A 69,249-nucleotide genomic window follows, 5' to 3' on the forward strand; every position below is an offset into this window, starting at 1 on the left:
GCTCGCGCTGCCGCGTCGGTCAGGGGGACTGCGGGCGGAGGAGCCGCCGCCGATGCAAGCGGGGCCCACGGTTCTGCGGGTTCTGTTCAGACCTCCAAGGGCGGGGTGGAGGGGTCTGTCCGGCACACAGCGTGCACCCCCGCCCCGGCCCCACCGAATCACCTGCCAGATGGCGGCGGCTCTGCCAGACTCTGGCGTGAAAAGCCAGAGCGTGCTGGTCACAGGGACTCGGGGGGCGGGGGGCCCCGGAGAAATACAGACGGTGGTACCCTGAGTGCTGAGTGTGTCTGAGTTGTTTCGTGCTTCTGGCTTTCAACAGCCCGGCGGCCGCGTCCCTGAGGTCAGGCGGAAGCTCGCACACAGGTGGGAACTTTCCGGAGATGCGCCCCACCCCCCACACCTCTGGCTCTGGCGGGGCCAGGGAGGGCTGCGTGGCCCTGTTTTGCGTGTTGAGACGGTGCTGAGATCCAAAGGGGAACGGATACGCGGACTGGGCCCAGCCGGCCTGTGGAATAGGACGCAGCCCTGAACAGGAGCAGGCTCGGGCTCAGGCTGCGGCGTGGGCGCACCTCGAACCCGGGCGCCGCTCCCTGGGAGACGCCAGCCACGCCCGGTCCCGTGGGGCCCTATTCTATGTACAAGCAACGCCCAGAACAGGCCGACCCACAGGGACAGAAAGGGGCTCCGGGGCTGAGGGACGCGGCTGGGCGGACGGCTCATGGGAACAGGTCTCCTGGGGATGATGAGAATGTTCTGGAACCAGAGAGAGACGTGGACTGAGATGCAAATGTGCAAACAGCCTCTAAATTCTTCCTTCCCGACAGTTCATTCTTCATGGCGTGCATGTCATCTGCAGGGTGGAAAAGGGAGGAAAAAGTAAACAGATGCACCTCATGGGAGGCTACTTGCTGCCCAGCATCAGACCCCTGAGACAGGACAGGGTAAAATACGGCATCCGTGAGAATGAGCAGGACTTGGTGCTGGTTTGGGGGTTTTTTGGGGGGAGGGGGGATGTTGCCACAAAGGAAATTCTGCCTTGTCCGTCTTTGCTTAGAACAGAGAACAGCGCGCTTAGGACGAGGGCGAGGAGTAGGGCCACCTCCCACCGCACGGCCCCCACCACACACGCAGCTGCGGCCTCAGGTGGGCTGCTTTGCGCCCCGACACGCTCACCCTGCGCCCCCAGGGGACGGCTTCCTTCCACGCTGTCCGGGGAGCGCCCTGGCCAACTGACCGACGGGGCTGCCAAGTGTAAAGGCGGCCTGAGATCAGGTAGGAAACCACAACGGCAACATCCAGGGGCCCGGCAGGGCCCCCCAATCTCAGTCCACGCCAGCAGCCCGCGGGGGCCGCTGTCCTGGGGAGACAGACGCATCCTTCCTGCGGAACCCCAGCGAGGTCCCCAAAACGGACACCGTCTGTAGACATCCACCCGCATACCCCCCCCCACTGAATGTGTTTGCTTAAGGGGGTCCCCAAGCCGTTTCGAAGCCTGTCTTAGGCCCCTTTGAAAACGTGGGTCCGGGCCCACCATCCGCTCAGCAGGAAAAACGGCGTAACAAAGGAAGCGCCGCGCGGCCGCAGACGCACAGCAAGACGCCCTCCGAGGTCCGCAGGAGGGTCTCGAGGACACAGGGCACACCGCCCCCGCTGCCTGCCCCGCGGCCGCACGGCGGCTTGGAGGCGGAAAAGCACGCCACATTGTCAGGCCGCGGCCCAGCGCGGGGCTCCGGGGAAGCTGTTATGGCCGGGTCCCTCGCAGGCCGACGCTGACACGACCTCACTTATCCTGACCTCGGGATAAACGCTGGGGTCGCTCGGCCGCAATTTTCCCGGTTGGGAACGGTCGCCCTGCTGCTGCCTCGAATAAGGATGACAAGGCGCGGCCGCGCGCCTCGTAATTGCTTGGTCAACATCCACGGTTTTGTTCTCCTTGTTCTGCTAAAGTGGTTAAGAGGGCTAACTCCTTAATAGCTGCAAAGGAAAAAAACAAGAAGGCGGCACGAAGATTGCTTGAGACACTTAAATCCACAGCAGTGCGGTTAATTGCATCCTTCCAGTCCGCGAGGGAGGTCAGAGTTTTATTTTTCTTACCTCATCTGCGTGGCGTGCCTTGTCCCCGGGGGAGACTAACATTTTGGGCAAGCGTTTCCCTCCGACTTCGGAATTCTGTTTACGACGGGAGTTGAAGCTGACAGGCAAGGGCGGGCCTCGGGCGAGACGGGCTCGCGAGCCAAGCGCTGGGCGCGGGGGGCCGCCCGGGGCTCCGCACCGACGCCGGGCGCCCAGAGATCGTGCGGGTTCCCGACGCCCCCCGCGGGCTGCGAAGAGCCGGCCCTGGAACGGGAAAAAACACCGTCGCAGAAAAAACATATCCGGACCACCAGAAAGGGTTGTCTAAGCACTTCTGTGCCCCACCACGGTGGGGGGAAAATCTCTAACTCAGCCCGGTTCCAAATAAAATAAAACATTATTCGAAATATTGAGTCCTGTGGGCCGTGGGCTCAGAAGGAGCCAGCTGCTTCAAAGGGCTTGGCGGAACGCGGAGAACATCATGAAACAGGGATGCGTCGGCGAGGCTCGCCCCGGGTTCCCCTGGCCGCCCGAACACCCAAGTGTCTGTTTGCAATGCCGTCTCGGTGAACTCCCCGGAAATGCATCCTTTTGGTCAAAAGGCTGGGTGCTTTTGGGTCTGTTTTGAGCGGGGGCATTGGAGGTTCAGCCTGACAGACGCCTTGAGTCCTTTTGAGGCTCGTTGGCCCTGATTTCAGAATGAGATTCCAGGAGGGTGCAAGCCCCCCTTTTTGTAGTGTTATTCACAGAGGCGCGTTCTGCCCCCCCCACACCCACCCGGGGTCCTGCGGGACGAGGGCGTGGCAGGTGTTCCACCTCCAAGCCGTGACGCGGTCTGACTCCCCCGCACCCAGGACCCCCACGGACACATTGCTCTCTTCTTTCTGACGCCGCAGGTTCAACAGGAGGTAGTTTTGGTTGTTCAAGCCCAAGAACAAGTTTCTTTCTGGGCTCCCCCGGACCATGTTGCCCCGGCCACCCAGCCTAACCCCCCGACACAGTCCCCCGACGTGTCCACGAAGGCCAGACGGAGCTCTGTTGACATTACATCCACGACCCCCGAAGAGGCGGGGGGGCTTCCCCGGGGCCCCGAACGCAGCAGAAGCTTCCGGCGTTCAAACCCACCCGAGCCATCGGGCTGACTCAGCCAGGGCGCCTGCCAGTTCACCCGGGGAGGGGAAAACACAAACAGGGCTCTACGCTTTGTTTTGTTTCATTTGCCTCGTTCACAGGGGGTCTGGTGTCATGGTCCTTCAGGACGAAATAAATACATTCTGTTACACAGCAATTTCAGGGGACGCTCCAACGTTGAGTCTAAAACGGCCCAAGGGGCTGGTTTCTCGCTTCCCTTCTCTGCGCTGCCCACTGAGTATCACTGTGGAAATTTCACAGCGTGGTTTCTATCCCGGGGCACCCGGTGTCACCAACACCTCAGGCGGGGCCCCGGGGACGGCCCCCGCGCGAGGACCCCCCGCTCCTGCACCGGCGGACGCCGGACTGAGCCGCAGGCAGTGCCCTTGCCGGCGTCCGTGGGCGCGTGGGGGGCCCGCCGTCCGCCCGGTGCCCGCGCGCATCCATTAGAAATCAATTAATCCACGTCTGCTCTGCGACGCGCCAGCACCGTGTTTACGCCGGCTGCCTGATGCATTTATAACCCGAAATAAGTGGTCCCGGGGGACCCCGTCCTGTGTAAACAGCATAAAAAATGATCCTCGCCTCCTGCAGGCTTGACGTGCTCCCTTAATTTAATAAATGGGGGTGTGATGAGACGGAGCATCCTGTTTGCTCTCTGCGAGGCCTCTTCAGGGCTGGCTCGTTAACGACGGCCCTCCCCCGCTCCCCCCCCACATCGCCCTTGTTGGAGAGACAGCCCAGAACCATCCTGCTTTATTAAACGCACGTCCCCTTCCGCACGCCGGAAAACGAGGCGCTTCTCTCCCGGCGCGCCGGCTGCGGAACGCTCACCCGTCCGGAGCTAGGACATCTGCTCGTTCGTGGGCGGCGTGTGGGGTAAGCCCTGTGCTCGTGGTGAGGGGCGCCCCCCATCCAGGCTGTCTTTTCTTGCAGCCAAGTCCTGCGCAGCCTGGGCTTGCCCCGGGCAGGGAGAACGGGGGACGTGCCCCCGGCCTGCACACGGTCTCGCTGGGGACAGGCCAGGCGTCTGCCTGACACGGAGCCCCAACGCGGCGCCCGCCTTCGATGCCACCCATCCGCACGGCCCCCTGGGCCGCATCTGCCGCACGGGCCACGCCGGCTCCGTCCGCGGACCCCGGGCCCTGTGCGCCGGCCTCTGCCCCACTCTGCACAGCCCCCCAAAACGGGCCGTTTCCTCGGCCCGTGTCGCCTCAGCCAGGCTGCCCGGAACCCCGAACACGGATTTCTAAAACGTGGTCTGCTGTTGTGGGTTGAAGGTCTGGGTTCCCAGCTGCGTTTATGTGGGAATACGTGTTGTCTCAGGGGATGCGGGAGCAGGTGCGGCTTGTCGGGGGGAGGGATTAGCTCGTGAGAATGGGGACCCTTGAGGGGATTAGATATACGGATACGTAGACAGAGGACAGATACAGAGAAAGAGACAGAGGGCAAGGAAGGAAAAAAGGAGATAAATACAGAAAAATAAAAAAGGGGGGAGGGAGGGAATGAGAGAGGGAGGAAGGAAGGAATCTGGGGGAGGGGGAGGCCCCCCACGACGACCTCAGAGGACGACATGGATTTTGCAAATGCCTTATGGAAATTAGTCCTTGGCCCACGAAGCATAAATCTTAATATTAAAATGATTTACCCCAACTCTGCTACTATTCATGCTCCGTAAATTAGGACCATAAATGCCATTTGCGCGCCCATTAGCGGGAGAGGATCGCACGCCGTCTGCAGCACTTAGTGGCTCCCACGCCCTCCCTCCTTCCTCCCTGGGTCTCCTCCCCGGGCGGGGGCCCCCGGGCGGGTGGCCAACCCTCCGCCCGTGAGGGCGCCCCCCCCCCGGCGGACCACGCCCGCCCGGCCCGGCTCCCGTCCCTGAGCCGCCGCTGGGCCACCTGGGAGCCGAGGTGGCCGCTCTCGGGATCGCGAGTCCTGGCTGACAAGTGCCAACAGAACTCACCTGGAGGCTCCATGTGAAACACATGTTTCCGGGGCTTCCCAGCCGTTTGCTGAAAGCCGTGAGCGCAGGCGGGGGACCCGCGGCCTGGGAACCGTGATGTCCAGCGGACGCTGCATCCTGCGAACAAAAGGAGGAGGGACAGGGGCCGGAGACCGAGCACCAAGGCGGGTGTGCGCCCCTGGGTCAGGGTCGGCCTCCCGCGGGGGACAGCAGCCGCCGCTGGGAGGCCTCGCCCCCTCTGTTCACGTCCCTGCTCGGCCTCACCCCGGTCGCCCGTGTGTCTGCTTCCGAGCCACCGGTCACCACGTTCGCCCTTGGGGAGGCTCCGCAGGGGGCACGAGGGTCCCCATCGCCTCACGTCCTCAGCGGCGCACGGAACGGTGCCGCCCCCTTCACACCCAGGGGTTGAAGCCGCGCCCCCAACGCGGGGGTCAGCAGGGCGAGCCGGCACGACGGGATCAGCTCAGGCAGCAGCCACGCGCCCTTGGGGTTCGGTGCCGGAGGCAGGCCGACGAAACTGCCCACGCGCAGGTGAAGAAAATAAAAGAGAGCGCCCTCGCGGTTTCTACAACATAACAGGCACAGCGAAGAGACAGCCGTCGCCCTGGGTGGGTGGCTCGGGGGCTTGGAGCGTCGTCCCGTGCACCGAAAGCTGCGGGTTCGATCCCCAGCCACGGCCGGGGTGCGTACGGGAGCAACCGATGGAGGTCGGCCTCTCACGTCCTGTTACTCTCCTTCCCTCTGGCTCTGCCCCCAAAGCAAAGCACCAGGCCGAGGTATTGGACGGAGCTGCTTAACCGAAGACAAATCGCGCTCGGCACCGTGACCCCGGAGTGGCTAATATTTTAAAAAATTATACAAAACGGCAAATAAAATTAGCAGTGATTTTCCGATGAAATGAGCCGATCCTGTGAGGCCAGGGAGATTTAAGGGAGGATTGAGACACTAGTTTCTGCCCCTGATATTCGGCTGAGATTTCTTCTGTCCCCGATTCTGGGAGACGCGGGAACAGCCACCCACCCCCGGTGACTTCGCCAGACCCCGGGGTCTGTCATTGGGCCCGGTGTCTGAGCCTCACAACATAAATGTCATGGCTGATGGGGACCCCAAGTTCTGCCAGCCATAACGATACGCTGCTTTGGGAAGTCACCGAACACAAAATTACCATTTGTCACTCTAAAGGGGACAAAACAGTGATGTTTCGGCCACAGTCCCCTCTACCCCATGCCAAGAGTTTCTCATCAGCCCAGAAGGAGACCCGAGACCCTTGGACAGCCTCGCCGCTACGCTCCCTGGGCTTAGGTACAAAATAAAGAATTGACCACACATGTTCAAACACACCCTTGCACACATGCATGTTCGAGGAAGCATTACTCACAGCCACCAGAAAGGGCAGACGACTCAAGTGTCCGTGGATGGGTGAGCGGGTGAATAAAATGAGATCCGTGTGCAGAGAGTGGACTATGACGCAGCCATGAACAGGAGCGAGGTGCTGGCTCAGGCTGCAGCGTGGACGCACCGGGTTGAGCTTTTACTGGAAGGGGTTTTAGCCCTTGGGTGTCCATGTGCATAAGGTGGAATCTTTTCCATTTGTTATGCTGGGGTGACCCCCACCCACATGTTCCTTCCTTGGGGACACTAACACCTTCTTTGTCGACGGGGGGAGACAGGTGCAAAGGCACCCCCAGCCGCAGCGTGCACCGCTGACACATAGACCCAACTCACGCAGAAACAGCCACAAATGCTCACACACGAGCCCCACACAGACATGGGCCAGAACACACTCGGGCCCGGTGAGCAAACGCTCACAATGTTGGTGACAGGGACAGAACCCCCCCGGTAGAAGGGCAAGACGGACTCCCCGACCCAACAGAAATCCAAAGCCGCCCACCTTCCTCTACGTTGGCAGAAATGGACCAAGCCCCCCGCCAGGCATACCGCCACCAAAGATGTCACAAACACAGCAAATTCTCTGTGGAATCCCATCGAATCAGAAAGATGGACGATTTATCCCCAAACAGTGCCCCCTACCGCCAGCTCTCGATGACGTCGCAAAAGACTGAGAAAAGAAAAATTGGATCTCTTTCGTTTCATCTCTGACTTTATTTCCCCCAACAACTCCTTCTTCTCTGGCACGAATCTGAATCTGTTTCCCTCCCGTCCATCAACTGATTGGACACGGCCCACCCGCGTTGCGGAGGGCAATCTGCTTGACTCACAGTCCGCTGCGATTTATGTTAATCTCAGCTAAACCATGATCTCCCAGCAACACCTCGGCTCGTGTTTGACCACACATCGGGATCCCATGGTCCATCCAAGGTCAGACATAAAACGATCATTTCCTTGGGCCCCCCATCTCGAAGGAAAAAGACCCAAACATCGATTGCTCAGGGCTGAGGAAGTTCCTCCACAATCTCCCTCCTGCTTCGGGACCCCTGGTCAGACAAGGGACGGCCAACATCCCGGGATGCTTGGGTCCCCCTTTAAGGACCTTCTCATAGTCCCGTGCGCTGTGGGAAACTCCGCCATCCCCTCTTCCGGGGGGGGGTCCTGCGGATGTGCCAAGGGCCACTGCCCAACCCCTAGAGATGGCGTAGACCACGTCCCGCACGGACTGCGGCTACTGAGAACAGCCCTGCCCATAAATCACCTTATTTTTGGCCAGCTTTTACCGCTGCACGTGAAAACGTCCATCACCCCCGTTGCTCCGTTGACGTGAGAGGGTGGGCACTGAGCGTCCTGGGGCAGGCGGGCAGGTGTTTCCCCTTTAGCTCCCGCACGGGGCCACGTTGATGCTCGTCTGCAAAGAAAGCTGTAAGGAAACCCGCGTACGCGTCCACCCCCAACGCCCCGCACACTGACAGTGACACGCTTGTGGCTGGACAGGATTTATTGTAAACAACGCCTCTTAGAATATTCACGGCCCCATAAGTCACAGCCCCGAGACGTGCAGCCCCTCCGCACGAGAGCGCAGCCTGCCTGAGTCCGCCGACGCGCCCCGTTCCGAATGCATAACACATGGGCAAATGTCTGCGTGCCATGTGTCACCCTTTCTGTTTTACATTTTTTTCCTTTGTGGATTTTGAGTAAAACTCTGTGCCCTCTGCTTGTCGAACATCTGGAGCAGCGAACGGGAACGTGGGGCCCGTTGGGGCGTGGTGCGGAGGGCGTACAAAAGGGGCGCCGGCCGCGAACCGGGGACATGGGCACGTCGGCCCCTCCAGGCCCTGCCGAGGTCAGGACGTGCATCAGTCTGAATTTGGGGCGCGGGACGAGGTCAGAGCCGGTAGAGGGCCAGGAGGCTGGAGTGACCAAGCCCCATGGTGGCCGTCCCCAGAGCCAGAGAAGCCACCGGTCCTCCCAGTCCAGGAAGCCAGCCCCGCGGCTGTTCTTGGACACAGTCCCATGGGGCCTTATGTGTAGGTTGCTCTCTTATTTTGACACGGAACCAAGAAAACAGCCACATCTCCCCCACTCGCAGAGTATGCCAGGGGTTGAATCATGACTTCCCGAGAGAAGATGACGTCCGAATCCGCAGTTCCCCCGAAAGGGAGCTTGGAAATAGGGTGCCTTAATAACGGCTTTTATTTTTTTTTGTATTCCTGAGGCTCTGCAGTCTGCCCTCGACCCTGCCCCCCACGACAAAGGTTCTGCAGACAGACCGGGCAGGGGGGCTGTCCATGGCGTTCCTTGCCCGGCGGCCCTGTGCCGCATCCCAGCGGGAGAGAGACTCACCGGGAGACGCCGACCGCAGGCCGACGTCTGCGTGCGCCGTCCCGGGAGCCCTGCGTTGCTCAGGGCGTTATCGAGGGTGCACGTGCACAAGCCGTTGATTCGTGGGCACATGCGTTCCGTGACGCCCCTTCTCGCGCAACGGGCCGCTACACGGGGCTCCACCAGCCCGGGACCCTGTCAGAAACGCCAGGCGCTCTTTCCCGGTGATGCGCGAGCATTTCCCACCCCCGCAGCCCCAGGCGTGTCTTCTCAGTGACAAGACTCACGCAGAAGGTGTGCGGCGGCGGCTGTTCATGTGTCCCACCCACGGCCAGTCACTCCGTGAAATGCCCGCTGCAGGGACTGTTGCAGAAAAGCCAGCGGACACGGCATCTGTGCCCCACGGTGTCCCCTGTCTCTGTTCCTGTTCCACAAACATCCCCCGATAATGGCCTCTCCGCTGACATCATGCCGCGTCCCCTGGCTGGCAGCCACGAGCAGAAGGTCGTGGGCCCACGGGTGGGCTGCTATTCCGAATCCTCACCATGCCTTGGAGGCCGCCCACCCCCAAGGGCAAGGGCACATGTTCTACAGGGGCCCCTTCTCCCCGGCCTTCACCCTGGGCAAGACCTGATCCCGCCACCAGGCCTAGAAGATGCCGTTCATCCGCCAAGAGCTTGAATGAACAGACCTGGGTTTCAGCATCCGTTGATCAGAAGAACAGGGCCCGTCATAGTGAGCACAATGTGGGGCCATTGTTCCCAGCCACGGAGGATCCCCCGGGAGCGTATTTCTGTCTCCCAGCAGCCCCTGGGAGCCGTGCATGGTGCCGGGGGCTCGGTTCCACTCAGTCACTCAGGAACCCAGGCGTTGGCCGCCGTGGACCAGCAGGCAGCTCCTCATCTTTGCTTTCGGAGCTGCCTCTGCACACTTTTCAGCAGGCGAGCAGGCAAAGCGTGCGCGCAAGTCCCTGCATGCACAGCAGAACCCCTGTGTCTGCTACTGCGGACCCAGCACCCGGAACTCAGCCACGCGACGGACCGCACCCAAAAGCGCGTCCGCAACACGTAGCCTCGTCTTGCGCTCAGGGGCAAGGCGCACGCAGATCTAGGTGGCTGACCGTGACCTCTGCTACCAAGCTGAATAGGACGACGGCTGAAACCCTTCTTCCAAGAGAAGCAGTTCATCTGTACGCTGCTGAGGCTGGTTGCCATGTTGCAGTAAACACCAAATTGAACTTTATCTTCATCACAAGCTGCCTCCCCCGTGCTCGGGCGGGAAAGGCCGTCCAGCCACAGAGCACATTTACCTCTGTCTTCATCAAACCGCGTCGCGCTGAAGGTAAGCTGGCATCGGGCTTTAACTACACGGCAAGATTAATGAGATCTTGACCCTCTGTAAATCAGGTGCACGGCGTTTGGGCCCGCGAGCATTGGGTCCCTGTTATTAGTAGTCGTTTTTAATCAATGCAAGCAAGACCCTGGCCGTGCGGGTGTCTGCCCGAGACCCCCACACATGGCAGGGCCGGGCCCTGCTCAGGACGATTTGTCAGGCTGTCTCTGAGGCGGTTTCTGTCCACAGCCGTGCACCAGACCCCAGGGGACGTGCCTCCTGCGGGTGAGCCCCAAGCGTGGCGCATGGCAGCTGCATTCGGCATCGGAAACCACCGGGGAAAAACAGTTCTGGGGAACAAAATGTCCAGAAAGGTGTGAAAATGATGTGAGCGTAAGGAGAACACGCCTCCCCCCTGTGACCCACAAGGACGGGAGCAAACCTGCCGTGGGACGTGGCAGGGCCGCCCGAGGACCGTGCCCGGCACATGGTGCAGATCGGACGTTGTGGCGGGGGGCGGGGGGGGGTCTGGATCCCACGGGCAACCCCGTTTTGAAAGGAGGCAGATTTTTTTAAAAACCTACCGAGTGCCAGGAAAGACCCAGGCAAGGATGTTCCAAAGTCTCCAAAGTGCCGCTGTGAGGAGCCCAGGGGACACAGGTGTGTTTCAGGGCAGCGACGCTGTTTCACGGGACATGTCGTGGATGCGTCAGCAGGCGCAGGGCGGGAGACAGCGCGAGGGCCCTAGCAGAGGGCCGGCTTCCCTCAGTACCCATGTGGCCCTGCTGGCTCCTCAGGGGTAACAAACGTGTCCCATGGACACAGAGAAAACCTGAGCCTGCGAGAGAGCCGGCGCCCAGCGCCCTCAGCTCCTCACCCCGTTTCCCTGCTATAACCTCCCGTGGCTCCGAAAAGGTCCAGCCTCTTCGCTCTCTTTCAAAGGGAAAAAAATTCCAACGGCGAACGCGTGGGCCTTATAAAAGGTGCCGTAAGTAGGACAAATCCCCAATAAATGTTTGTTAACTCAACGAGCGGGATTTACTGTTCCCCAGAACCGCCGGGTTATTGGGACGTTTAAGCGCGCCCTGGGCGCTGCTTCTGCGCCGTGTGCACGCGCGCGCGTGCGCCCGGGCTCAGCCCCAGCTCGGGCTGGGCCCCTCCCCGCCCCCGGCCGGCCTGGGGCCAGTCCGGCAGCAGGTACCACTCTCTGAGTCACGTTGTTTGAAGGCCTCTGGAAATCCTGTTTCTCTCCAGTACATGTTTAAAACATGTCAACATTTTTTACCACGGCGGGTGGCTCCATTCGTGGGAATGGGGTCCCGTGCCCCAAAAGGTTGTGCGTTCGATTCCCAGTCAAGCTGCATACAGGAGGCAACCGATCAATGTTTCTCTCTCTCTCTCCAATCAACACACATATCCTGGGGTAAGATTTATTTTTTTGAAAGGGACGTGCCTGGCAGAGAGCACGCAGGCTGCAGCCGCGCTGTGGAGAGGCTGCAGCCGACTCCCGCGCCCCCCACCACGTGAGGGCGCGGCCTCCAGCGCGCTTTCCGGCGCCCACGGCCCAGGGCGCCTGTTCGAAGGCGTCCTCGTGGTGTGAATTCGCCGCTGCTGACGGAAGCAGCGTGTGCACAGCCTGTAAATCAGCGCCCTGCTGCCCCGCGCCGTCCCGACACCTCGGTAATTAATCAAATCCAGAGTCAAGCCGAACGCGAGTCAGAAAAAATTTACGAGCTCTGCGAAACAAAGAGGTCCCCACGGCCGCTCAGCATCGCGGCCGGGGGGTCCAGGAGGGTCTACCGCAGCCCCAAGCAGCGCGCCCTGCGCAAACGCTGCCCGGACAGAGCCGGCCTCTGGCGAGGCCGCGTGGTCCCCGCCAGCCCCCTGTCGGCCTCTCTTGGAACATCGTGCTCCGCCCATACACCGCCTCCAGGTAGCCCTCTTGGATTGCCGGTCCCACTGCGGTCAGCCTATCCTTCTCTGCATGAGAAACAGGTAGACAGGAGGCCCCACCTCCCTCCCCCGGTCCCCCCGGGCCCCAAGAACGGGGTGCACTGGGATGACCTCATGCACACAGTGCCAGTGCTGCTCAAAATATCATAAGGGGAACGGAGGTCTCGACAGACGTCCGTGTCTGAAACCCAGGAGCCCCTCAGCTACAGGTGGGTTTGTTCCAAAACAAGCCCGAAGCCCCCATGGCCCCCGAGGCACCGAGGCCAGGCCAGGGGCCCCAGGCTCTCCCACGGGTCCCTGAACAAAGGGGCTGCTCCGGTCCCTGGCTCACGGCACGTCCCCGGCCCCCAGTCCCCCCGGAGCCCACGCCCTGCAAAGCTCCCCGAACACCCCGCCCCTCCGTCTGCCCCGGAGCAGGCCGGGAAAACGAGAATCTCACCCCAGCCAGGCTGCCCTGGCCGCGTGTCTCTGACGTTTGGGGAGCAAAAGGACGATTTGGCGTGTTGTCCTGCGTCTGAGTCTGCGTTCCTGTTGCTCCAACATCAGCTCGAAGCTGCCTGTGCGTCTGCCTGTCTGCCTGTCTGCCTGGCTCCTTGGTTCTCTCCTTCCAGGTCTCTCTTTGTGTTTCTGTCTCCCTCTGTCTTTCTGTCTCTCGATCTGTCTTTCTGTCTGTTTGTCTCTCTCTCCCTGGCCGGTGTATCCCCACCCCCCAAACGCAGACGGCTTCTCAGGTCTCCCACGGGCCACGGGCCACGGGCCACGAGGAGCCTCGGCCGGTTCCACATGCTGCGGTCGCCCCCTAGGAAGCTTACCGAGTCCGCCGCCAGGGACCGCCCCGGGCACCCTGCACGGAGCCCCCGCGGTGCACGGGCCGCCCGCCTGCCGCCCACGCGCGGAGAGGGAGAACAGCCGCCCCGGGCCAGGGGGTCCCCAACTTCACAGGCTGCAGCGTGACCCCCACCGGTGGCCGTGGGAGGGAAGGCGGGCAGGAAGGCGGGGTCCCCCTGCATGGGACCAGGGTCCGTACACACGAGGAGACTCCAGGGCACCCTCTGACCCACCCACCACCGGACGTCGCAGCGAGAAGACAGCATGTGCACACCCAGGACAGACTTGTCACCAGACGCAGAAACTGCTGCCACCCTGACCTGGGACTTCCAGCCCCAGGCCTGTGGGTGCTGAGGGAGCCCCCACCTCACGGGACTTTGTCCCCGCAGCCTGGGCCCGTGCCTACGGTGCCCCCTGCGGTCACAGGCCCACGTGCCGCCGAGGCGTCTGCCCGCACACTGTCATCGTCCGGCAGGACACCCTGTCTGTCCCCAGCGCGGCCGCGGCCACACCCACAGGCTTTGCCTGCACGCGCCCCAGCCTGCACGCTCCCCTCAGGCCAGCCTTGGGGACCAAACACTGCCCAGGCATCGTCCCGAACACACGCATCCGAGCTGAGACCTTGGCGGAAGCCGCCGGCCTCCCCACGACGTGCCCGCCTGGCGGGGTCTCTGAGCGGCCCCCTTCGGGGGCGGCCGGGGCTCTGGCTCTGCCCAGCAGGCGCCCCCTGTGCCCGCAGCCAGCGCCCCCCACCTGTCCCCCCGCCCGCACGCACAGGCCGGCGGCAACAGGAAGCGGGAAATATGACCTGCGAACAATAACAGGCCTGTTAGCAGGAACCGCGGGCCGGCGCTGGGCAGCAGAACCCTCGGCCGCCTAATGCCGACTGACAGCTGCGTGTTCCCTGGCCTGTCCACCCGCGGCCGGGCGGGCGGCGGCTCAGAACGGGCGATCGCCATGTGGGTCGCACGGGACGGCAGGCTCTGCCGCCAGGCGCCGGCTTTACGGTCCGCGGGGCCGGCCGGACCCTCGGTTCTGCGTGGCGCTGGGCCGCCCCCCGCCGGCGGGCGGGAACCCTGGACGGCAGGCAGGCTCCCCTCGCTCGCCTTGGAAACGGAGCCCCAGAAACAGCAGAGAGAAAGGGGTCGAGAACAGGGCGCTGGGCAACTCTCAGGCGATGCTGCATTGTCCCGGGGGCTGCGACCTACGTCCTCAGCGTCACGCTTTCTGCACTTCGCTCTGCCTGTCTCTTGGGAGGCCCGCCGGCATGCCAGACTCTCCCTGCCCACCGGGGGCCCCCTGAAGTCCAGCCACCTCCTACGGAGTGCGTCAGAGTGCCCAGCATCACCCCGCCCGTGGCTGCCACAGATGTCCCGCTAAGAGTCCCCCAAACGCGGTCCCCTGAGCTTAGGAACAAGGGCCGATGTCCTTCCCCAGCGGCCTGGCGCAAACTCATGTCCCACCTGCCCAGACGGAGGCTGAGCCCGGCTTCCCTGCCGGTGGCTGGCTTTCAGGGTGTTCCAGGCGGGAAGAAGGAGACCCTCAGCCGGGGGCATCAAGAAAGGGACCTGCAGGGGACCGGGCATGTCCGGGGGCTGGGCAGGGAAGTTGCCTACACCGGCTTCCTGCTGCTGAGCAACTCACCCCACACGGAGGACATTACGGCCAGCCCTGAGCACCCCGCAGCGGCGCAAGTCAGACGTCAGCACCGTGGGCTCCCCCGTTCTCAGAGCCTCCGAGGCCAGTGGAGGAGGTATCCGCCGGGGAGGCGCCCACGCGCGCGCCCGCTGAGGGCAGAAGGCAGACCTTTGGCGGCAGGACAGGGCTCCCCACATGTTCCCAGCTCACCAGGGCCTGCGGTTTCCCTCTCCAACCGGGGCCCAGAGAACATTCCGGAGTGGGAGAAGACAGAGCCCAGGGCTGTGCGTGCGTGATGCCGATGGGGCGGAGCTTCCCTGGGTTTTTAGCACGTTCTCACCCCTGTGGGACAGGTCCCTCTCGGGGACAGGTAGCCCCAGCACCCACTGGACCCCCAGCGTGGGGGTCGGCGTGGGCTTCCGGGCTGAGCAGAGCGGCGCCCAGCGCGCCCAGCGGAAGCGCCTTCTGTCCTGAGCCGGCCCAGACCTTCGGCCCAGCTGCCCCCTCCGGGGCGCATGCCCCCAGGACTGCGTGTGTGTGCATTTCCCCGTCCCCTTCCTGGCGCTGCCTGCGCCTTGTCCGCCCACGCAGACGAACCAGGACGCCCTGCGCCCGGGGTCCAGCCCGACGTCGGCCGCCTTCACGGGCGCCTGGCGTTGCCGGACAACGCTTTGCCGCCTGTGCTCACGTCCTGTCCTGCCAAACGGCGTCTGGTCCAGCGTCTGAGCGCCTGTTCGCGCAGCGGCTGCCGCCCGCCACGGGCCTCGGGGCGCGCCGTATCGCCTTCCCCGCGCTTCCTGGCTCTGCCGCACGGCCTCCTTCCCTGCCCCAGACACATGCTGTCACCGAGACTCCCGGTAGCCAGATGGATGCCCGGGAGGCCCCCGAACAAAGCCGGCGTCTGAGAAGGCTCCGCATTCCCTGCAAATCCGCCCGGGAAAGGTGTCGTCTGACCTGTGCTGAGCCGTGTTGACAATAAAAAATGGCCTTCCCCGGAGATGCGGCCCACGGCCGCTCGGCGGAACAGACTGTGGCTTTCATGGCCGGATTACTTCTCCACATGCCTCACGCGCCCGGGGCAGACGGGGTCCCCCCGCGAAGGGGCTGCTTCCCCGGCCGGGCCTGGCCGTGCGCGAGCCCGGGACAGGCGGCCGTGGGCAGGAACCCCACACGGGCCGGCACGGGAGCGCAGACAAAGCCGAGCGCCGGTCCGGTGACCGAGGTCACCCTGACGGGCAGGGGCTCAGCGGGTTGGAGCGTCGTTTGGCGCACCCGAAGGTTGCGGAGTCGAATCCCAGTCGGGCTGGGAATGGGCAGCCACTGGTCAACATTGGGTTCTCTCTCTCTCTCCCTTAAATCAGGAAACACACCCGACTAAAAAAAAACCTTGCAGCAGGTGGGTCGCAAGATGCCCCCTCTGCACCCACGTCGATGGATGTCCCACTGGTTCCTCTTCTCAGAGGTCCCTGGTGGACAGAGCCCCCGCCCCCGCCCGCTTCGGGCCTTGTGACGCCCGCCGCTGCCTCCCACAACCAGACAAGCGGGGGACCCAGCGCGGAGCTGAGAATGTTCCCCTCCGTCGGCCCTGGTGACCCCCGCGGGGCCCTGGCCCATGCCCGCCCTGCACGGGGACGCGCTCTAGGCTCCCTGGGGCCCCCGGCGCCTCGCCCCTTCTCCGCGGGGCCCGTCCTCTGCCTGAGCTGCGGACCGTCCCGGCCAAGGCCGTGCAGCCGCATCCAGGCCAGGGAGACGGAACCGGGTCCCAGGACCTCTCTGCGGAGGCAGCGTGACGGCCGGGCCGGGGGACCCGCGCGGGGGGCCCTGCGGGACGGGACGCGCCGCCCGGCATCCTTGCCCCGCCCGGCGCGTCCCCGACGCATCCACTCGTGGGGTCCAGGGCCCGTCGCTGTGCAACGCCTTCCTCTGTCCCCCCCGCCATGGGGCTCTAGGAGGGATGGCACCATTCGCTCCTGCACACGGCTGCGTCCCGCGCCAACCTCTCCCCACGGGCGAAAGCTCCACAGCCGCATACGCACGGGGCCAGGCCCTGCCCAGGGCCCGGGGTGTCGGCCTGTCTCGGGGGAGGGGCCCTGGCCCCCTGCCAGGCCGGACATGCCCTCAAGCCCCGCGTGCACCCCGCCCGGGGGCGAGCGGTCCCTTCGGCTGTGCAACTGTGGCCGTGGGGCGGGGGACCCTCCTGCGCCACGTGTCCCTGGATGACTGACGACCCCATTAAGCACCTGAAACCGGACCTCTGTTCCCAGGAAGCCCCCCGCAAGACGGATGGGTCCCCAGCAGCCGACACTATTAACGCGATTCCTTCTGCCGCATGGTGTCAGCGTCAGTAAATGCTGCGTAATTGGCCGTCGCGGGAGGGGCGGGGGCGCCCGGGCTGGTTATTACGGTATTGATTTTCGGGGGTGGCTGTGCCTCTGGGAGCTGCATGCGGGGGGGGGCGGGGTGAGCGAGGACAGACATGCTAAGCATTGGCCGTGGCTCCGGGGTCACCGGCCGGTTGTTCTGGAACCAGTGAGCTTGTCCCCTTGATCTGCAGCCGTGTTTCTGTTGTGCCTGGTGTATTCGTCTGGGGTCGGGTTTGGTGTTCATTTATTTTTTCGATTTCCCGTTTCCGCAAAGCCACCGGACGTCTTTCTGGACTTTGCCCTTTAAAATGGTGGCTGTTAGTTTCTATGGATTTCACATCCATAAAACATTTTTTTACAGATCCCTGGACACACGCTGCCCCCGTTCCCCGCAAGAAGCACAGGGAGACCTCCGTGAAGGCAGTGCCGGAGAGCTCTCCCCCCGCCACGGCCCTTTCTCCCCCGCTCCATCCACACCTCCTCCTGGAAGCCACCTTGGGTTGGCCCCCAAAGCCGCCCTTCGCTGAAGCCCAGAGCTGCTGCAGCCGCGCCGGGGCCCCCCGAAGATTTACGGGTCCCGGCGTGCCCTGTGCAGATCCCTGTAAAATCCACCACGCGCTTTGATCTTCCGCACCGCGCTCTCCTGTTACTCAAAGCCGTTGTTATTCTGGAGCGTAAAGAGATGCTTTGAAACTGGGAAACGTGGGGCTCGGAGCGGCGGGGAGGGGCCCATTTGTTTCCGGTTTGCACAGACAGATCGGCCCGCCCGCCTGGGTGCCCGCTGTGCCCCGGGGAGCCCGCCTGGGCTTGCCAGCCTTTCCTGGCCCCTGTACCCATCGCGTGGGGACACTCAGGCAAAAGCAGTTTGGGCACAGCCGCCGGCCGTGCACGGAGTTCCTCATGACCTGCTGATAGGGAGGGGACCCCACGGTGCTTTCTGATGGGGGGGGAGAGCCACGTTTGCTTTCCATTCAGAGCAGCAACTTCAAAGAAACGCCTTTCCTTGCGAGCTGCTGTGCCCTCCCCAGCTTCATCCCCTATAACCGACCTGTAATGAGCTGTTATTGGAAAAGCCCGCTGAGGCTTCGGAGGTCTCCTCTCCCGTCCGGAACGAGGACAGGCGTGGGTGTTCCCAGGAAGTAAGGTCTGCGTTTTTAATATCAGCTCTGCTCGCAGGTTCACGGCAGAATCGCCCGGTGGCAGAGGCGGGGGCCGGGAAGGAGCCCCTTTGGAAGCGAGGGCAGCAAGTCCCCGGGGCCGCCGGCCGCCGGCCGCCGGCCAGTGTCACCTCCCTCCTCCCGCCCGCGCCCCCGCCCCGGCTTTGTCCGGCGTCTGCGGACGGTGGGCCGGGCGCTGATCCCGTCTTTGGCACAAGCCTCCGTTCCTTCTCCCAGAACACAATCGCGTCTGCTTGGCTTCACTCTATTTTTTCTTCTTCTTCCTCAAGAAAGGGCAAAGGACAAAGAGTGCGGGTCCGTCCCGGGTCATGAAGGTCCACGCAAGAGGAGCTGCGGTTTAAGGACGGAGCCGCCTCGGAGCCCTCGCCCCGCACCCCCCTCCCCCCGCTGGGGGCCGGGGTCCCCGTGCGTGACCAGAATACAACCCTGAATCCGGGACTTGGCCCGCGGTCTCAGCTCTGCTACGCGGCGTCCAGGCCCCTGGCTCCCAACAAGCCTGTTGTTCCCTGACCCCACGACGGCCCCTCAGGGGAGACAGTCCTTCCTGTTGAGCAAAGCCCTTCCTTTGGAAGGAGACTCACTTCCATTTGCTCCGCACACAGGTGGACTCGGGGCAGCCCAGGCCCAGGGAGCCGGTGGGCCACGCCCGGGGGGCTTTGGTGACACTGTGCCCGTCCCCCCCATCGGCAGTCCCTCCTGATCCCCCGCGTGGCCCGCGGCGTGGGGGCCGGCTGCAGCCGACGGCATCCGTCATGGATTTACACGGTGCCCGCCCCCCCACCTGTTCCCGGGCTTCCAAGGGGGCCGTGTGCAGCGTGGGTGGTCCGCAGACGTGTGCGGAACGAAGGACGGTGTCGCCCTGTGTGGGCGGGTGGGGGGGAGGGGGAGGGGAGGCCGCCGGCCACCCGCCCCCGCTGCCCCGGGTGTCCGGCCGTCTTGGGGGCAGAGAGCAGGCAGGACCCAGCCCTCCACCCACCCTCCTCCTCCCACCTGTACCTCGGTCCCCGGTCCCCGTTCGGAGGCCTGTCTGTGGGGATCTGGACGCCAGGCCTTCCGCGGGTGCCTCGAAGGCGGAGCCTCCCCCCTTCCCAGGGCAGCGCGAGGTCAGGACAGCAAAACACAGGGAGGTGGGTGGGCTCGGAGCTGAAGGTGGACCCTCGAACCTACCTTCTGTGGGGTCAGCAGCGACCCGTCCGTGGGGGCAGATCTGTGGCTTCCGGGGGGTGGGGGTCGGGGGCAGGCAGCTATCCTTTTGCCCGTGTCTAACTTCTTACAACACGCGGCGCCGTGACTGGGGGTTCGCAGAGCCAGGTGTCCGGAAGCCGGCGCAGAAGCCAGCCCAGCCCCAGGCTCTGTCTGCCAAGAAACCCCCGCCCACCGCCCCCCGAAATGGGACTCCGTCCCCAAACCGTTCCCGAGGCTTTCTGTGCCCGGTCGCGCCGGCCCGGGAGGCCTGAACCGTGGTCATCGCCGGCCTGCCCGCGGCGTCCGACCGCGGGCTCGGCCGCCGTCCGCTCGGCAGAGACGCCGCGGGCGGGAGGCTGGGACGCGGGGAGTCTGCCGCGGGGACATCGATCCGTCACGGGCCCCGGCAAAAGGCTTCCCCTGCGTCCACGGCGACGCGTTCTTCTATCTGTTCTTCGCTGCGTCCACGCCGCTCCGCGCGCAGGGGACTAGGAAAGGCCTCTCCCGCAAGAGGCCGCTCTTCGATCTCCGCGCACGATCGCGCGTGTCCCAGCGCCGTCCCTCCATTGGCAGCAAGGCTGACGCGCCTCCCCTGCGTCCGCGGGGACATCGCCGGCCCGGGCGCGCGCACGGCGGGCCACCCGCCTGCCCGCCCGCGGCCCTCACGTGCCGCCGCCGTGGGACGCTGCCTTCCCTTCCCCTCGCCCGTTCGAGGGCCCTTGTGGACGTCGGCGCACGCGTGCACGCGTGCCCGCGCGGCGACGGCAATCCAGCCGGCTCCGTGCCTCGCGGAACTGAGCAGGGCCCGGCCCCCCAACGCCGTTTGGGCGCTGCAGGGGGAACCTGCGAAATTCCAGGGCGCGTTGTTGTCCGTTCAAAGCCTGAAGGGAGAGCAGAGCCACGCTGGAACCCGTGTGTGTCCATCCTAGATATCGATCTATTTGCTCTTCTCCTTCTCTTCCTTCTTCTTCTCCTTGTTCTTCTTCTTCCTCTTCCCCCTCCTCTTCCTCCTCCTGCTTCTCCTTCCCTCTTCTCCCCCCAACCCCGTGTCTCCGGTCGCTGTCTCCATCCGCCTTGCTCTCCTGTCTCCGCCCCCCTCGCTCCCTGGAGTCTCGGCGCCCCACCTCCGACACGTCACCCCGTTCCCAGCCACCCTCTCGCTGCACCCAACTGCCACGCGGCCACATCCGGCTCCCCAGCCGCTCGGGGAAACCATGCGTCGTCCGGGGACACCGTGTCGTCTTCCATGCACGACTTACACGTGCACCTCGCCGGCTGGGCGCAGGGGCCCCGCTTCAGCCAACAGCTGTCCTTTCCAACTCAAGCCCCAAAGTGCTCATGGGGTCCCCGGGGCCTCATTCGACGTCAGTCCACGTGCAGAACGTGGGCTCCTACACCCCTTCGCACGCCCGCTGCGCTCCTCTTGCCTTACAGGGTGTTCTGCGGATTGTTCCCCGTTTCAATGCTATGAAGTCCACGCGGGTGTGTCAGGTTTAAACTCCGAGGTGACAGACAGGCTGGAAGGCCTGGGCGAAGCCCGGGTCACGTGTATCTTTCAGAGAAAAAGCAGGAGAAAGGAAAGGACTCCACACCCCAGTGCGATACCACTTCCTAGCACCACAAGGGGCACAATGTGACAAAGGACAGTAATAGGAATTACGGAAGGTCGTAAGCACGGCAGGGGCCCGGGAAGCCCCTTTTGGGGGCCGGTGGCTTGTGGCCTTGGGACACGCGGCCGCCGCTCTCAGAAACAATCCAGCTGCTCCTCGGAGAGGGCAGCGTGCCGTTCACGTGGCCCCCAGGAGGTGCCGAGCTCTCAGAACGGAAGACGCACGTCCTAGCAACATCGTGCAGGTGGAGGCATCCTTCACAAACACCAAAGACTGCAAAAAGGCGAAAATCTCTGCCACCCGCGACTGCGTACACCGAACGCGGTCCGGCCGCGCGGCGGAATATTACTTGGCCCCGAAAAAGGCGTGCGCCACAGGCTACCGCACCCAGGAGCTTAAAAACGGGGGCGACGTGAAACAAAACCAAAAGAGGCCTCATGTGGCAGTGCCCCCTTTGTACTAAATTTCCCAAATATGAAAGTCTCTGTACATAGAAAGCCTATGCATGGGGAGGGCTTCCGGAGCGGCTGCCGAATGGGGACCAGTTTCTTTTGCGAGCGACGAAACTATTCTGGAGTTTCCTCGTTCCGGTGGGCGCACCAAAGCGTGAGTGTACGAAAAAACCACAGCTGTGTCCACTTTAAAAAGAGGGCGTGCAGGGCGTGGGAACGAGGGTGTCATAAAGAAACAGACCATCCCCGTAAGAAAGATTCGGAAACTGTTACGGCTGCGTGACGTGGCGTGGTGTGCGTGCACAGCAGCTTTTTGATCTCCTTGGCTGTGGGTGGGCCCTGGAAGCGCTTCCACGGAAAAGCACGACATCGTCCCGTGCGCAGCCACGGGGACGCAGCCGGAGGAAGGGCGCTGTGTCCGGGGGGACGAGGCAGACCGGGGAAGGGAGGTGCCGTCGGCTGTCCCTTCCCCGTGGGATGTGCAGGACAATGTACACCCACAAACAGAAGGGAAACAGGCTTCCAGACGCAGAGGCCAGACGGCGCTTCGCCGGGGGGCAGGGGGCGGGGGGCTGCGGGAACGGGGTGCAGGGATCCAGCCAAAAAGAAGCAGCGCAAACCAAAATAAGACTCGTAGACGTAGTCAACCGGGTGGGGCTGTGAGAAGGGAGGGGAGGGGAGGGGAGGGAGCGGCGGGCACAGCGGGGTCGATGGTGATGGACGGAGACATGAGGTGGCGTGGTGGGCGCACAACACGCTGTGCAGGTGACGCACCGCAGCGCGGCCCGCCTGAAACGTGTCTCATCTTATCCATCAAGGCCCCCGCGATTCAGGCCCCGAAAATAAAGCCTTACAGCGCGGTCACACGGGCGGCACCCTCACCCCAGGGAGCAGAGTAGACAACGCGGTGACAGCCGTGTGTGCTGGGCAGTGGGCCCTGGCAATATCGGGGCGCCACGGGGACAGGGCCTGAGCGTCGGGGGACCCTGGGCTGCCCCCTTGAATGGACGGAGAATAACATCGAATGTCCCCGCCCCTGAAAAAAAGGTTTAAACGAAGTTTCCGAAGACGAGGCAGCCCCACCCCGTGCCTGCCCCCTCGGTGCCCGAGGCGGGGACAGACGGGGTCGCCGGCCCCTGTCAGCACCCAGCGCCCTGCAAGCTCTCCGAGAAGGCCTCTCGCGTTTCTCCGTCCACACCCCGAAACCGGAGACGCCGGGGAGCTGCCGGGCGAGGTCCGTCCAGAGGCCCAGGCGCTGCTCGGCCCCCAGACAGACCCACTTTGTCAGCCAAGCGTCAGGGAAGCTCAGGCCGGGGCCCCTCGGGATCCGATTGGACGTTGAGACCCAACATCCGAGGCCTGTCAGGCTTGCCCCCGCCCCCGCCGCGGCGGGTCATGCGTTTGGAATCTGTCCTACGCTTCCCCCGACACCAGAACCGCCCTGCCCCCAAGAGAGGAATTGAACGTTGTGATTTGAAAACTGTTCTCCAAGGAAACGTGGGCGTGGAGGTCCGAGGCCGGGGTTCGGGGGCTTTTCTTGAAATATCGCCGGGGCGGCCGTGAGCGTGTGGCCGCAGCTGTGAGCGCCGGGTGGGGACCCCCTTTGGCCTCCGCTCCCCTGCAGCTGGGCTGTCAGCGAGGTCGCCAGGGCAGGCCGGCCATGACGCTCTCGCCGCTCCAACCCTCTCCCGTTAGGCCGGCCTCCGAGCCTCCCGCAGGAGATAAAAATGTCAGGAATCTGCAACTGGTTTCCCGCCCCCCTTAACATCCGTGAGAGGGAGCTCAGCTCAGAAGGAAGAGGCCCCATAACGACCAGGATCATAACTACACAGGCCCGGGGCGGGGAACCCCCATGCGTCTGAGGAACGGCCCTCAGGCGAGCCAGGCCCTGACCCCGTGTCTGGGGAGGGACCTCATCCGCACGCAGGGTCTCTGCCGACGGGAAGAGGGAAGGATCTGAGAGGAGGTCGTCCTGGGGCAGGTTTGGGCAGGATGGCCCCACCTCCCAGGACAGCGTCCTGAGAAGAGACAGAAGAGGAGACGCAGACCCCAGGGGAGGGGACACCACGTGGGAGGGACAAGGCCACCAGCCCAGGGAGCTGGGGGAGGCGGGAAGGCCTCTCCGTGGAGCCACTGGAGGGAGCGCGGCCCCGGGGCACCTGGGCCTCAGATAGATGGCGAAGGGACATCTGTGTCTTTCGGGCACAGGGCTAGTTTGGCAGCTCATGGTGGCCGCCCCGGGGAAACCCCTGCCCTGCGGTCCCTGAGCTCTGCTGCCTTGAACGACAAGCCCCGCACCCCAGCCCAGCCTCCTTCCTTGCCCGTAGCCCACTCTCTGCACCCGGGGAGAAGGAATCCGGGAGGCACAGCAGGGTGTACGCATGGGGACAGGGGCTCGGGGGAAACTGCCTTGCTTGTGACACCGTCGCACGACGTCCGCCGCCGCGGCCGACGGGGCTGCCCGTGGAACGTGCCCCAGCGGACGGAGCGCGTCCAGAGCACCCGGAAGGCCCCCCGCTGCGTGGTCCGTCCGCAGCCACGAGGACGGAACTCATGACTTGCAGGAGCACAGGCCGGCCCAGACGAGCGGCAGAAAATTATGGACGCGCGCTGCCGGCCCACAGGGAGGCGGCAGGGAGGGCGTCCCGCGGGGACCCAGCGGGCTCCGGCCACGGAGGCACGGCGCTCCCTCCCTGGCGCGGCCAGACGGAGCCCAGACGGAGCCCAGACGGAGCCCAGCTCCCAGGCAGCGAAGCCTCGGCCGCAGGTCGCGGTGGGGCCCTCCCGGCATGCGCCCCCCCCGCTTCCCTAGGAAATGACCCCAACAATCCGACGTGTGCTGCGAGGCTCTGAGAACACTGTCCCGGCCCCGCCGAGCCCGCGTGGGCTCAGGGAGTTTGGAATTGCTCGTTGTGCGAGGAAAATTCCATTCATTACAGACGCTGGGAGCGTGAGAAATCACAAAAATTGTGCAGCCTGTGAGGGCGTGGGGGGAGGGGCGTGGGGGTTGCAGGGACCGAAAAACGCAGTTCCCCTCTTTCCGCCTCCCACGGTGGGGGGCGGGCAGACCCACACTGGGCGGCGGTGTCCAACGCTACGGGGAATCGCGGCCGAGGGCTCAGAGTTCGGCCAGGCACGCACACGCTCGCCCTGCCTCAGGACGGCAAAAAAATAAAAAGAAGAGAAAAGCGCCCCGTTAACCCGGCTGCAGGGAAGTCCTTTCTGTGCACAAGGGCGGGGAGGTTTCCCTTCTCTGACGAGCTCGCAAAAAGTCTCAGCCGCCGCCGACACGCTGGACGGTCTGCCCCTCGTTTTTATTCGCTTCCCACGTTTCCTTCGGTCCGTGGGGTCCCGGGCGTCAGAGTTCGCGGTCCTGCTCGGATACCTGCCGCGGGGACTGCCTGGGCCCGCGGAAACGTGTGCGGTTATCGGGGCGGCCGGTGCCCGGAGGACCGTCCGCAGGAACGTCCATGTCCCGGCCTCACGGGGGTGGGGGGTAAATCAGGCGAAGCGCGCGGTCACGCCCCATTAAACGCCCTGAACACACAGCGTAATTGGAACGGGTGAAATTTTCATTCTCCGTGAGGGTGAGTGGGCACAGCATGTCCCGGCCTCTGCCAGCCATCGTTAGCTTCGCAGGAGTGCTCTCCGTGCGGGCAGGGGGCCCCGCCAGGGCCGGGGTGCGCCTGTGGCCTCTGTGCCGGGGAGCCTGCTGCGGGGACCCCCCTCCCGGTTGACCGCCGTGAGGACAGAGCACATCTGCCACTCCGGGTGTGCTCAGCTCGCCCGCTGGGGAGCAATGTGCCGCTTCATGACAGAGAGAATAAGCATCTGTGTTGAGTTCCATGAGCCCCCTCCACCCCCCAACACAAGATCTGCCTCTGCTCTGGGGGATGCGCGGGGACCCTAAAAATGGGGCATAGTGCTGAGTCCCTGTGCTGTCTGGACACCCATCTCCTCAGGTCCCAAAGGCACCCCCGGTTACAGGGACTTCGGCACCTCAGTGGGACTCAGCAGCTTGCTTCCGCCCCCAGACGGGAGGCTCATCACCTGCGCTAAGCGCCCAGCTCGGGGCCCGCGTTTCCCCCGGATGCTCTGCATTGCTTTCTCCCATCCTGCTCACTGTTGTCAGCCCGGTTTTGCGGTGACCTGTGGCAAGCACGTCGTGGCCACGGAAACAGGGGTAGGTTTAGTCACGGCCGCTTACAGTTTACAGGACGGACGGAGAGGGAGTTTTCATGTGGTAGGAAGAACAGACAGGAGCCGTGCGGCCCGGCTTTTCCTGCTGCGCACACGGTAACCTTTGTGTTTCCGAGCGAAGGTGGTACCAGACCAGCAGACGTAACAGTGAGTGTTCACAGCGTGTGTGCCAACCCGCCGGCTCGGCAAACACACTGTGGGTTTTATCCTAAAAGCCGGATAAAATGAGGCAAAGCTGCGACACTTGAGAATTCCAAGCCCCTTCTGCATGACTTTAGCTCAATGTCCTGGACAAACGTACCAACAAGAAAAGCCTGCTGTTCTGACCAACTGAAAGACAAAAAAAAATAAAAATAAAACCCTGTGTGTGAAGGTGCCAGCCGATAATATTCAGCAACGTACACCCAGGTTTTGTCTTTCCACCAAGAGTCTAATGTTGAAACGAAAGACATCAGCCACCGTATCAGACGTTGCCCGCGTGGAAAACGAGAGTGTGGCTTCCGCTCTGCCAACGGCCGAGGCGGCGTTTCCCGGCCGTCTGGTCATGAACACAGAAAGGCCGGGGAAGGAGAAATCGAGGCGGGTGTGGGGAATGCCCAGCCACCCGGCCGCCCGCCGGGGGCCGCGGCTCCGCAGCTCAGCGGGCTGGGCAGAGCTGAGCACCGGCCGGCCGGCCGCGCTGCCCTCCCCGCGCCGGCCCTGCGGTCCCCACACACCCCGTTAACATCGGACAACAGCAGACGCCCAGCAGGAGCCTCGGGAATTTGGAAACAAGAGCCACGTCTGCAGGCGGCAAAGGGAACGGCGCCTGCGTTCGAGCGAGGCATTTGAGAGCCTGGAAACCCGGCTCTGCTCTTCCCCAGCGAGCGTCCGCCGGGCAAGGGCAAGTCATTTTGCAAGAACAAGCAGCAGCAAAAACAAACAAACAAACAAACAAACAAAAGAAAAACCGTTTTGTCCAAGGAAACTCTACAGCACAACCCGTAAAAACTCCAGGAAGAAGTCTGGGGTGAGAGGCTTTCCTCGGGGGTTCGAGCCTGCCCACCGCCCACCGAGCCGGGCAGACCCGCGGCTGCAAACCAAATGGCTACAACCCGGAACAAGGCAACAGTTTCCAAGGGGAAGATCAAACAACGTGAAACAATTTGAACCGACTTGCTGAACGACAGGAACATGGGGGGTCATTGTAACCGCGGTGTAACTTTACCTGTTCCATTTCCACGGCGGCCACCAAGGGAGCCCCCCAGGAACCCACGATGCCTCCATGGGCCCCGGAACGACAGGGCCCTCCGGAGGCTGGTGTTGCCCCCCGGGACAGCCACCTGCCACCCCCGAGGCTGCTCGCTGAGGCGCCGGAGGAGAGTCCCCTTGTCGTCCCCCCGACAAACAGCCGTGCCCCCTCCCCTGACCCACTCACCGGCTTGGCGCGGGGGCCCGTTTGCAGGCAGAGTCAGAAAGGGAAAGGCATCTCAGGTTGGAGCCTCTGAAGAGGACAAACATCCAAAACTGGCCGAGCTGTTCGGGCTGAGCACGCGAGGACGGACGCCGGCCCGGGGCAGCCCCACACAGGCCACCTGTCCTGGGCCACCCTCCGGAGGAAGAGGCCCCAGCCCCCCACCGCGGGGACCGCGGCCCCGGGGGCTCTGTCGGTCCCGGCCCCGGGCCCCTCTCTGTCCACATGTGGTTTTGATCGCGGCCGGGAAGCCGTCAGCCCGGCTAAATCAAGTTATTAACTTCCCTTTCCATAAAGAGATACAAAGCACATGCCAGAAACATTCTCGTTTTGAAAAGTTGATTTTTTTTCCATTTATTCTTTTTTTTTTTTTTCCAAAATGACTCAAGCATTATTGCAACGCCACGGCGGAGAATGCAGACCGCCCCAAACAACAAAGAAAAAGAAAATGAAACGAAATAAAAAGAAAACTGGGAAACCAGAGCGTTGGGGCTTCTTCGCGCTACGGCCCCCAAGACTCTGCCTTGATTAGAAACGGGGACGTCTGTCTTCCTGTCCGCACCTTTCGGGGGAACGGGGACGCTTTGATTCGAGGGGACGCTTCTGGGAAAAGTCACAGGCCCCGGACCCCCCGGGTGGGACGCCAGATGCCCACCAGAAACACAGGGGAACGCGGCAGGCCCCCCACCCAACACGCCGCCTTCCCCGGGGGACAGAATCCCGTTTTTTCCAATTCACTCTCCTCAGGGGAAAGGTGAGAATTTTTTTCCTTTTGACACGTGAATACAAATATTTATAAGTTTATTTATATCTGCGTTTTACAAGGTGTACATTCATACTATGCGGTTGGACAAAATACACTCTGTAGGTCGAACGCAACGGCCCGGCGCGGCGGCCGGGGCCGAGGACACCTTCGGCGCGCCTGCCTCGCCAACGCGGACGGAGGCGAGTTTTAAGACCGTGGGTCTGGGGAGGCGGAGCGGCTTCTGTCGGTTCGCGCGCTCCCGGAACACGTCGGGAGGCCCAGGCGCACCTCGTGCATGCAGCCCAGACACGGTGGCCGCGTCATAAATCAAACTGGCTGCTCATAAACCGGGGCCGGGAGGGGGAGAAAGAGCAACAGGCTTGAGAAATATAAAAATAAATGCAAGACAGTGTCAAATTTACACTCAACATAATTAAAATAGCACATATTTATGAACTTTCAACCAAAAAATAATAATAAATAACACACCCACATCCATCCGCGATCCAGAAGCCGGGAGGCTGGCCCGTCCGGGAGGGGCACGCCGCGAGGCCGGGGTTTCGGCACGATCGCTTTTCAATAAATAGGGCGTTTCAGACGCTTTGAAACGGCATACTCTACATTCTTCGACTGGTTTCTCGTTAAATATCCAATTTCAATAAAACATTTATAAATCGCATCCAGTTCTCACGTATATTGAAGGAACGAATTTGTTAAACAAAAATCACCCAGCATCATCCTAAGCTACGTTCTCATAAATTAGGCACCAGTTTCTGTCTGTGTCTCGGTTTCTTTCAACGGCCGCCCGTGTCCGCGGAGAAGCCCCCTCCGGCCCCAGGCTCCACATCCGGACGGGAGGAGGAGAAAGTGCCTCAAAAACGGGTGTCGCTGTGGTCAGCCTGCCGTCACCCTGCCTCCCGGCGGGAGAACAAACGGAAAAAGACCCCGCGTCCTTGGGGGGCTGTGACGGTGTCGGCTCGCAGTGGGAGCTCAGGGGGCTGGAGCCGGGGTGCTCCGCACATACTGACCGGGGGCGGGGAGGGTGACCGTGAGCTCAGCCTTTGGGCTCACGGGCCTAAACGGGCTGCCGTCGCGTCCTGTTTACATGTCCAGACTGGGCAGGCACAGACGCTGGCGGCTGAGGACAGAGCCAAGCCCCCGGCGGAGGGGCGGCCCCCGTGAGCTACGCCGGAGCCCCCGGCCGCTCCCCGAGGGCCGGCCCCATGCGCCGCAGCCCGGCTTCTCAGGGCAGGCGGGGGCCGCACGCTCGGCGGGAAGCGTGTGCTCCTGAAGACCCGGGACTTCCCCCGACCTTCCCCCGGGGGCGGTGGCCGGGGGCCGTGGGACAACCGCGAGACAGAGGGGAATTGGGCGAAGACAGGGGACGGGCGTGGCAAAGCGGGGAGACTGCCGTGCCCTGTGGCCACGGTTCCGGAGGAGGACACGCGTGGGGCGCCTGAGCGCGTCCGGTGATCGTGGCAGTGGCCCTCGCCTACGGCCGCGGTCACACGGGTCCCGCCACCGCCCGCCCCCAAGGCTCTGCCGCTCCCATCCGCCCAGTCCCCCACACGCCACGTGCCAACAACAGGAATGAGGAGTTGAAAGGGATTTTGTTTGCAGCCAAAAGCGCCCCCAACAACCCAAATCCGTGCCTCTGTGCCCCGGGGTCCCTCCCCGCAAAGGTAACTGTGAGGCCTGGCCGCAGAGGTTCTACCTGAGTGACCGAGAGCCACACGTGACACAGTCCAAGCCCCCAGCACCGAGCCCTGTCCTCACGGCCCGAGAGCCAAGGCGGGAGCAGAGAACTCGGGGGCAGAGGCGGCCAGGCCAGCGGCAGAGCCCCCCAGTCACGCCTGCCCTGGAATTTGGGGGAGGAAGGGTGGGGGCCGCTCGGTCGCTCGGCCTTTGCTGCGGGGACAGAAGCGGAGCCAGGCAGGCGTGCCGCGTGCTGAACTCCCTCCTGCGGGGTCCCCCGACACCAGGCTGGCTTTGCAAGCTCCACAAAGCAACTCGAGCAAGAACGAGGTGACCCCCCAGATGCTGCACCCTGGGCCGCCCCCTCCCAGCAGCCGACACCAGACAGCTCCCTGTGGAAACTTCTCCCCCAACGCAAACCAGGCCTCGCGTGGAAGGAGTTTTTTGCAGCTCGGGCTGGTGACACACACGCTGGCGTCCCCGTAAAAACAGTCTTAACCCTTTTGGAGGGAAAAAAAAAAAAAAAACCAAGGATGCCGACATTTACCTCTACCTTCTGCCACGTGCGGAACTTTGGGATACATACACCCACATGTAAAGGATTCGAAATGTTTTCTTCCTTGCGGGTTTTTGTTTGTTTGTTTGTTTTGCATTCAAAGCAAAGTCCTAGCGAATCCTGGGGACCTCTCTCTTTTTGACTCCCAGCTGTTTAAAAGCAAAACAGCACGTCTGAGGCAACCTCCCTTATACCATTAATGTCTGGGGGGGGGAGGGGGAGTCGCAAGGGATTGAAAAATACTGACCCTGCTCTGTCCCTCTCTCTCTGTCATGTTAGAGCTTTTCTAAAATTTCAACCCCCCCCCCAAAAAAAGAAAAGAAAGCAAGCAAGCCAGCCGAAGGGGCTTTTTGATTTGTCTAAAGACTTTCATATGATACAAATGGGAGATGTCCGAACGCATTGACGTTTCAGCGCAGAGTAAAGGGAGAAAGTGTTGCCTTACATAGAAGGAAAACGCTTTTTTTCTGGGAGAAATGGACCCACGTCACAGGGCAGGAAAGAAAACTGGCGCAGCCAAGCGAGGAGAGGACAGACCTTCTTTTGGAAACAGCAAAGAGGTCCCCATGCGCCCTGGCCTGGGGGACACTTGCGGGACCCCAGGCGTGGCCTCGAGGCCGACCGACCCCGCGCGGCACCGGCACGGCACCCGGCGGGCGCTCCGGGGCCTGACTGCGGAGACCTGGGGCGGCCCCGGGGGGAGCCCCTTTCCTGTGAGCTGCCGCTGGCTGACCATGGCACACACAGAGGGCGGAGGAGGCGGAGGAAGGGAGACCTGCCACCGCCCACTTCGGCCACGGGGCACCTTACCCCTCACTGCCCACCAGGCCGCTCGGTGCCCTTCCCACTCGGGAAACAGCTCTGCCACCTGCGTCACATACTGGCCCGACCCCGCCGGTGGCGTTGCCCCGGAGCCCCCTGCAGCCTGTCGTTCCGGGGAGGGCCCCAGCCGGCCAGGCCCACGGTGGGCAGCGGAGCCGGCGCCCCTCCGCGTCCGAAGCTGACCGGTCAAGAGTGCACGGCTCGTTTCTTTTAAACTCTATCGTATTTACAGTATTGCACTTCACTGCATGTAACTGCATTTCCCTCAAGTCAGTACCGCCTCGTCCGTGCCCGGCACCCCGGGGCGGGGGGTGGGGGGCCGTCTCTCCGCAAGTCCTGGGATTCTGAACTCAGTACGACAGCAAAGGATGTCCCTTGGGGGGAGACTTAGAAAGTCGCCTCTTCTATGGCACGTGGAATCCTCAGCTCGGCGCTTGGGGACCCGACCGGAACAGGAAGACTAGGCTCACCATGCGGGTCCCCAGCACAGCCCCCACCTGGACACCCGGGCGAGGTCCCAGATGCGTTTTGTTATTGCTGCCTTCAGGGCAGGGGCGGGCGGTGAGCAGACCCCGGCCTGGGCTGGGACCGTCCACACAAATCCACACGGGTCCCGCACGCATCGGAGGACAGGAGTTCGTGGCCGTGAACGCCGCTGCTGGAGACCAAGACCTGGCGTCCTCGGTGGAGACCAGCCCCGGGCTTTTTGGGTAACGGACTGGAAGATCTTGGAAAGGCTGGACGAGGCCGCATGCAGGGGGTAGAGCAGGAGAGCAGCGCGCGGGAGCTCCACATCGGCGGGGGCTGGGGTGGTGGCCTCACATCACCTGCTCGCTCTCCTGCGCAGTCTCTGCCAAGGTCCAGCGGGGTCGTGCGTTCCGGTGGAGAGAGGCCACCGAGCCCCGGCCAAACGCGGGCCCCCGGGCTATTCAGGGCGAGGCCCCCGCCTCTGCGCCAGGTCCCGCGCCCTCGCTGCGGGGAGTCCAGGCGTCCGTGGGGCCGCGCGGGGGGGGGGGGCGCGAAGGGATCGCGTGCAGGGCGCAGCGCGGGCGGGGTCGCGGGGCCGGGGCGGGAGCAGGGCCGCGCGGCCGCGGGGTCAGAGCCCCAAGGCTTCAGCGTGTTTGCGCGCCTTCAGCCGCAGGTCGGCGATGCTGGAGTTTTTACTGTTGCTCTTGGCCGCGGCGGCCACGACGGCAGCGGCCGACGCCGACTCGGCCAGCGACGCGATGGGCAACCCGAAGGGCGGCGGCGGGAACATCAGGTAGGGCGCGTGCGCCGCCAGGTGCGGGTGCAGGTGCGGGTGCGCGTGCGCCACGCCTTCCAGCTGCAGCTGCGCCTGGACCTGCGGGGGTGAGGGGGGCGGAGGGAAGCCGGCACTGTTAGGACGCGGTGCACGGCGTGGAGGGGGCTTCTGCGCCCCGAGCGACCCCCCAGGGCAGCTTCTGCTCCGCGCAGCCGCCCCTCTCGCCTCCCGTCCTGGGACCCGCCGCCCACTCTGTTGGGGGCGTCCTCGCTCTGCTCTGGGCCCCGTGCGGGGACGGTGTCACTGATCCCAGAGCCAGGCCTGGGGAGCATCCCCGGCTGACCCACCTGTCCTCCGCTTCGCGACGCCCACCCCCTAGTCCTTCCCAGCTCCAGGGTGTCCAGAGCTGCCTCCCGCCCCCCCCCCAGAGCCGCGGGTTCCCTATTGGACTAAGAAGCCCCCCGACTCAGGGTCCGGAGTGCAGCCGGGACGCCCCCACAACCCTTCCCCGCCACCACCCCCTCTCCCCCGTGAGATGCACAGCCAAGACCTCGGATTCCGCGAGCTGATGGCGTCAGCGCTGCCCGGGGTTGGAGAACAGGAGCGGGGAGAGGCCCAGGCAAGGGGGGCTTGAGCCCCAGTGTGTGTGCGTCCGCCGCCCCCTCCAGCCCCGGCGGCCCCGGGGTCCCTTCCCACCTCGGGCACCTGGCGCTGAGCACACGCAGCCCCGCCCCCTCCACCTCCTAGGTGTCGAATTACACCGCCCCAGCGCTCACATCCTAGCGGACCAGCCGCAGCCCGGGCCGGGCCCCCCAGCTCTCTGGTACCTGAGCAAACACCAGTCCCACTGTAAACGGGGGCCTGCCCTTTAGGGCCACACAGCTGTGCGCGGTGCCCATGGGCCTCCCTTCTGCGCCGGGGCATCCCTGTTGCGCCAGCGCGCGTCCCCACTCCCAGGTGGGGGCCTCGCCGGCGCCCTTGCGCTGAGACAAGGCAGGGCGCGGGCGGACACTGTGTCCTGCGCTCCGCCTGCCGCGCCCTGTGGATACTCGGACTCCCCGGGCGTCTTACACCCCCGTGGCCGCCCCCTGTTCCGGCACATCGGACTGGGCTCCGCGCTGGGCCAGAGGCCCCCAGCTCGGAGGTGTGGGGCCAGCCGGGGTCCAGAAGGGGCCTCGCCTCCTCCAGCCGAGGCTCTGAGCTCCGCAGGTGGCGAGCGTTTGGGTGTCGACAAGGCCCTGTCACCCAAACGCCAGCATCCCCGCCCCCAGGCTGCAGGCGGCCAGCGGTGGGTGGTTCCCGGGTAGGTGGGATTTCTTTCCCACCGATTTTTGTAACACTGTTGCGCTTTATGACCCGGCCCTTCCCGAAGGTGAGTCTCAGAGTTTTACAGCCTGATGTTAATGCGTGCCAACGGGTCTATAAATGCGCTCTTGTAAAAGCGGCCTCCTTTCTTCCGCGGGGGCGGGAGGAGCCTGCGGAGCAGCGGAGGAGGCGGAGCCCCCTCCCACCGCGGGGTTCAGCGGCAAAAAACCCGGCTACCTGTTGGAAAGGCATCCGCAGGGCGCCCATGTTCACGTAGGGCGCCACCCTGCAGGCGTCCAGGTGGCTGGCCGTGCCCAGGATGACGCCTGCAAGGACAGACGGAGGAGGCGTGAGCGTCGCTGCGGTCCCCGCGGTCCCTGCGCGCGCCGCCCCTCCCCCACCACGCACCGCCCACGCACCGCCCGCGCACCTACCTTTATGCATCTGGTTCTCTTGCTTGCGGCACTTGGCTCTCCGGTTCTGGAACCAGACCTGGGATGGAGCAAATAAGACACACGCAGCCCAATGAGCCAGGCGAGGCCTGGAGTCCCGGCCTCACTCCCTCCCTCCCCCTACACTGGACGGCCGAAAGGAGCGCTCGGGCCGCAGGGCGTCGAGGGCGCGGCCCCAGGGGACCTGCCCGCCAGGAAAGCTCCGTCTAGGTCTCCCCTCCCTAATCCCCTGCCCCTCCGACCCTCCTGACTCTCCTCCAGGGTGGATGGAGTCAAGCCCACTTCTGGGCCCTCCCGACCCACGAAGGGAGCCAGGAGCTGGACCTCCAGGCATTCAAAGCGAAGAAGCAGGTGCTGGGGCGGCCAGGGAGCCGGAGAACCGCCGACCCTTCCGCGTGGGCATCGCCCCTGCACCCGTCACCGCCCCCCACCCCTTCTCACGCTGTGGGGCTTGAGCCCCCGAGGAAGGGAGCGAGAGCGCGCACAAGTGGACAACAAGCACGGAATCCGGCCCCCTCCCCAGTCAAGCTGAGAACACCCTGAGTCCAGAAAGTTCCACGACGTCTCCATCCTCCTGGGAAGCATTGCGGGGCCCTGTTAATGTTACCGAGTCAGGAACCTCTTGGACTTGGGAAGCCCCCCACGCCCCCAAAACGCAGACTTTGCTTTCCCTGCGCGTGGCCTCCCCGCAGACACCTAATTCTTGCGGTGCCTGAGCAACAGTTTGGGCAAGAAAGGGCAGCGGGCCCCTGACCTAGCCCTGCTGCGTGCAGAGGCTGGGTGTCCAGACTTGGGTGCAAAGGCGCGCCCCTCCCCCCTGCAAATCACCCCTTCACATCACCCTTCACATCGCGACGCAACCTAGGTCCTTCAACACCCGCTCCCTTGAGCATGGAAGAGAAAATCTGGACCCTCCCCCACCCCAAGTTCTCAGTCACTCGATTTTATTTCTAATGGAGGCTTCCATGCTCACGGACCCTTTGGCCGCATGGCTGCCTACGCAGGACACTTGGCACAAAGGAACAATTCCCCTCGCCCTCTCTGCCCTGGGGTCTCCGCACCCCTCGCCCACCCTGCACAGGGAAACCCGGCAAACCCGGGGCAGGGGTGAGCTGGGCGCGCCGGGGGGGGGGGGGGGGGTTCTAAGAAACCTGAACTTTTCCCTCCCAGACTCCGAACACTTTTTCATCCAGGGCGGAGCCCTCTGCCCGCCAGCCTGCCTGCCTGCTTGGAATTGGCCTTCCAGAACGTTCCAAAGCTCCCGTCCCATCAGGCTGCGCGGAGGCAGAGAAACTTGTGTGCACTCTGCTGAAAAGTCATCCGAAAAGGACCCCTGCCCACCGGTAGCAATTCGCCGATCTTTTTACCCCACGCGCCAAACTCCGCGAAGGCGCTCCGCCCCCCCACCCCGCCCCCGCGTCGGACGCCCCCACCTTGGGATCCCGCACCCCAGGCCTCCAAAGAAAAAACCCAGAGGCGCCGGAGCCCACGCCCTCCCCCCCCTCCTCAGCGCATTTTTCAAGAAAACAGAATCCTATTTAAATACGGAGAGCTCAGCTCACTTCCCCTTCAAGGGCGGAAAGGGGGGAAAAACATTATGAGGAATAAAAGTGATGAATTAGCCGCTGCGCTAAGCGATAATAAATCAGTCTTGGGGTGACGCGCGATCAATTCCAATTAGTCGTGAATATGCTAAGTAAAGCTCAGTACACTGGTTTAGACACTTATTTCTTCATTAAGGGCCAGTCCCTGATTCCTCTCACAAACGCTGTAATCGGATTTCCTTTTGATTTCCATTACAGACAGTGAATAATGACATTTAATTTAGCTCTGCGCCATAAACCCAAAGATATTTGTTGTAATTCAATTACAGCCTGCTCCTCACCGCCGGCTCATAACTTTCGATTACAATCCGGACAGCTGGGGAGCGGCAGCTTCCAGTACAACACTAAAAATAAAAGGTTAATAAGGACCAGCTTCATAGGAGCCTCAATTTATTTACAGCAAATTTCCCCACGAAATTGAAACTCGACCCTGGAACAGCGCGCGGCACAGCCTGTACCGGGAAGGATTACCGCCGCGTCCAGACGCAGGAGAGGGACGCATCGCCCGGTGGCCCCTCCGACCGGCTCGGCCCCGCCGCCTCGCTCGCGCGACCCACATGTTTCCACTAATTGATTTTTACGAGCCCGTCTTTGCCTTCTCCTCGTCTTCACGCGGTTCTTTTCCCTGTGCCCAGAGCGATGGCTGTTACTCTGTGTTGATTTTGATTATTATTTACAGTCATTAAACTTTCGTTTGCCTCCGAATCAATGGCCCCTCAGTCCTCCCCCCACCCCGCCGCCGCCGTCCCCCGTTTATTGTAGGGCTTTGGCAAGGTCTGCGGCCACCCAAGAACCAATATCCCGCCCCTCGGTGGGTCCTGCGAAGGTGCTGCCCAGTAATAGAGTGCCGCACGAAAGAGTGCGGAATTCAATTACAAGTAATTTATTTTTATAGAAACAGTACATCAAGGCCGGAGAGATATTGCCGATCCCGGCCGACAGATGCTGTGAGATGACATAAAAGTTGATGTCCCCTCCAGCCAAAGTTTAATCTTTTCATTAATTTATATGGTGCCGCCTGATTCATCTTCCCGGAGAAGGGTGCCCTGCGCGACGCCCGCCTCCCCCACCGCGTGCGTGGCGCACGCGGCTGGGAAAAGGGTTGGGGGAGCCCTCCCGCCTCGTGGTGCCACCTTTGCAGGAAGCTTCTAGCAACGGATGCCAGCAGGGAAGGCCCTGAGGAGCCCCCGGGGGAGCGTGGCATGGCCTCCGAAGTCGCCCTGGCTGAGGGGCAGCCACCGGATGAAACGAAACACACATCCCCACACCGTAGACACACACTGTCTTCTAAGGGCAGCTTTTGGAAAGCCCGACCCAGAAAGCACATGTGTATGTTCGCTTCATACATAAAACCGGGACCAACTTCTGTGCGAAGCTGTGGACCCCACGACCAATAGGAAACCGGCCGCTCCCAACCCGGCGCGTCCCCGGCTGCCAGCATGAATTCCGTTTATTGAAAACCGGTCCCCAGAGCCTGGGATCCCGACCTGGACCCCTTCTCACCCTCCACGGCCCTCCCATCAGGCTCTGAAAACGACCGAAGGGTGGAAGGCCGGGGTGCCAGGCCCGACCTCCCCGCAGCGGCCCCCACAACCTGCTCTAAGAGGGTCTTTCCTTCCCACCTCCCTCCCCGCCCCCGCCAATCAATAAATTAAGACAGGGAACTGCACGTTGACCGCGACCCAGAAAGGCTCAGGAACGCGCCCCTGCGCGCACGTGCTGCGCACACCCAGGCCGCTGCAGACCCTGGCTCGCCAGATGGGGCATCAGGAATTCATGCGCCCTCGCCTCCCCCACCCCGCCCCAGCCCCTGGTGCCGGGGCTAATCCGGCCCCGCGTGGGCAGCCGCAGAGCTCATTAAGATGCCTGGTATCAGGAAACCTTCCCCCCCCCCCCACAGACACACACACTCCCCACCTCTGCGTTCCCTGGAGGGGAGGGAGGAGGCTGTAGAGGGCAGGGAAGAAGAAGAGGAGGCCCGAAAATGCGGCAATGAGAGGGGAAGAGTGAGCCTCATTCCTGGCAACCTGGAGGCGAAGGACCCGCCCGGCCTCTCCCGGGCCAGCACGCCAGCGCCGGGCGCACCTCGGAGGGGCCGGGTTGCAGCCCGCCCCCAAACTCCCTGCGCCCTGGGAACAGGCGGGCGAGCGGGACCCAGCTGGCGCGCTCCGGGCGCGCCCCAGGCCCCGGCGGCGAGGCCCGGCCCGCGGTCCTACCTGCACGCGCGCCTCCGAGAGCCCCAGGCGCTGGCTGAGCTCCTCGCGCATGAAGGCGTCGGGGTAGTGCGTCTCGTCGAAGAGCCGCTCCAGCTCGTTCAGTTGCTCCAACGTGAAGTTGGTGCGGCTGCGCCTCTGTTTCAGCTTCGTCTGCCCGTCCTCGTCCTCGGACTTGACGTCCTCGCGCTTCTCCTTGCACTCGTAGATACCTGCGGGGCGGCGGGGGCGCAGCGCTGAGTCCCTCTGCGCGGTCCCCCCTCCCGGCCTCGCGCCCCGGAAACGCGGCCCGCGGTGGGCGCTGGGGCACGACCTCGTCAAAACTGAAGCGTGTGCTTGCGGAGGAAGGGGCCTGGGACCCAACGCGCCCTGACGCAAAGTCTCTCTCAAGTCGACAAAACCTACTCCAGGGGACGGCACGCTTTTGGGGGCTCATCACTGCGGCGCAGTGGCGGCGCCGCGGGTCTGGGCCTAACCTCCCAAGAGATCCCTCAGTTTTTCACTTCGTTTGTGCTGACATATTAACGTAGCGGCTCTCGCCCGGGCTCTCTCTACCCCACCCCACCCCTTCCCCTGCCCGTGCTGGGTTCAGGCCACACCGGGGCCCCGGCCCTGGAGAGCCACCCCCAGGAAGCGGCGCCAGCCGCCCCGAGGCGCCCTCCCGACGGTGGAGCTGGGCTCACGGCCCCCACTCAGGTCTCTGCCGCCCCTCGCATCAGGGTGGGGCGGGAGGCCAGGCCCTGGTTTTCCTGCTCTGCTAGGCTCTCTTTCTCTCACCTACTTGCCCGGGTCAGGCACACGCCCCACCGGGGCACCGAGGGGGGCCCTTTCTTCCTTCCAAAAATGAGGAGAGTGTCTGCGTTTGCTGGCGAGGGTGGAGGGCGTCTGAGCATCAGGCAACACAGTCAGCACCGGGGAGAGTCTGTCCCAGAAACCTCAGCTCGGCTCTGGGCGATGCAGCGCCCCACCATGCGGGGGGATTGCACGAGAAAGGCGTCCGTGCCCCCGGGCTGCTGGGACCAGCACCTCCACAGCCTCGCGCCTTCCTTCCCCTTGTCCCCCCACCCGTGATGGGGCAGCTGTAATGAAGGCACACAGCACCGATGTCCCCTCGGCGTTGAGAACAAGAGGCTGACCTCAGGAGCGCGTGTGGAAGGGCCTGGGTCCCACCAACTCTGCCAGGCCCCTTAGTCGCCAACCCAGAAAGTTTCAGGGGGCGAAGCGTCGCGGGGAGAGACGGGCAAGGCGGGCCCTCCGCCCGCCTACCGCCGGGGGTCCAGAGCCGAACACCAGAAGCCCAGCCCTGGGCCTGCCTGAGGCCCGCCCCCCAAGGGTCCCGGCTGCCAGCCCCACCTTGCCTCTGGAACCCCCTTCCCCCGAAAAGGCCTGCCTTCCCAAGAGCACCCTGGTACCTCCCAACAGCGAATCCGCCCCCAGAGGCGCCCGGAGGCTCCCCACTTTACGCCTCCGCTCTCTGACCCTCAGGGACGATCCCGGCTGAGAAGCGGCCCTCAGAGTCCTTCGCAGCCGGCAGCCGGCTCCGCACAGCCCACCGGCCCCTGCTCAGCTCAGCGGGCGCCCTGCTGGCTGCTGCCCGGAGCCCAAGGCCTCTGGGCTCCTCAGGAGCCAGAGGGAGTTCCAGCCCCTGTCAGCCTGGGGCTCCGTGGGGCACAGCAACGCAGGAGCAGAGGGGAAGCTGGGGACCTCTGCCTGGCCTTTCCTGAGCTTCTCTGCCTTAGAAACGCTGCCATATTCTCCTCTGACTTGCAGGAGGCCTCCACGGCCAGCCGCACGTGGCTATCGGCCGCACGGCCCTGGCCGCGCCGGCTTGGCCAGAGGAGGGGGCTCGGCCTCAGGGAGCTGCTCAGGAGCCCCAGCGTGTGGGCCAGCATGTGCTGTCAACCCTCTGAAATAAAATGCAGGCTGAGTTCTGTTCACGGGGCACCCGCGTCTCCCATCACAGCGAACTGTCTTTGTAGGGATTAGGGAGCAGGGCCTGAGGCCAGTCCCCAGCAAGGCCCGCGGCCTGGGCTGCGGCCCAGGGCCTGGTTCAAAGCCTCCGCCAGCTTTTTGCTTCCACAAGTCCAGGGCCTCCTCCGCGGGGGGCTTCGAGGACGCAGCACCGAACTCAGCCAGGGAAGTGCAGGGTCGGGAAGAGCACAGGCCGCCGCGGGCTTGGGAGGGGGAAGGGCGCATCTCTCGGGGAGAGCATGCTGACCTCTCTCCACGCCGCATTGAGCGAAACAGAACCCATGGGTGGCAATGGCAAGCCTGGGCATTCCCTCTCTTTGTGATTAAAAAGAAAGAAAGGAAGAGATATCCATGGCTGCTCCAAACCCGGCTTCCCTACGAAACCCGGCCGGCTCCTCTGCCGCGGAGGGATCGCTGCCAGTTGCCCGGTTCAAGACAGAGGTCCCCCGCTTGGGACCACCCCTGCTTTAGCTCAAAGTCCCTCGTAAGCCTGCCCTTTCCCGGGAGCCAACAACAGCGCGACCCGCGGCGCAGATCTCTGGAACAGCAACCGGCAAGCAGGCCCCAGACGCGCCTGCCCACAGCAGGCCGGCCGCGCAGGGTCAGCCTGCGCCGCGCTGCCGTGCGGGGCGGCCACATCCGGACCCCGGCCACCTGCAGGCGCGGCAGTGGGTTTCGTCGGCAGGCCTGCAGAGCCCTGATCAAGCCTCAGGTTCAAGGGGGAAAGTCTTCCCTAAGCGGGAACTGCGGAGAGGCACGGCGGGCGAAAGGGGGACCGCGCGTTCCATCCCCGACCTCCGGCCCGCGCTTCCTCAACGCGGCCCGCTTCCGGCTCGAGAAGCCGGCAGGCGGCGGGCGCAGGAGGTGTGGGGGCACCTCTGCTGTGTGCGCCTGTGGGTGCCTGTGGGGAAGGCGGGCGGGCGGGCGGGCAGGCGCGCACCCAGCAGCCCTCCAGCCGACCTCGGGGTCCCTCCGATCGACCCCACCCCGGGAACGCTCCCCCTGCGGCGCCCAGTGCCGACGCCCGGCAAAGCGAGTCCACCGGCAGTGCGCGGCCCGGGCCCCGGCCCACGCTGCTTCCCGGCTTGCCTCCTCCCCGCCCTGCCTCTGCGCTTATTTGCCTGTTTCTCTCTTACGAAGAGAAGAGACTGGCCAGGGGCTGCCGGGCCTCTCCGCCTGAGCCGCGGCGGTCCACCTAGAGTTTAGGGTCCAGTGGGGAGCGAGCCGCGGCGCCCCGAGCCCCCGCACGCACGGAGCGAGGGGCCGGCGGGCAGGCGAGGGGGCGAGGGGACCGGTTCCCGGGAGGGGCCCGGAGCCGGCGCCCGGCGAGCTTACCTTCCGAAGCCCTGCTCGTGCCGAACTCTTTCAGTTTGTCCTTGTCGTTGTCCACGTGGTCCTTAAACAAATGCACTGGACAGTGACCGCTGCCCTCCGTAATGTCCTGCAGACTCGATTCCGAGCTCCCCAGCTCCCGGGAGCGCGCCAGTCCGCTCTCCAAAACTTCCCGGTACGTGATCGAATCCTTCTTCCCGCCGCCTCCGCCGCCGCCGCCGCCGCCGCCACCGCCGCCGCCGCCGCCCTCCTTGGTTTTCTGGTCAAAGGATTTGGATACAAAAGCCGTCAGCTCCTCCATGGCTGCCCGAGGCTGCGGGGGTCCGCGGGGCTCGGCGGGGCTGGCTGGGAGCTGGGCTGCGGTCCGCACGCCTCCGCGCGCGGAGAGGTCGGGCTGTGTGAGGGTAGGTCCCTCCTGCCGTTATTTATGCCTTTCAATTTGAGATCTCACTATTTATACGCCGCTACCTCCGCCCAACCCCCCGCGCGCCCTGTCTGCAGCAATTAGGAGTCCCGGCTCGGCGGCGGGCGCACGAGAGACGCTATCTCTCCCCCACCTCCAGTCCGGCAATTGGCTTTCTTTTCATTTCATCACTGTTGGGCGTCGTGCACCTTGGTGAGGAGAGGTAGAGCTCGAATTTTGGAAGGGAGAGGAAGAGCGCGCGCGCGCGGGCGGGCGCAGGCGCCAGAGCCCCAAACAGGTATCCGCATTCCCTCAATGGCTGGCGGAAACGAAACTCGAGGAGGAGTTTAGGGATGGCGAGGAGGTCCTCGCCGCCCGGCCGGCCCCGGCGGGAGCCCAGCCGCGCGCCTACAGTCTATGTGGGCGGCATGGGTCCGCGCGCGGCGGGGCAGCGACCCCGAGGGCTTCCGCGCGGCGGGGACGCGCGATCACATGCACGGATTGCCTCCAAGTTGCAGATGCGGGTGGAATGCGAGCTGGACGCGCCGGCGCGGCCCACGGAGCCACCGGGAGGAGCGATTGCAGGCGCGCCGTGACGGGGGACCAGGCACGGGACCCCAAAAGCGGCACGAAGCGCCCAGGTCTCCCCGAACATGGACGCTGGAGCCTCGTCGGCGGCGGGGAGGCGCGGCGCGCTGACCCCGCGGAGGCCGACGCCGCAGAGACCGGGGACGGGGGCGCTGCCTGGCCACCCCCCGAGAGCGGCGGTGGAGACGCGGAGGTGCCTGCGGGTCGCGGGAAGGACTAATCTGTCAACAGCGACCTTCCGGGCGCGGGTGAGGCTGCTCGGCCGGGCCGCTGCCGCTGTCTTTAGAACTATGCTGTCACCCTGGTGTCTGGCATATTTGTTGGGGGGAAATATATATATATTTGGGGGGGCTATGTCACGATTTTCCTGGCAAGCCCCTCGCCACCCACCCCTCTCCGACCCGCTTGGGAGGACCCGCTGCGCTCAGGGGCGACCCGACCCTCATTGGACCCTCTCGGAAGCCAAGCTCGTCACCTTCTCTGCAAAACTCCATCTGGAAATAAAGTTGACTGTTTCCCCTCTTATTTTTTTTTTTTTCTGTTATATCCTCTCGCCTCTCCCCCCACCGCAGCTCCCACGCTGGAATTGCGACAAGCCTTTGGGGGGCGGGGAGGGTGGTGTCGCGGTTTTTGGAGAGCGGGATTGTGCATTTTCTTCAGTCGAAGCGTGTGTGTCGCCGGAGCCCGGATCGGGCCGCCCTGGGCTGGGCGGTCCCCATCTCCCTGCTCAGAGCCGCCGCCGCCGCCGCCGGAGCCCCACCGCGGCGGCCTTCGGAGGGCAGGGCAGCGGAGGGCTTCTCCGGAATCCGCGGGGCCTGGGGTCGGGTTCACGTGGGGGGATCCCCCAGCGGGGGGAGGGGGCGCCTGCCCGCCAGGCGGGAGAGAGGAGGAGCGGAGCTGCGTGGAAGGAACACGCCAGCGCTCTTGCGTCCTCGCTGCCTCCCTCCTTCCCTCCCTCCCTCCCTTCTCTCCATCCCCTGCCCGCTTCCCTCCTGCCTGCGCATCCCTCTCCCGAGAGCGCGCCCCAGGCGCCCCGTCCGCAGAGTCCGGGGCTGCTCTTCCCCGAGTGCTGTGCGCGGAGGAAACGGAGGGGTTTGGGGGCCGCCGCCTCCCCCGGACTTAAGAGGAGAAAGGCGCCGAAGCCCTGGAAACTTAACAAGCAGGTCTTTGTCACGGCGGCCCCGTAATCAAAGCGGAGGCGCGGGGATATCACACGGAATGACAAATAGCCCGCGATGCATTATTCACGCCTCTGCCGCCGCAGGTCAGCGGGGGAAACGCCTGGGGCGGCGCGAGAGGGGCGCACGGGGCGCGCCGGGGCGCGGCGCTCGGGCTGGGGTCGGGCCGGCCCTTGTTAGCCCTTTCCCTGGCGCAGCCATCCGCCCTGGCCACCGCGCCCCCCCCCGCCCCACGCCCCGAAGTGATGGGCAGAGAGTAAAGAATGGACGGAAGGATAAAGTCTGCAGGGAGGGCGCTGAGGACCAGAGCAACTTTCAGGGGGCCTCCGAGTTGGGGCGACCTTCCTCTCCTCCCCAGCTCCTCAGCCTCCAGCCTCAGGTGCGGGGCCAGACGCCTGGGGAGCTAGCAGCGACCCCCACCTCGCACCCCCCTGCCCAGCCCGTCTCCCAGGCAAAGCTGCAAGGACCCCTCCCTGCTTCCCTGGCGTCCCAGAGCCCAGGCCTGCCGGGCTCAGGCTCCTTCCCTGGGAGGCGACGGCCGAGCACCGCGACCCCGGGCGGGCGCGCCCGAGGCCCCACCCCCACTCGGGGAACGCTGCTCAGACCAGGGCGGGGCCTCCCGGAATGTCCCCGACGGGCACCAGACGGGACCCTGGACATTCACCACCCGTGAGCCCGAGAGGGAACGAAAGCCGCTTCCACCGCAACCCTGGCTCCTGTCGGCAGGGTGGCCGGATGGTTTAGAACTGACCCTCCCGGAAAGAAAGGGTCTCCTCCCACCCCACCCCCCACCAGCATCTTTTCTCAATCTGGAAGGCCCCTCTCTTTCGGAGACTACGGAAGTGAGGTCACCTTGTCCCCAAATCAAGCTTTTTCTGGACAGTGGTCTCCCTCGCGAACTTTTGGGGAGCGCGGGGCACCCTAACCCTCCTCCTCCCTGCGGCCCAGGGCACGCAGGGCTCGGGAGCGGGCTCGGTTTTCGAGACAGACACACAAAACATCAACTATTCCTGTGATTCTTTACATTTTCGCCTCAGCAAGGACTGCTCCCGGAGGCCGCAGGGCAGGGCGGGATGCCCTGAAAGGCTACATTTCGTTACATTTTGGCTGGCGGATGGTGGATGGCAGCCGGGAGGTCCCGGAGGCCCTCCTGGCCCTGGAATCAGGGGTGCTCTCTGCCTTGAGCATCCGCGCCTCTGCTCCCCACCCCCACCCCCAGAGAAGGGGGAGCCCGAACAGAGGACAGGTCTGCATTTGACAGCGTTGTCGGGGACGGTGAGGAGGGGTGTCCGGAGGGAATGTGGGTGCGTCAACTTCCCCAGCCCATCCCGGAAGGAGAGACGGGTTTCAGGAAAGTTTGTGGAGAGAAATGACAGCGTGCCTGCGTCCCCAAAACAGCTGCAGCGAAAAGAAAGACGTCGTGGGTGGGAGGGGGGAAGAGCGCAACACAGAGGGTCTGGTTTGGGGAGGAAAAAGGACATTTCTGCCCCATGTGGATTCCACCCAGTGCCCAGCACACGCCCTGGAGCTGCCGCTCGTCCTGGGTCCAGACCTGGGTGTTGCTACGGCCCCCTCTTCACAGGCCCAGCCGTCCAGCAAGGCCGGCGAGTCCAGGAGGCCTGACCGCACAGACTGAGCAGCCGGGCATTGATGTTCCAACAGGGAAGACACGCGGGGGCAAGACACAATAAAAAGAAGTAAAAAATACCAAGACATCTTGTCCTGGGACAGACGAAGACTCCTGGGCTTCAGGGGGAGGCTGTAGGGTCTTTTTAAAACACACGTGCGCTCCTGGAGAGTGGGGGGTGCCATGTGCCTGAGCCAGGCCCCCCGAGTCTGCACAGCCCTGGCCAGAGCGCCCCCACCCCCCGCTTGGGGAGCACAGAGCAACCCCACTGAGGAGAGCGGTGCAGGAGCCCGCCCGTGGGGGCGCACCCTGCAAGCCGGAGTGTCCTGCCCCCTCCCCGCACCAGAACGGGGGTCCCCCACCACACCCTGTCCTGGCTCAGGTTCCCTTTTCTTGAGTTCTGTGCACCTTCACTCGGGCCGGCTGCATCCAAGCTAGGGCTGCAGCACCCTGTCCACCCCAAGTTTACCCCCGAGAGCCCTTCCGGCCTGGCCAGGGCAGGCTCCCTGAAGACCCAGGAAGCAGGGGTGCGCAGGTCCAGAGCCGGAAGCGGCGAGAGCCGGCCTGGGCAGCCGCACCCTGCTGGCCGCGTGGCCAGGGGGTCTCTCTCCCGCTCTGTTCGCGCCCTCTGGGGGACAGAAACGGGCCGGAGGGTCGCGTCCCTTGTGAGTCCACCCGGGACGTCCACCTGCAAGTCCCGTGGGCTGAACCAGGGTGTCCAGGGGCTCCAGGCCTGTCCACAGTCCCCAGGACGCCCCGCACAGTGGCGGCAGGCACAGCCGGCCCTAGGCAACGAGGCTCCACGTCCCAGTGGGGGGGGGGGGGCCTCCAGGCAGGAGACAGAGCCCCGGGGCAGCAGGACCTCGCGCTCCCGCGCCTTTTCCCACTTTATAACAGAATCTGACTTTGTGTACCTGAATTAGGCACATGTTATAAACAAGCTATTCCTAATCTCTCCCTCTCTCTCTCTCTCTCTCTCTCTCTCTCTCTCTCATTTCCAATGCCCAGGGAGAGAAGGCAATGAATATTCAAAGAGTTAATATTTGGTTTATTGAATTCCTAAAAGGCATGGCTGGGGTTTTTTTTTACTTTCAACCCCGGGAAAACAAAGCTGCCCTTGCCCTGTGCGGCTCTACCTCCCAGCGGACTGCACGCCCTGGGCTCCCAAATGCACGACTGATTCGGCGCCTCGGCCGGGGGGTCCCCGGCCCGGTCCCTGTCCCTGCGACCGTCCACAGAGACCCCGCCCCCAACCCACGGCATCCCCGGCTGTGCAGACACAGAGGACGGAAATTTCCCAGCCTGCCCCTGCCCGCGGCCGGCTCCCTCGGCTTGTAATTCCAGAGACCCCTGGTATTCATAAAAAGAGAGGGGGGTGTTAATGGTTTTCGCTGACTAGGGAGCCTTTTGAACGGACAGCCGTCCGGCCCTCCCCGCCCATCAAATATTTATCAGTATCGATCAGCAGGTCCGCGCTTGACAGACGTCTGAACACATTTCACCCACGGGCTCCCTTTCTGCCCTCGCCCTTGGAAACTTGGAAACCTGCCGGTGTCGTCTGTCCTGGGCTGTGGATGGATTTACCCAAAACACTCGGGCCTCCAATCGGAGGCCGATGCGCGCTGTTCACCCGGCTCCTGAATGGCCCGCATGGCCGGTGTTGCCAACCGCCGCGTCGGTGACATTCATAACGGTCCCCGGGCGGCCGCCTCTCATCCCGGTCGCGAGTGGGTGGGCTGCCTCCGAGCTGCCGAAGGCCCGCCCAGAACCCGATGGCTTATTTTTCTTTCATTTGGTCTCCCTTCTGCAACAAATCCCAGGATTTAGGTCGGCGGGGGGGGGGGGCGGTTTCTAACATAGCCCCGCATGCAAAACAAAACAAAAAAAAAAACGCATTATTCACCATCTACTTTGGTGGGAAGGTATGTTGGGATTTGCGTGCTGTGTGCTCTCTCACGCCTTTTCATGTTCCCTCCCCCTGCGCCGTGGAACATATGGTGGGCATTAAAACTCTCCCCTTTCAGATCTAATCACAGGACCCTAACTTTATGTTTTATTGAAGGAAAACATTATTTTTTCAGGAGCCAAGCACTTGACCGCGGAGGACACCTAAAAAGGGTCGTTTTCTGGAGACCACCACTAAACTAACAATAAAACCGCTCTCCTACGCGCTGAATACATTAGGCGCTCGCAGGGAGCCGTTCTGGGTCATTAGTGTCCCGAGGAATCAATCGGAGGGGTGCGTTTTGATTTTATTCTCATTTCTGGCCCAGGGCCTGCGCCGAGCGCGGGGAAGACGGAGGCCTACGTTCTTCCCGCCGCCGCCCCCGCCCGGGACTGATCGCGCCAAAGCTTTGGAAAAGCTCGACCCCGGCCGGGCTCCCAAGTCTCTGCAGTTCCAAAATGCAAATGAAAGCGGCGGCCACAGCCGCGCCCGCAGCCAGCGAAGGAGGGGGGCTCTTCGGCGCGAGACCGCGGCCCCAGCGGCGGACGCTTCCAGGGGAAGCCACCCGCCTCCGCGGGGCCGGCGCGGACGGTGGGTCCCGGGCCTCCGGGGCGCAAGCGGCTCGCCCGGGGCGCAGTCCCCGCGGGCCGTGCTGGGCCGCTGCCCGCGCGCTGCCTTCCGCACGGGCTCCGGCCGCCGCCCGCGGCCCTCGGCGCCGGCGAGCCTCGCGCTTCCCCCGGCGCAGGGAGCGCTGGCCGGCAAGGCCCCGGCGGCGCCCGCTCCTCTCCACCTGCACGAAGTTTGCAGGGGGTCCCACGGTCTACGATCGCCTCCCACTGCCGCCCGAGAACGACGCACGGGGACCCGGGAGAGCGGCAGCCTGGACTCCGCGGCGGAGTAACCCAGTCATCAGTCCTCGGTGTGATGTGTGTAGAAGAACAGGCCGGGGCCTGACCACCCCCCCACCCCGCCCCCCAGGAAGCAGGCGATAACCCCCGATGTCTGCAGAAGACAGGACATCCCCCTCCGCATTCTCCCCCTCCAGGGGCTACCCTGGACCCCAACATCCTCTGGGGGAACAGGCCTGAGTCTGTGTGCCCAGGGCGCGCTCCGGGGAAACAGCCCACCTGGGCGCCAGCCAGGCTCAGAACGCCCGGGCCCCCAAGAACTCTGGGGGCCCGACCTACTCATCCCAGCCACCCGGGGACCCCAGGGTCCCAGACCAACCTCCCGGGGCACAGCAGGACTGGAGCCTGCGAAGAAGGGGGTACAGCATGGTCTTCCCCACACGCATTTCCCTCCCCCGAGGTCACAGGCCGCTGGACCCGGTTTGCCACCCAGGGCACCCCCCAAGGGACTGGGGGCTGATCACTCATCAGAGCCTGGGGTGGGGGGGCTCCTGCTGCCTCTCTTCAGGGGCGCCTATGCACCAGCACCCCACTGCCCCCCCACACACTAATGAGGCCTCCGCGCCGGCTGCTGGTGGAGGCAGGGCCTGCCCCCTGCCCTCTGGTCACCGAGTCACTGGCCTGGCCGGCGCGGGGAAGCCGGCAGAGGGCCGAGGCCCGGCACTCAGCGCGCCGGGGGCGGGGGGTGAAGGCGCGAGCGGGAGGGGCGGGGGGTTGGCTAATTGGGAAGCCCAGACGCAGGCCTGCACCAGGCAGCGGGGGAGGGGCCCCGGGGCAGGGGGGAGGCCGGCGCGCGAGGCTCCGGCCTAAGGCCTTTCCACCCGCAGCTCAGCCTCCTGGCCTGAGGCGACGCTTGGGGCTAGAGGGCTGAGCTTGACCCTCTGGACGCGCGCCAGGAGCCCACCTCGGCGCCCCGCGCCCCCCTCCTCCCCACCAGCCCGGACCGCATGGGGGGCGGGGCGGGGGGCGCGCGCGCCTCCCTCCCGCGCCCTGGGTGGGGGCAGGGCGCCAGGGAGCGAGCCTTGCCCTCCCCGCGGCGGTTCACCTGCCCAATGCAGGCCGGGGGCGGGGCGGAAGCAAGGGGGGGCGCGCAGGAGGGTGGTGGCTGAGAACGGACACAAGACTTGGCCTCTTGGGCCGCAGCATCCGCGGGGCCATTTCCCCCGTGGGGGTCTGGACACCTCCTCGCTGGGCCTTGTCCTGCGCGACCCAGCGCTGAGGTCCTTCATTCATCCACTCCCTCCTTCGCTGCCCGTGGCTACTGGCTCCTAAGACAGACCGCGCCGGAAGGCATGGGCACCCCGGGCCCCCTCCACGGGCTGCCCTGGACCCCCGCACCCCTCCGCCAGCAAGCCCCAGGGGTGCGCCCTGGGTGCATTCCACCCGCAAGCACAGCCCCCCCAGGCGGTGGGAGCCCCTGGCCACCCTCACCTGAGCCTGGCCCTGGCCCCCAGACCTCCGGCCCTGCTCCCCCTTCAGCCCTGACGCCACCTGCCGAAGGCACAACATTTCAAACGGTGGGCGCATCTTAGCAGGACACCCCCTCCCCCCCCCACACACACACCCACGTCCGCTCTGAAATGCGGGGAGGATTTCAAAGGCAGTGTTTGTGGCTGCATGGGAGGAGCGGCTTCTGAGGAGCAACGAGTGGGGGTGTCTTTAGACCCCTGGGTCTGAGGAGCCTCAGGGCACGGCCAGGCCGGATCGGGTCGCCGGCGATGCCGCTGGGTGGCGAGAATCTGGACTCCGTCTGCCCAGCACTGCGGAGGTCGCGGTGCCCAAGCGCATGTCGGGGGAGAAGCACGCGGCCAAGGCACCAGTAGGGACAGGAGACAGCCGGCGAGAGGCGGGGCTCCGGGGCCAGGCAGGTCCCGCCCCCAGGAGGCCTCCAGGAGATGCCCACACGGGCCCACGGCCACCTCCGACCCCCACGCCTCCGGAGCCAGGGCCGTGCATCGCGCAGGAGCATCAGGCCCCGGGGACCATCGGCCCGGCCGCCGTGCTGGCTCCGTGAGGCCCCCAGGGCGCCCGGGCTCCCGCGGGGCAGAGGGGCCGGGTCTTACAGAACCGGGGGACGCTCCATCCGGACGTGGGGCGCAGGCAGCCCACAGACCGCCACGCCCAGGTCTGCGGCCGGCCCGCCCGTGGGACCCGCCTGCGGCGAAAGGGCCTTTCTCGCGTCACCGTGCAGTTGTCCTCGGGGGTTTCCCGAGCTCGGCGGCCCGCAGAGCTGTGCCCCCCTCCCCGCAACACTGGCTGCACCCTGGTTCCTGGCACCTGTGACCTGTCTGCCCCTTGTACGGCCACAGAGACTCTGCGGATCTGATTAACGTAAGAGACAGGGTGCCGAGGCTTCGGCGGCGGCTGGGTCCAGTCTCATCGCCTTGACCAGCAGGGAACTTTCGGGAGCTGGACGGAGACGAGGCCGCAGGAGGAACCCGAGCGGATCCCTGTGAGAAGGACTCCCCCGCCGCGGCTGGACGGGGCGCCGGGCAGGGCGTGCGGGGACCCCAGGAGCACAGAGCGGCCCAGCCGCTGGCCCGCGGGGAAGGGCGGTCAGCTCCGCTCCCCACCGCACGGCGTGGGACCGACCACCGCCCTGCGCGCGCAGGCCGGTCCTCCACGACGCCCCTCGGCTTGGCGGCCCTGAGCCGAGGACACCGGCGAGCCCCGCGCGTGGGCCCGGACCTCAGGCCCAGACGCCTGGGGGGCGGTGAGCGGGTGCTGCGCGTGGCCGTCCCGTGCGCGGCCGTCTGTTCGAGCGGCAGCAGGGAAGCAACGCACACACGTGTAAGAGCACCGAGCACACGCCAGGTGCTGGCGATGCAGACACCAGATATCCCACGATGCGCACAGCTCATGGGGGACACAGACAGTACACAGACCCGTGCATTGAAAAACCAGAGGTACGTTCACGGGTCGGAGTTCGCTGAAAGGCTAGGAATCACCTGGCCCGGCGGGGCCGCGCTCCAGACAGGAGGGGAAGGAAGGCGACCGTGGGGCCCAAACGGGACGCGTTCGACAAACTCTGTCCCGTCCCCTTGCGCCCGCCGGGTTCTGGAAGGAAGAGCCTTGTGGGTCTTGTCACGGCCGCAGCCAGATTCCTTCCCAGGGCTTTGGGCTGGAGTTGAGTTGAAGACGTTCCAATTCTCCCTGCGCAGCGGCAGAGACGCCAGGCTCGGGACAACGGCAACAGCCGCAGTGGCGGACGGAGGAAGATGCAGGGATGGACGGATGGACAGGTGGATGGACAGATGTGGCAGCTGATAGATGTGAGCAATAGTTGCCCCTGCGAAAACCTCGCTAACATTGGGGGCTAACCCCGTCTCCACGGGGCGTCCTGGGCACTGGCGCTGTTGAGCGGGCTCCCTGGTGTCCAGCCACCAAATGCCGGGAGCATGCTGTCCCCAGTGTGACCGCGACGTCTCTGACATGCCCAGGTGTCCCCTCGCCAGGCCCAAACCTCCGCGCGCGTCGCCGGTCCTGCCGGGACCCCGCGGCGACGGCGTAGGATGGTCCCGGCCAGGACGGACAGCACCCGTCGCTGCCGAGGCCCCTTCTCTGTGCCCCGGAGATTTCTACGCTCTGCCTCGCTGCCTCCGAACAGCCCCAACGCGCGGCAATAACCCTTCTCTGCTCACAGGAGAGAAAACAAAACCCCTCACCCGCCCATCGCGAGCACCTTGACCAAGAGGCACAGCCGCACCTGGGAACAGGAGGCAGGGGAAGAGCGTTTTGATGTGTCCGTGTACGGTGTGACTTTCTGGGCCACGGAAACAGCCTTGTGTCCCCCAACTGCTCTCTGACCCCCGGGACACGCTGCGCTGGGAGCACACCCGGCGGCCGCCCCGTCCGCAGCGTGGGGTCTCCGCGCCGTCCGCAGCCTCCCGTGGACGCAGGGCCTCTCAGAAGCGACCGCACGGTCAGGACCTCGCAAAGCCGTGCTCCCACGCCCTCAAAACATGTCCCAAACAGCCGCTTTGCGAGGAAGCCACTTTTGCTGGCCTGCGAGATTCCATCTGAGAAAACGCCCGACGGGACGAGAGGAGGCCCGCAGGCTCGGTGCCGCGGTCGCAGCCCCGGTTCTCTCTCCCGCCTCCGGAGCCCGTGGCAGACGCCCGGTGGTGCTGGCCTGGCGTCAGGGTGCCTTGCAAACGCCCCGAGGGACAGCCGTGGAAGAGTGGTCCCGCGCCCCTGGGTGACACGCTTGGCCCCCCGTCATGGCATCGTCGGTGCCGGCGCCCGAGGCTGCCCTTGGCTGTCTGTCACGCCTCCCCACAGCGCCGGCGCTTTCCTGCCTACCCGGGGTCCGGAAATGGGGACAGCCGCTCCGGAAAGTCCCCCGAAAAACGCAGTGTCCACGCAAGCCCCTGCTGCTGGGCCTTGCCCCCAAACCTCAGACCGCGGGCGTGAGCAGATGGCTGGGTTTCCGACGTAGCTGCCTCCGTAAGGCCCAGGCCGGACAGCGGGGTGGACGGGGTCAAGGTCCGCCCGGACAGCTGCCCCGCGGGCTTTGCGGGACCCTGGGGCTCGGCCACTTCGTGCTCCGTGACGCAGATGCTCTCTCCCATTCGGGATCCGTGGAGACATTTTAGGAGCCTCTGTCTGCCGGCCTGTGTCCACATATAAAAGGAAACCAGCCGCCCCTCCGTTGAGGAAGACACAGCCTGCCCTTCTGCCTCCGTGCAAACAAACACCCCCTCCCACCAGAAACCGCTGACAGGGAGCACGGCGAAGCCCTTGTCACTGAAATGAAACGGGGCTCTGCGGTGTCACGTGCGTATTGCAAACTGTTTGCCCAGGGACGTCGTCGCGGGTTACGACCTCGAGGGCTCTCTGTGCGGCGCGCCTCCCCCGCAAGCCAGGGCCACCGGACGAAGGGAATACACCAAAAGCAAAAGACACGAAGCCCTTTCCTAGGACGCGGAGAAGCAGAGTCGAACTCAAACAGAGCAGCTCGTCACCCGCGGGGGCGCGCCTTCCGGAAGGTGTGCACACACGACACGGAAACATCTCCAATCACAACGGGGGTGGACATCCAGGGAGCGGGTTTCCCTTATGGATCGGAACCTCTGCCCTCCACGCCGCCCCCAAAATGCCGGCAGGATTTGGGGCTTTGTCTCCGAGTGGCTTTTGGTGGCCGCTCCGGGCAAAGCTGGGAACGTCCCCTCCCGGGGTCGGTTCATGCCTCAGGCCTGCGGACGAGCTCCTGGAGCCCGCGGGACGCCCCAGGCCGCCCTGCTGGTAAGTGTGCGCTGGCCTCCTAAACCGTCGCCCCTGGCCCGGCGATTGGGAGCTCCCGCGTGTGGGCGGGTGGACCGTGGATGGAGTGTCCACGTCCTGCATACAAACACGGGGCAGGGACACTGGTTAATCCGTGAGGTAGGGACACAGCTGTGCGCCTGGGCCGGCGTCCAGCCAAGCGTCCCAGGCTGCAGCTGCCCTCTCGGAGCGTCCGGCCACCCAGCTGCCTCTGAGATCCCCCCGCTGTGTGCCGCACAGAGGTCCCCCGAGAACGTGCTGCCGCGTGGACCCGCCTGGCAGCCTTGGACGCCCTCCGACCCGGGCTGAGCTCGCCCGAGAGAACTCTGTGTCTCCAGACACCCCGCCCTGAAACTGGTTAATCCGAGCCAGCCGGCCCCTCTTGGGGAAAGGGTTGTAAATGAGACAAAAATAGAGCGCGTCCTTAATTTGTCATTTTTTTCCCCGGTTACATCTCCTGGTGCCTTTCGGCGCCGGAAACATCTGTAACACCGAAAACCCATTTGCGCGCGGCTGAGTTCACGACGGCCCCTGGGAGACACCCCTGCACATCGGGCGGGCGGGGGGTGGGCGCCTGACGGATCGGGAGGGAAGAGTCACGGCCTGAGTCCGTGCGCGGAGCTCCGTGTTGTCTCGGGTGTTTTGCGCCATTCTACCTGACAGTCGGAGAATTTAACTAATGATCCCGCGGAAGGGATGTGAAGTGTTATTTAAATAACCGGAAAAATCTATGCTGACCCTCAGCCAATACCCATTTCCCCAAATTAAAGGGAAGGAGACATCAGAGCCTGCCAGGGACGGAGGGTGCTGGGAGCCGGCAAGCCCGCCTGCGATCGCTGCGGCAGGGGTGGCAGCTGGGGACACCGCGCGCCGGCTGAGGACAGGCCCCCGCACGGCGCCCCGCCCTTCGCCCCTCCTCAGGCGTTCCCGGGGGGTTCTTATTAGGACCCTGGGCAACGTCCCGGAGCCGCACAACAGGGCCACCTTTGTTTCCAAAGAAGGGAGCCCCCTCTTCTTAACGTGCCCCGTTGCCTTTTGGGGACAAGGAAGACGCTGCCAGTGCTGGTAGCTTTGGGACAGCTGTGTGGGACCCTCGTGGTCATTGGGAGACAGGAGCATCTCTGGACGGAGGGACAGGGCTCCTTCCCACGTCGTGAGGACAAAGGATGCAGCCCGAGAACGACAAGCCCTGGGCACGCTGATCAGACCTGGCATTTTCAGGACACACAGAGACGCCTGTGCTCCTGGAGGATGGGACACAGAGGAAGCACAGCTTCCCCCGGTGCCGCCGGCCAAAGCCCTCGCGCATGAGGCTGCGAGCGATGGGAACCAACGTGGGCTATGAAAATACACGCGATGGGATGGAATGCGCCCACGGTACAGAGACGACGCGTCTGCAAGCCAGCGGGATGCTGCACAGCCCTCCGTGAATAAAACCCTCTGTGTGGGATCCGGGGCCAGACGCCACGTGGCTCTTACTGGGGAGGGGTCAGAGGCTTCCCATCCTGAGCTCCCCCCGCACCGTGAGACTTACACATTTGAAGTAAAGCCTGCATGTAAAGACATGTTTAGTGACCGATCGCTTCCCACTGAGAATCAGTTATCACGGGTGAAATGTGCAAGAACTTCCAGCTGCAGAGCTGGGAGCGTGCAATCCTCACATCAGAATTTTTTTTGAATTTCGTTCTTTTTTTTTTTTTAACGTATTAGTTGTATTTATTTATTTATTTTAGACCGAGGGGAAGAAAGGGAGAAAGAGAGCGCGAGCACCATCGATATGAGGAAGAAACGTGGGTTGTCTCTCACGCGCACCCCAGCCGGGAACCAAACCCACCACCCAGCCGGTGCCCTGACGGGGAATCGAACCGGCCCCCTTTTGCTGCGCAAAATGGTGTGCCCCCCACGGAGCCACCCCGGTCAGGGCGAATTTTATTTTCCACTCGCAGCCGGCATACAATCTTGTATTCGTTTCAGGCGGCAGCCGCGTGGGTAGGCGCTTATACAATGTACGCAGAGCTTCCCTCCGTCCCGCTAGGACCCGCCGGCTACACACACAGTGAAGGCAACTTTATTGACGCTCTTCCCTGGGCGGGACTTTGCACCCTGGGACGCGTCTGTAACCGCCCACCTGTGCTCCTCAGTCCCTTCGCTGTTCTCACCCAGCCCCCACCCCACCCCCTGGCCACCGCCCGCCTGTTCTCTGGGTCTGTGAGTCCGTTTCGGTTCTATTAGTTCATTGATTTTGTGCATTTGGTTCCACGTATGCGTGAAATCACAGGGTGCGTGTCTTTCCCTGTCGGGCTTGTTCCACGGAGCATAGCACCCTCCCGGTCCACATGAGGTGTCACAAAGGGCACGGCTCCTTCTTTTTCACGGCTGCGTAGTATTCCACCGTGTAAACGTCCCACATCCTTACCCACTCGCTTGGCTGTTTCTCTGTCTTGGCGATGGTATTGATGCCTCCACGGCTGTGAACCTGGGCCCTGGGGAGACTCTCCGGACAAGTACCCAGAAGTGGGATCGCCAGGTCATAGGGCAGTTCCGCGTTTCATTTTTGGAGGAGCCTCCACCCAGGCTTCCAGAGTGGCCGCACCAAGGGGAACAACGTATTCACCGAGGAGACACCCGATAAGCGGTTAACACCCACAGCTTATACCGACCGGAAGGTGGAAATCACAGATGACCCATGGCCCCAACCCCGAGCAAAGCCAGCCAAGCGCCCGGCATGGACGGTGCGGGCCCGTCGGCCACCGAAGACGCCTAGGCACCGAACGGCACGTACAACGAGTGTCAGGAAAATGTGCTCTTCCCTTCTGTTTTCCATATTTCACCCTGAATCCAAAGTTCCACCTTCTGCGTTCTGTCTCAGCTTTTATTTTACGGCCGTCTCGTGGGAAGCACGTGAGAGCTATAAACCACGCAGGGTTCGGGGTCTTCCAGGCTCCGATCGGGCTCGCCCGCCTCAGCGGCATATTTGATGGGGTGCGTGCGGCGTTCCACACACCTCAAATTTTTGAGACTCTTGTTTACGGAGCTTTTGTGACTTTCCTCAACAACACAACAGCAAGCATCCTGGGTACAACAGCTTTGTTCTCTCTTCTGTGTGTCTCACTTCCCAAGGCAAAGGAGTCCCCCCCGCAACAGCAACAACAGAAAAGGAAGCGGCAGGATTTGTTCCCAGCACCTGGCTGAGGCAGCAGGCAGCTGGAGGTGATACTTAGGGCTTAAAAACAAGCCCAGGACACCAAAGCGGGGGCGTGGCCTGCCCCCCAACCCCCGGCGCCAGAATTTCTCACAGCGGTTAAAATGTCGCCCCACGAAACGGCACAGAACGTGGCCCGGGGGTGGGGAGACCGATGCCGGGGACGTCAGCGACGGGCATCCGGCGAAATCACCAAAGCGGGGGCCTCGTGGAAGGTGGTCCGCCGGCCCGCAGGGCGTCCCACGGGAAACGGGGCGTGTGGGTCAATGCTCTTTATTTTTTATTTGTACCTTGTTTCCTTGCTTTCAGAGAGAGAGAGAAACAGGCCTGTGGGCGAGAAGCGTCTATCAGCTGCCCCCTGTCCACACCCGGCCCGGGGATCCAGCCGGCCGCCCAGGCGCGGCCTGACCGGGGAGGGAACCCCCCGCCTCGTGGCATCCGGATGACGCCCCAGCCGGCAGAGCCCGCCGGCCAGGGCTGGGTCCACAGGCTCGAAAAGTCACAGCCATCCAAGGCTTCCACGCGAAGCCTCACGCCTTCAACCTCCTCATGGTCACCTCATATTTTTTTTTTTAACTGTAAATCACTTAGATTTATGATTTAGTTTCGTGGGCTCTGTCTCTTTAAACGCCCCTTCATGGGGGTATTATGCACATCCGCTAAGATTCACCCAGTTTTCAAAGGCGTGTTCCGTGGTGGGGATTTTTGCATTCTGCCAAGCATCGTTCCAGGCGACTCTGGCACGTGCTTGTCACCCTGAAATGATGTCCTGTGCTCCCCCTTGTCCGCTCTCACCCCATCCCTGCCCGCCCCGCTCACGCAGCCCTAGCCGAGCACTCACACATTCCCTCTCTCTCTCTCTCTCCTCTCTCTCTCTCGACCTGCCCCCCACCCCCGCCAGGTACTCCCCACGAAGAGAACCAGGGCGTGTGTGGTCCGCTGTCCCCTCTCCGTAGTTCGGAGATCATGGGCCGATCCCAATGCCAGCCGCCGGGCGCCGCCCGAGGAAGCCTGCCCTGATTCTATCACCTCCAACAAAGCTCTGCCTGCGCATGAAGAGGGAGACTCTCAGGCGCAGGCGCCCCCTCTGCCCTGCAGGTAATGGAGCTGAGCACCCCAGCTTTCCAAAGTCCAGGAGCGGCCGCCCCGCGCCTGCAGCCCTTTCGGTTTTAATGGGCCCACGGCTTGTTTACCTCATTATTTAACTCCCTCTGAGTAATTTCTACGGCCCCCTCCGCCGGCAGGGACCCCCCCGCTCCTCTCCGCAGGCCCCTTCGCATCAGCAGACCCTCGGAAACCGCTTGCCCTGAGCTTGTCCGGTGCACAAATGACAACAGACGTCTCCTGGGATGCGTGCCTGTTTCTCGACCCGAGCTCCCCGCGGACGCGCAGACGGGCCAGTGACAGGAGCCTGCGTCCCGCAGAAACCCCCCCCTGGGCCGCAATTCCGGCGCAGCGGCTCCTGCGGCGGGCTGGGGGCCCCGAGCAACTTAACATGGGCTTGGAGGTGGGGGCGGCGAGGCAGAGAAACAGGTGTGAGGGGAAGCCTCCGTCGCCCCAAAAGTTTGCACGTTGTAGCGTTGAGAGCTCGGGGGCGTTTGCTCAGAAGAGAAGGAAGCAATGTAACACGTGTCTGGTGGGACGGGGGCTCGGAGCGGACACAGACCCCTTTGGCATCTCCCAGGAAAAGCGTCCCTGGGACATCTCCCAGCAACAGCCCATGCCGCGCTCCATCGGCGGAAAACCGCGTCCTTTCTTTCCCTTTTCTGAGGGAACTTTCTCTCAGTGCGTGGCCACTTTTCTCAGTGAGACAGGAGCGGTCTCTCCTGTTGTCGTGATTTATCGGCCCTGGAGAGGCTCTGCAGCTGAGAGGAGGCAAAATTAAAAACAGAATTTAAAGAATAAAGGCCCCCGAATCTTCTCATAAATCAAATCATACGATAAAAGCCAGGATTCTCTAAGCAGGGCCCATTCAGGGTGAAAACATAGGCAACCCCCAAATCCACCCCTAAGAATTTCTTCACGTCCCGCCAACTCTTGTCTTTCTAGATAATCTCAGCAGCTTTCATTTTTTTTTAATTTTATTTTTTTACTCCACGAACAAAATGGCTTTGTGTGGGGTTTTTCTGAAACATAAGTTCCATGAATTTACATGAGTTCATGGTAGGGCCTTGCGTGATTCACTTAAACTGGCCCCGCGGTTTCGATATGAACCTCCTTTCCCGCTGGCCCCTGCGGAGTCACGGCTGCTCGCTCTTTGTCCTCAGGCCTGTTCATCCTTTAAATTCGATTCTTGGGAAGCAAAGTGCTCTCGCAAAGAACACAAGGAATGTGGAGGCTGTCACTGACTCCCGCCGGCTGCGTTCGGGAAAATGTGCGCCGGTCCCTCGGCCCCTGCGTGTTCTGCGGTGTCTCGTCCAGGACCCACGCGGGCACCGAACGGGTGGCTGCTGTTCAGGAGCCACGCAGCCCTTCTACGTGAACCGGCAAAGAGCAGACGCCAAGAACAGACGCGCTCCGGTTGCATCCTGTCAAGGTGGCTGCAAGAAACACCTTTCGAGCGGGTAGCGGGGGAGCCCCCTCAGGGCCGAGGGGAAGCCTCCAGGAACACGGCTCCTCGCGCCGCCCGCGGGAGAAGGGGCCTCGGCGATTGCTGCGGTTCTGAACCCGGTTTACAAGCACAGGCGCACACCAGGGAGGGAAAGCGCAGCCCAGGACGCGCAACCGATCGTATTGGAAGAAGGATGCGCGGGGGGAGGTGCATGCTGGGAACCCCCCGAGGAGTCGCTTTGCACAGGGCATGGCAGGCGGCCGGCGTGCTGCACACGGGGAACAGACAGAAAATCATGGCGCGTATGAACTAGAACTAAGAATGCAAAACGAAAGCCCCGGCTGGTCGGGCTCTGTGGCTGGGAGCACCGTCCTGCACACCGAAAGCTCGCGGGTTCGACTCCCAGTCCAGCCACCTGCCGGGGCGGCAGGGGCAAGGCCCAGTCGGAGTGCCGGTGAGAGGCCAGCGACCGGCATTTCTCTCCCTCTCTTTCTCCCTTCCTTCCTCTCTCTCTGAGATCCATAAGCCTGCCTTTCGGTGATGGTGAAATATAGTCCGTGCGTTAAGCTCCATTTCCCAGCAAGCGTCACGGCTTCGTCACACACGCAGGGAGCGTCCGTGGAAGCCGCAGGCTGGGCGGGCTGCATCTCCGCCCCCGCCCCGTGGCGCCACGGCCCCAGCCCCCCGGGACCGCCTTCGGCACCTGAAGGGCTTTACAGAAGCTTCTCTCCTAAAACAATAATAATAATAATGAAAATAATAGACCAAGCTCCTTGGCACTTGAGAGGTAAAGCTGTAGCTTCTCCCTCTGACGACGGAGGTAGTTCAGTCCCATGCGCATTTTTCCCAAAGAGCATCTATAAAAGCAAGACAGCCAGAGGTTATCGAGACGCAGCGTAAGCCACGGGCAGGTGGGACCGACAGGCGGGTAATGTCTGGGGAGCATGGCTGTTCTCTCACCTGATCCCGTCCTCGGTTTCCCCAGCGCAGCTGCTGAGCAGAGTGAAAGCTCAAAATAAAAAACACCCGTGGAACCAACAGGGTTTGCCTCCCACGTTCCCCTGGGGGAGGAGGGGTTTTCCTCGTGTTTTGCAGCGGCACTTTAGAGGCGACAGGTCTAAGCCCCTGTCCCTCTGTGTCTCTGCCCTTTGACCTTTCTTTGGTCCCCAGTTTGTTGTCTTGTCTTGGACCATGGGGTGTAGTCCGGTCCATTGTCTTGGTGCCCCCTGAGAAAGGGCTTTTCTGCTCTAAAGTGAGGGGGATGTTCCTGGGTGCGCTGTCCTCGAAGCCACAGGGGTTGGTCTTTATCGGGCTGCACAGGGCCCTTGAAATCTCAGGGTATGACTTGAAGTACTGACCTCATTTAATTTAACCCCTCACCCTGGAGCAACCGAACAAAGGAACCACCACCGGGGACTGAACGCTTTAGACTAAATTTCCCAAATGGGTCTTGCTGTGACTTCTCTGGTCTGTGCTTCAGTCTTTTTCTTACAGACTCATACACAGGAAATGACGGCCTCAAACCTACGGCTTTTAAAGAGGGTGGATTGATAGGTGCCCACGACGGCCCCACATTGGTACAAATTCCCGTCCGCGTCCTGCGGCTTGGGTCTCCCCTTCCTTCCCCGCATCGAGGAGAAGTATTAAAAGTCTCTGCAAAGGGGCAGCGGCTCATGTTCCTAACAACCATGGGGATGCGCAGGGTATTTGTTCAGGACAAAGAAACTCAAACCATATTCAGGAACCCCCACGGCCCCGCTCCCAACAGCCCTCCACCCCCTTGAGTTTGGGGAGCCCTGCCCCTGCCCCTGCCCCTGTTTCCGGACGCACGGCCCCTTCCAGAGGCGGGGCCCTTGGGAAACCGGCCCAGCCGGGCTCAAATGCCACGGCCCGGCCCGGGCCCACGTCCGGGGCCTTGGGAGGGAGAGAAACGCAGGCTCAGCGTGGCTGTCACGGCCGTCCCTGTCACAGGTGAGCGGTCCGCTAATGAATTCCTCGTCCGCGCCAGGCAGGATTTCCCCCGCAGCGAGCCAGCTCCTCGGGAAAAGGAGGCCGCAAATGAGCGCAGGGGCGCGTCCGGGTTTCCTGACGCGGCTCCGCTGCGGCTTTGTCCTGTCTCGCAGGGTCGAGGGTGGACGGGCCGGCCGGAGGCCGAGGACTCCTTGGCCCGGGGCACCTGCAGGGGCTGGGACACCCCGCAAGGGGGAGGAAGGCTCACGGGTCCGGGACTAGGGCCCAGTCGGGGCGCAGACCGACCCGTGGCCTGTATCCGCCCCCCGCCCCCTTTTGGGGTCCTTCATTACAAAGCCCGCAACGCGCAGCCCCTGCCCGCGATCCTGGCTTCCTGGTGCACTTGGGAAGCCAGCCCCGAGCGCCGGCTGAATTCCGTGCGTTCGTGGACGCCGCGCCACAGCGAGATCTCATGGAGGCCCGCGCCCGTGAAAACCCCACACGATCAAGTTCGAAAATAAGAAGGCCAAAAAAAAAAAAAAAAAAAAACCCAACTTCATTGAAATAATCATAAAACTATTTTTTCTCGTCTCCCTACCGCTGTGGGGCACGTTGCCATGGAAACCACCTGCCTGGCGCGCTTCTCTCTAGCCAGAGGTCTCGGATGGACCGTGGCTGCCTGTGTACAGCCAGCCTCGCGTACATAATGCTTCGCACATCAGCCGCGTCTCCTGAAATGTGTCAGAAAACATTATCAGGAGGGGAAGGCCAGTGGTTCCCGATCCCCATAAATTTATAGATAATCAGGTCCTTAGCGGCTGCCAAAGGACGGGTCGGGCTGAGGGGCTCTGATTAGAGGTCAGCGACCTTTGGGGGGGGGTAGCCCAAGACTCCCTGGGCCGCACAGAGGGCGGAGCGTCCTTGCTTTGACCCATGTGCGAGCTATTTTTTAACCTCATCTCCACCTCCAATTCATTATGCCAGGGTGTCGGTTGCCTACACGGTTGGACATTATCGCCACTACACCTGTGACAACATTTCCTCTCATGTTTTTATTTCACCGCCGCGAGTGTGCAATGACCGCGTCCTCTCTGCAGGACCCCCCCGGACCCCCGTGGCTCCGCAAAGGCTGTGGCTGGACAGTTAGGGAAACAGAGGGAAGGCCTTTGAACGGATCTTCCCCCAGAAAGACAATGGGCTCAAACAACAGGTACGAGGCCGTCTCGGACAAAGCCCTTCCCGGCAGGTGCACTGTACTGAGGCCACGGAGCTTGTCCTTCCGGCCGTGAAAACAAAAAGACACCACGGTACTTAAAAGGCTGTTTGCAGACCCAAGGGTCCTCGGGTGCCGGGGCGTTCTGCCGCCACAGAAGAGGCGCCCCGCGTCCGAGAGCCGCTGGACACGGGCTCCCGCAGGCGTGCGGCGAGGAGCCACACACACCGTGTGCCACCGGTCCCGGGGGCGAGGCTGTCCATGCGCAGCACCGTGAGACAATGCTGTTTCCTTCGGCCTTGCAGCGGTTGTGGGACTTGGGCGTTGATGGCCCATGGCCGTGAGGCTTGCAAAGCTGGGCTGTGCTGGGGGATGGCATTTGTGGCGTTTTGTGTTGTTTTTTTTTAAACCGAGATCCCTGCAGAAACGCCCGCTGACTGTTCTGTGTATCTTGAGCGGGTGGCCCCTGGGTTGTCTGGGGTTTTAGGCTCCGAGGGCCTGGCCCCGGGGTGGCTGATTCCCAGAAATGTGCCCCGTAACCGTCAAAGGAAAGGGGTTCCGAAAGGCAGGTGTGTCCGGCAGCGTGGGCTCCCGTGTTCGAAATTCGGGTCTCGAGGGAAGGCGGCTGGTTCGAGCTTTGTGACTTCTCCGTGGTCTCGGAACCTGCGGCTCCCATGCTGGGGGCGTGAGGGGATGGTGGGTGCCTGTGGGTGGAACGGGCCCCCCTGGGCCTTCGCGGACAGATACCCCCGTGCCCTCCCCCCGAAAACCTTCCCCCACAGAGTCCAGGCGGGCCCCGGCGTTCCCAGTTGGCAGATGGTCCCGCGTAAAAGCAACACACAAGGAAGTGGGAACACACGACTCATTCCCAGGTAAAAAGGCACGACCGGTCTCCCCAAAATAATTTATAAAGCAAGGGGATATCAAGTGAGGTTAAGTTTTTCAAGGTGGAAATGTAGACTAAAGATCATTGCAAACACACAGCACGCAAGCAGACTCGGGTCAGGACCGCGGATAACACGCTTGCGCTGTTGCCTGGGGAGACTCACGGCAAGCGCAGGAAGGTGCGGGAGGAACATGGCAGGTACAGTGTAAACACGGTGAGATACAGTACCAACATGCCAACCTACAAGTATAATAAGATACAGCATAAATGCAATAAAATACAAGTGCAGCAAAATATAATGTAGTCAGATATAACTATAGTAAGACGTAAATGTAATGAGAGTTGACATAAATGTAGTAATATATACAAGTACAGTAAAATATACATGTAGTAAGATATAATGTGGAGTAAGATATAATATAAATTTACTATGATCCCATGTAATATAACATCAACTCTAATGGTACAATGCAGTACATGGTTGGAGTTCAAAAACAGAGAAATTGACCCAAAAATAAGCATATATTTATTATATATATTTATATATATAAATATAACCATTTGGTAATTTTTATATGATGAAATAACTATTTCTAGCCTCCATCACAAGATGCATTATTTCATAAGTAGTTGTTGCTAGAAATCGAAGGGGAAGAAGTCTGGACCCCTCTCTCCGTTCTTACCGCAAAATGATTCCAGATGAAGAAAAAAATTAAACTCAAAAAGTGAAGCCACGGACGGACCCCAGAAAACAAAGGAACACTTTACAGGCTTCCAGCTGAACAGCCGTGGCGAAGGTAACACAAAAGCCAGAAGTCATATGGAGAAACACTGGTTCACTTAGCTCCGGGAAAATACAGTACTTCTGTGTGTGTGTGTGTGTGTGTGTGTGTGTGTGTGTGTGTGTGAAACGCTGCACAACAGAATGTCAAGGTCATGTGGGAAAACAAGTTCCAAGACCTGCACACCAAGCGTCAACTTTCTTAAGGTGCAAAGGGTTCCTCCCGAGGAAGGGAGGGGAAAAAAATCGGGTCCAAAAGAAAGACAGAAGATGAAAACAAAGGGTTCCAAGAGAAAGAAACCCCAGCGTCGGTCCAAACCGTGACAAAGGTGCTCCGTTGCCGTCAGCGCCCGACGATGCAAAACCTGGAGAAAAACAGCCGGCGCAGAAGCTGCTGCGGGTGCTGAGCGCGGGCCGGCTGAGAGGCCGCGGGCTCTGGGAACGTGGCCTCCGGCGCAGTCTCGTTAACGGGCACGGTCAGCACAACTGTCCGGAGGCAAAGCGTTGGTGCCGGCTGCTGCCCCAGACGCCCTGGTCGTCTGCGAGGCACGCTCTGCCCGTCTGGCCATCGTCTGGGCCCGCAGGACCAGGCCGCGCACAGCACGGGCCGTGGCACAGAAAGGCTGGGAAGAGCCGTGTGTCCTCCGCAGAAGGTGCAGCTGAACGGTGCGGTTCACTGGAGGCGTGGAATACTACGCGGCCGTCAAAAGGGAGGCTGCTATGAGCAGGCGTTCACGGAGGATTGGCCCCCGGCACAATTAGTTGGAATGATGGTGTTTAGAGGCCACGAACACAGAAGGCCACAAACCAGGGGCTGAAAACAGAGAAAATCTATCCTATCTCCCGCCCAGGAGACCCGGCGTCTGAGGTCCAGGTGTCCCAGGGCCGCGCTGCCTCCCCAGGCTCCAGGGAGGGCCCTTCCTGCCTCTTCCCACTCCCGGGACGCCCGGCGTTCCTGGGCAGGTGGCCGCGTCCCTCCCTCTCTGCCTCCGTCTCCCCGTAGCGTCTCCTCCGGGTCTGCTTCTCCTCCTCTGTCTCTTCTCAGGACCCTGTCCTTCCACGCAGGGCCCCCCGACCCAGGACGGCCTCCTCTGAGACCCTTCCCTCATCCCCCCTGCAGACCCCCTGTGTCCAGACAGGCTTCTGTTCCCGGGTCCCTGGCATTGGTCTGTGGACGTGCGTCTGCGGGAGAGGCTGTGACCTTGTGGAAAAGGCACAGGACCTTTGAGGACAGACGTGGCGTGAAGGGCAGTCCCCTCGACGGCACCTGGCCCTAGACGGGCAAGTCTGGCCGAGAACCCAGGGTGGCCCCACGGAAGGGCTAGGGCCCCGGCCCCGGGTTCCCACAGCTCTGCCCGCCCCGGGGTTCCAGGGAAGGGCGTGCGAGGAGACGCCAAGGACCCCAGCCCCATGCTCGCAGCCACGGGCCGGGGGCGACGTAGCAACGCACGCGATGCACGCTTTCAGTTCAGCGGCTTTGCTGCTCCCACGGGTTGAATGAAGACAGTTCCACACAAACCCATGTGATCTCAGCAGAGCTGGGCGATATGCTTTTCTTTGAAAAACCAGACCTGCTTTGTTATCTATTTGTATCCAGCCTCCTTGCATGAAGTCTGAGGCTGCAGATGAGAATGACTTATATCCCCGCGGCAACAAGGTGAGAAAGGACAGTGTCGATGTTCGCAGAGGCGGCAACTCCCCGTGAACGACCATGGGAACTAGGGGCTTCAGTTCGTACCGACGGAGGTGCCTGGGCTCCTGCTGGAGCAAGCGCAGCGGCCAACGCCGGGGCCGATCACAGGGCAGCCTTGGACCGGCGGGGTCCGGAGGCACGTGAGAATGCTTCCTACTGTCCGCTCTGCGCTTTGTAAATCTGAAACGGCTCAGAAAAATAAAGTATCATTTCTTAAAACAGCCGCTTTGGGAAATGCACAGGGGGCCAGAATTTCCAACATGAGAAGCACCAAAAAGTCCCCCCTGGGGGTCTCCAGATCCCTCACTTCTGGCCCTGAAAGTTCCATCCCAGAGGGACCCCTCAGACGCGGGCTTTGGTCCCCTTTCAGGTCACGTCTTTCCTGAATATTTTGCCCACAAAGGGCAAAAATTAATAATGTGCATCTGCCGGACCAAGGGCCACGTCAGTGCCGCCGACGCCCGGTGGGTCTCGTGGGGAATCTCTCTGCAAACAGCCGAGGCCACGGCCGCGCTCTGCCCCAATTTCTGTGTGTTCCAAAAGCGCTGTTCCTTCCTCTAAAAGGCATGGATCTTATTAAGCACAGTTAAAAAAAAAAAAAAAAGGCACCGTCTTCACAATGTATTCTTAATGTCAGAGAAAATTGTATCTGGGACAGAGCCATCTGCAAAATCCACAAATCAGCATCCCAAAAGAGGGTCACATCCCGGGCTGGGTGCGGGGGACAAATCGGAACGGACAGTGTCCACCTCTGCTCCGCGCACGCCCTCCCCAGTGACCGGCCCCGGGGCGGCCCTTCTGCAGACGACGCCCTAATCGCAGGAGACAGCCGTCCGGGGGGAGCGGCGGCGGCCGGCCAGGTGTCTGCCGGCAGCGGCGAGGGCTGCACAGCCACGCACGGACCGGGCCTCTGCAGCCCCCGGCGGCACATCCGGCCACCAAGAGGCCGGTCGGCAGGGCGCGGGCAGGCGCCCCACTCCAGGGAGGGGCACCCGGATGATCTCAAATCAGGGCCCCCCCGGCCCCCTCGAGGGCCCCGGGGGCAGCCGGGCGGGGTCCCGGGGAGGAGAGAAGGGCCCGGGGACATCCGGCTGGAGGTTGGCAGCCGTGGCCCACGTGGCTGCAGAGCCTCTTCAGGGAAGGAGCAGCGTCATGTGACATTCTCTCTGTGCCTAAAACGTCAGGATGTCCTCGTTTTCCGGAGACGGGAGTCCAGAGCTCTGGCTCCTTTCCTCTCCTCCCCACCTCTCCTCCTCCCCCGTGAACCCTTGCCGCAGACACAGAGCGCAGCTGTGTGTCATCGACGCCCACGGGTGTCCCACGGCCAGCCAGAGCGCCGAGAAACGGGTCACCGCCCAGCCGTCGGCCCGTCTCGGTGACACCTGCTCGCTGGCGGGCGGAAGCGGGAGGCCCGTGGACAACCTGCACCGCAGGTTCCTCCTGGAGGCTTGAGCGGGCGGCCCCTCCGCGGGGCGATTGAAACGTGACGCACCGGTGTTATTTCCATCCTTAGCTTCTCCTCGGACACAGCCACAAAAGAAAAGCGAAACAGAAACCCCTCCTGCTTGCGCTCTGGTGGTTTCTCACCCTCCCTCACCTTCCGACGGGAAACGCACCCAGCGTGCGAAGCCGGCGTCGTGCACGGCCGTCTGGATGACACGGATCGGCAACGCAGCTCACGGAGCGTCCGGCGTGTCTCCGGGCCTCCAAGGCCGGCGGACGACGAGCCGCCGCCCATCTGGAACTCCAACGGCCTCCCCAGCGACCGGAGTGTTTTTATCCGCCGTCCAACACGCCCCCGACGGCGCCCGGCCGGTCCTGCTCTTCTCGTTGAAGGCCTTGTCGTTGGCATGTCTCAGCCAGCAGACCCAGCGCTGAGCCCCGGTCGGTGCGGGAGGGCACACGAGTCCTGAGCCAAAGCGGAGGGGGGCAGGGCCGCAGGTACCCGGCGCGCGTGCCGCTGGGGAAGGACGTGTGCCTTTAAACAGGGGGTCAGGAGGAGACAGCGTGACCCGGCAGATGTTCGGGCAAGAGTTCTGCCCGTCGGGGAGAACGTGTGCAACGCGGGGAACGGGTGGAAGCTTGTGCAAAGGCCCCGGGCGGGAGCTGCTGGGCGGGTCCAGCAGAGGTGGGCGTGGGGGGGACGGCGGGGCGGGGGGAGCACCGTGCAGGAAGGGGCTGGGGGCGTCCGTGGGGTCGGCTCTGCCGGAAAGGGCCACACACACTTCGGTTCCTGTTTGCACTAAGCGAAGCCACCTGGCTCGCGCGCGGAGACAACTCTGCAGCCCAAGGGGCCCCGGCAGAACACGCCGGGCGGTCAGGAAGGTGACAGGTGCGGCTCGCTGTCGCCGCGCGCCTGCTTGCCGCTCACCCCGAGGGACGTGCGCTTCACCTTCGGTTGGAAAACCTGCTTCGTCCCCGTTCCTGTGGGTGGCAGCCGCCGGCACGCTCTGCGCAGGAGGGCACCGCCGATCCCAGCGACCTGGCCCACCCCTGCCGGCCCCACATTCCTTCCTTCGTCCCTCGAAACGCCAGCGAGAAACCCAAAACAAGCCGCCAAGTGCGAACCGTCACGGAGAGGTGGGCAAAGCATCGTCAGGGAGAAATAGCCGTGCACGAAAATCACCAAGTCATTGCATCTGTTCCATTGATTATCTATGAAGCTGACTGTGTTTGTCCATCGCCTTTCTGCATCTCTCTATCGTCTCTGTATATCTATTATCTATCTACACCTATTTATCTATATCTACCGATACTGTCGTCTCTCATTTGTGTATCTGTACGGTCTGTCTATAGCTGTTATTTATCCGTGTCTGTCATTGATCTATATAATCCGTCTGTGTCTCCCTCATCTACCTGTATGTAATGTCCCTGATTTGTTACCTGTATCCGTCCACACCTACATCTGCCATTGCAGGGACTCCTTCCTGCGGTGACTGCTCCCCCCGGGACCCTGAGCAACATTAGCACCACCAGGCAGAACGGGAAACTCCAAGCACGTCCCTCAATGCCCTTCAGTGCCCACGACACCCCACCACGGGCGACACCCCCTCCCAAACGTCAGCAGTGCTGGGGCAGAGAGATTTAAGGGGTCACACGGGCGGGGAGACATACTCCTTCCCACCAGGCTGCTGGCCGCGCGGGGGGACACCCACGTGGGCCCGCCGGGGCCATGTGGCTCCTGTGTCCCTTCCCCGGGCTCGCCCCTGCCCCGTCCCCGCCCCGCCGCCCGCCCCGCCTCCCCGCTCCGCCGGAGCCCCGGCCAGGGCAGACAGGAAATGCCCAAAGAATGCTTCGAGGCACCGCTTTGCAGAGGCTTTGTAAAGCTAAGCAAGGATCTGGGCAGCCACGATAGGCAATGGTTTATTTATTGGCCTGGAAACGTGTTCTCTTCACAAGCACGCGGCCACGTGGCAGGACCATCCGAGGCGGGCTTCGGAGCAAATTCCTTAGAGTAAAAAAAATCCCCGCACGGCACAAGGGCAAGGAGAAGGGGGTTCCGGAAACGTGGCCACAGGAAGGGCTGTTGTGCGTCTTCCATGGACGAGGGGCAGAATGAAAAAGCGTAGGTCAAAAAATTCATGAATGAGGCCTTTGCAGACATGTGTCTCCTGAATCGTGCAGAACAAGGATTTGTATTTTCAGGCGGTTTCTTTGCTCCATGGGATGCTCTTGAAAATAGACTCTTTGGGTCCTGTCTGCAGAGATCAGCTCTCAGGAGGCGGCAGGTAGGACTTGGAAACCCACATTTTTTTTTTTTTTTACTTTGGAAAAAAATTGCGTTTGTAGTATCACCATGAAAAACTGACTTGGCATCTGTGGGCAGTTTTACGAATCTTAAAACACTGTGATGTGTGTAAAAGCATCCCATTCAGGATACAGACGAGTTCTAACCCCCGCAACCCCAAATTTCCCTCAAGCTATTCCTTGGTACTCACACGCCCCTCACCCAGATTCCTGGGGAAATCCGCCTTTTAAACAAGTATAGGCGGTCATTTCTATGCAAGGGAATAACCGGCGTAGTGAAAAACTTCTTACCTCAGCAGGT

At 63.0% G+C, this 69,249-nt stretch overlaps 1 protein-coding gene across 1 annotated transcript; it reads right to left on the minus strand.

The window, feature by feature from the left end:
* Nucleotides 1-30,868: 30,868 nt before the first annotated feature.
* SHOX (SHOX homeobox) lies at nt 30,869-41,437 on the minus strand. Its single transcript, XM_054585041.1, has 5 exons — nt 41,018-41,437; nt 37,715-37,923; nt 33,877-33,934; nt 33,680-33,768; nt 30,869-32,236 (listed from the first exon to the last, which is right to left on the minus strand). Exons 1-5 carry the CDS (start codon nt 41,313-41,315, stop codon nt 31,991-31,993), a joined length of 900 nt encoding a protein of 299 aa, XP_054441016.1. The 5' UTR covers nt 41,316-41,437; the 3' UTR covers nt 30,869-31,990.
* Between the last annotated feature and the right edge of the window lie 27,812 nt (nt 41,438-69,249).

Source organism: Pteronotus mesoamericanus, unplaced genomic scaffold, assembly GCF_021234165.1.
Source record: "Pteronotus mesoamericanus isolate MK-2021 breed Mesoamerican mustached bat unplaced genomic scaffold, CSHL_Meso_final contig_80, whole genome shotgun sequence".
In the NCBI taxonomy this organism is placed as follows: Eukaryota; Metazoa; Chordata; class Mammalia; order Chiroptera; family Mormoopidae; genus Pteronotus; species Pteronotus mesoamericanus.

Excerpts from the sequence above, each read along its gene's own strand:
- SHOX (XM_054585041.1), bottom strand. The coding sequence starts at position 41,315 with ATGGAGGAGCTGACGGCTTTTGTATCCAAATCCTTTGACCAGAAAACC. Across the intron at positions 37,924-41,017 it reads CACGAGCAGGGCTTCGGAAG|GTATCTACGAGTGCAAGGAG; the intron begins GTAAGCTCGCCG and ends GCCGCCCCGCAG. Across the intron at positions 33,935-37,714 it reads TCTCGGAGGCGCGCGTGCAG|GTCTGGTTCCAGAACCGGAG; the intron begins GTAGGACCGCGG and ends GCTCCATCCCAG.